The 72089-nt window shown below is 41.9% G+C and overlaps 1 protein-coding gene across 1 annotated transcript; it reads left to right on the forward strand.

Annotated features, from left to right (window-relative positions):
* Window positions 1-9581: 9581 nt before the first annotated feature.
* On the forward strand, window positions 9582-56138 carry alpi.1 (alkaline phosphatase, intestinal, tandem duplicate 1). The gene is made up of 11 exons (XM_060940488.1): window positions 9582-9712; window positions 27900-28019; window positions 29535-29650; window positions 31713-31887; window positions 33784-33956; window positions 39357-39491; window positions 40250-40325; window positions 41133-41271; window positions 41559-41749; window positions 41860-41976; window positions 55535-56138. Exons 1-11 carry the CDS (start codon window positions 9625-9627, stop codon window positions 55798-55800), a joined length of 1596 nt encoding a protein of 531 aa, XP_060796471.1. The 5' UTR covers window positions 9582-9624; the 3' UTR covers window positions 55801-56138.
* Window positions 56139-72089: the final 15951 nt, after the last annotated feature.

The following is a 72089-nucleotide window of genomic DNA, read 5'->3' on the forward strand; positions in this document are numbered from 1 at the left end:
ATGAGGTAATTATACACGTCTAGGTATTCCGCTGGCAGTTCAAAAGCCGGTCGTGAAAACTCTGTCCGGTAAGCCATAAGGGTCACTAATCTGTAGATCGTTTATTTTAGACATATATCTAGTTATCTGTTCATTAGAAAAATGAGCCGTGTAGTCCGTCGGTTGAAATTGATCCATTCTGTACACGAGTGCAGCAGTATTCAGCTGTGTTGTTGCCCGACAAGATGGCGGCTGTGTACTTTCCGGTCACGTGACTGCAAGATCTCTATAGTTGCTGTTACTGAGAGCTTTTGGGGGCATATGGCCCTTCTCTCTATGGCCAAGTTTACATTAGACGGTATCTGTCTCGTTTTCTTCATGGATGCACTGTCCGTTCACATTAAAACGCCGGGAAACGGGAATCCGCCAGGGCCCATGTATTCAACCCAGTTCGTGTCTGGTCCGGTGCTGTGTAAACATTGAGGATACGCGGATACGCTGTGCTGAGCTCTAGCTGACGTCGTCATTGGACAACGTCACTGTGACATCCACCTTCCTGATTCGCTGGCGTTGGTCATGTGACGCGACTGCTGAAAAACGGCGCGGACTTCCGCCTTGTATCACCTTTCATTAAAGAGTATAAAAGTATGAAAATACTGCAAATACTGATGCAAATACTGCCCATTGTGTAGTTATGATTGTCTTTAGGCTTGCCATCCTTCCACTTGCAAGTGGTAAGTGACTTGCACATGCCCGATATGCACTGGGATCACACACACAGCGGCTCAGTCCCAAATCACTGCTTGTGCACTTCACTCGCACGCTCTGTGAGCTGCGCAGGGCCGGGGAGTGCGCACCCTCCAGAGGGCACTCGCTGTTCAGGGCGGAGTGATTTGGAGCGCAGGATGCCTGCGGAGCCGAGCCGCTGAGGAGAAATTTACACATTTACACATTTCAACTTACGTGCTGTCTAATTAGTCATGTGATTAGCGTATCCGTGTATTGGCGTTGCTGTGTGCACGCAAATCGTGTATTGGCGTTGCTGTGTGCACGCTAATCGTTTTAAAAACGTTAATCTGATGATCCGCTGATACGATCTAATGTAAACCCCACCTATGATATGCCACTGGTGTCACAGGCTCCTGGTTTAGTTATAAAGGCTTTGCAGTAGTGTCACCAGTCTGCCACTCAGTTTCTGAGGGATCCTGTTGGTAATGTCTGAGTTCAAGACCCACGGATATAGACCTGTGGATGTAATAAAAGTGGTTACTGGTACTTGTCTTGAACTGTCCCCTAGCTTGGCTGCCTTTTTTGAGCCCCTGGAGGCTGGCCTGCCAGCTGGGCAGCTTGCTTCCTCATGTCTTGTTCTTGTTGTCAGAGTTATGATGTAGGTTCTGGTAGTAAATCTAGGGACAACTGAAGTTCTTCTCTACCCACGTACCAGACTTGGCATACTGAGGAGTGCCCAGGTTTTCAGTTTACCCCCAGGAGTCATGGAAGTGAGGGCTCCCATGGCTACAGTCTCCTCCCAAGTAGCTATTAGTTCAGTGCAGGGTAGATTAAAGGCAGTGGATTTGTCCATGCTGGGGGAGTCAGAACAGGCAGAGGTGAGGTCCTTATTGGACAGGTTGGTCTTCTCTACTCATGATGATGACTTGGATGGTACAAACCTCCTTTCCTATGAGATTGCTTGGCTTGACCAGATTCCATTTCAGCAGAGATACAAGTGTACACCTCCACTAGAGTATGAGGTGGTAAAGGCCCATATCAATCAGCTTCTGGAGGCTCAGGTCATAAGGGCAGTAACCCTTATGCTTCCACTATTGCCTTAGATAAGAAGAAAGGTGTGTGTGTGTGTGTGTGTGTGTGTGGACTACCGTCTGCTGAATAGCAAGATGAGGAAGGATGCTTTTCCCTTACCCTGCATTAAGGAGAGCTTAAATGCACTTTCTGTGGTGTGCTGGTTCTCCACCTTAGATTTGGCCAGTGGGTAGAACCACATTCTGGTATCGGAACCGAACAAAACTAAAACTGTGTTCTGAACCCCTTTTGGCCTTTTTGAGTGGAACCAGATGCTATTTGGGCTATGTAATACTCCAAGCACTTTTAAGTGATTGATGCAAAGGCTGTTCAGGGACCAGCAGTGTCAGTCCCTGCTTTACCTTGATGAGATGAACATGTTCTCCTCTTCAGATTCCCAATACCTGCAGTGGCTGGAAGTTGTACTTGTTCAGATCCAAAAGGAGGATTTGAAAGCAAAGTTAGAAAAGTGTGCCTTTTTCCAGTGGGAGGTTAGCTACTTAGGTCATGTCATGTCAAGCATGGGAGTGTATACTAACCCTAAAAGACTGAGGCAGTGACCAAATGGCTACATCATGTGATGGAGCTACATTCATTTTTATGGGTTGCTAGCTATTATAGGCACTTTGTAGACGATTTTGCTAAGTTGCCAGGCCCATTGCACAAGTTGATGGTGGAACTTGCAAGTCTCACAACTGGACACAATGGTGCATGCAACCCAGTCCATGGTATCCACCTTTCCTGCCCACTCTCTTGCAGATAGTCATTCCTTGCAGGATGCAGATACCTTCCTAAAGAATGGCCTGGTGTTCTTGAGGAAGCAGGTCCAACCTAACCCTGATGAGAGATGAGTGGTCCATGGACCATCTACTAGTGTATCTCAAAATATCAGAATATCATGAATTTTTTTTGTAATTCAATTCAAAAAGATAAACTTTCATATTCTATATTCATTACATGTAAAGTGAAATATTTCAAGCCTTCTTTGTCTTAATTTTGTTGATTATGGCTTAAAGTTCATGAAAATCAGAACTCCAGTATCTCAAAATATTAGAATATTTCATTTCGAATTTGAGTCTGAGTTTGAGTACTCAAGTAAATCCCTGGAAAAGATGTTGTTTAGAAGACAGTATATGTTGTTCCAAAATGTCAATCTACTTTTCTGCATTAATGCTGTTATCACAGAAGTATAAGTTACTGTTGCCAAGGGCACTGATACAACCCCATGTCATAACAGACCCTAGCTTTTGGACTTGCTACTGGCAACAGTCTAGATATTGTAATCCATATTGTAATGCTTGACAAAGGTTTGCCAAAGTAATCCCAAGCCCATGTGGTTATATCAGCTATAGATGAATGACGGTTCTTGATGCAGTGCCATCTGAGGGATCAGAGCTCACAGGTGTTCAGCTTAGGCTTGCGCCCTTGGCCTTTACGCATGAAAATTCCTCCAATTCCTTGAATTGATTAATGATATTGTGCACTGTAGAGTGTTAAATATCCAAATCCCTTCTTATCTTTCTTTCAGGAACACTTGTTTTTAAATATTTTAACAATTTTCTCATGCATTTGTTGACAAACTGGAGATCCTCAGCCCAGCTTTGCTCCTCAAAAACTAGGCCTTTACTGGATACTGATTTTGTACTAAATCATGGTTACAATCACCTGTTGACGTCGCCTTTTTCAAATTACATCATTATTTAATGGTTTTACCTCATTACTAGCCTTAAATTACCCCTGTCCCAACTATTGTGAAATGTGTTGCAGGTGTGAAATGCAGGAATGGATATGAATTAATTGATGACATGAAGTTGACCAGACAAAACATGAAATATCTTGGGTTCATACTGTCTGCTGTCACAATCCAGCCCGGAAATTCCAGATCCTGATCTGTGCCTTTGCACTCTGCTCTGCTTTTTTCCCCATTCTCCCCACATTGTGTTAGCACAACTGCTACGTGTTTGTCATCAGCCACTCTATCTAAACACACCGAGCAGATTCACTCAGTGTGGAGAAATACTCGTCATAAGTTTTGTCTAGCTCACATTCATGCTCACGCTCTGTTCTTCGACTTTGTTTATGTTTCTTGGATTAAGATTTTGCTTGCCATTTTTGGGACCTTTCACTGTCACTTTGGCTTGGGACTTTGTTTACGTTTTAGATTATGATTTTGCCTGCTGTTTTGGGAACTCTTGCTGTGACTTTGGTGGGAGGCCATGGACAAATACGTCTCTATACGTCTCAAATACATCTCTAGTGGCTGGCATCATTCACCCATCATCATCTCCAGCTGGAGCAGGGTTCTTCTTTGTGGAAAAGAAAGACAAGTCCCTCAGGCCCTGCATTGACTATCAGGGACTTAATGCTATCACTGTCAGGAACCACTATCCCCTACCACTCATGTCTACTGCCTTCGAATTACTTCAGGGGGCTCAGTTTTTACCAAGCTAGACCTCTGCAATGCTTACCACCTGGTACAAATAAGACAAGGGGATGAATGGAAGATGGCGTTTAACACTCCTACAGGCCACTATGAATATCTGGTTCTTCCCTTTGGGCTCACTAACACCCCCTCTGTCTTTCAAGCCCTGATCAATGACGTCTTGTGAGATTTCATTAACCAGTTCATCTTTGTTTACCTTGATGATATCCTCATCTTCTCCCCCACATTAGAAATCCATTAGTCCCATGTGAGACAGGTCCTGCAATGACTTTTAGAGAACCAACTCTTCGCCAAAGCAGAAAAGTAAGAGTTTCACAAGCGCACCATGGCTTTGTGATTTCCCCTGGGGTGGTTCAAATGGATCCAGACAAGGTCAAGACAGTCCTCAAGTGGCCTGTTCCCTCTTCCTGTAAGGAACTGCAGCACTTTTTCGGGTTTGCTAACTTTTATCTAAGGTTCATCAAGAACTATAGCACCATTGCCACTCCTCTGACCAAACTCGCATCCTCCAAGCACCCCTTCTCTTGGACTGACCATGCTGAGAAAGCTTGCTCTTCTCTTAAGAGCAGATTCACCACAGCACCAGTTCTCATCATCCCAGACCCCACCATTCAGTTCAATCTCGAAGTGGACGCCTCTGACAGTGGTGTCAGGGCTGTTCTGTCCTAGAGGTCAGCCAAGGATAATAAAGTACACCCCTGCACAGTCTTTTCTCATCACATGACCCCAGCTGAACACAACTATGGCACTGGGGATCATGAATTGCTAGCCCAAGAAGAATGGAGGCATTGGTTGGAGGGGACTGAGATTCCATTTATCATTTGGACAGACCATAAAAATCTTGAGTACCTCAGGACTGCCAAATGTCTCAATGCATGCCAAGTCAGATGGTCATTGTTTTTCTCCCACTTCAATTTTGTGCTCTCCTTTAGACCTGGCTCTAAGAACATCAAGCCACATGCTCTTTCCAGGCAGTTTTCTCTGCACTCTCAGCAAGACACCACTGAGCCCATCCTCTCTGCCCATTGCCTTGTGGCCGCCACCCAACTCAACATAGAAACTACTGTCCAAAACACCCTGTCCAGTGATCCAGGACCAGGCAATGGTCCACCCAACCGTTTGTATGTGCCCCCTTGTGTGTGCTCCCAAGTACTTCAGTGAGGGCTCAGCTCCCTCCTATCCTGTCACCCTGGGGCAGCCTGGGCCCTTGCCATCCTCAGGTAACACTTCTGGTGGCCGACCATGCAGAGATACATTAGGGCCTTTGTAGCAGTCTGTGATGTCTGCTCCAGGAACAAGACTAGCAACCAACCTGCTGCTGGACTACTAAGACCCCTACCTGTACCACGCCATCCTTGGTCCTACATTGCAGTGGATTTTGTCACTGGCCTCCCCAGTTCCAAGGGCAATACTTGCATCATGACAATCATTGATCATTTCTCTAAGGTGGCTTATTTCATTCCCCTCCCTAAGCTGCCTTCAGATAAAGAAATAGCAAAACTGTTTATCTACCATGCGTTTCGGATTCACAGTCTGCCTATAGACATTGTGTCTGACAGAGGCCCCCAGTTCTCCACTCATTTCTGGAAAGAGTTCTGCAAGCTCATTGAGGCCACTTGCAGCCTCTCCTCAGGTTACCACCCCCAGACTAATGGGCAGACAGAGTACACCAATCAGAAGCTGGAGGTCACTTTATGGTGCCTAACATCCGGTGATTTATCTTATTGGAGCCAGATGCTCCCTTGGATCGAATACACCCACAACAGCCTTCCCTCATCATCCACCAGGCTGACTCCTTGCCAGTGGTGCCTCGGTTACCAGCCCCCTCTTTTCCCTGGACAGGAAGAGGAAGCGTCTGTTCCTTCAGCTCAAGCTTTTGTCCAACATTGCTGCAAAGTTTGGGCACATGCCAGATGTCACCTATTGCATGCCAATCACGCATACAAAAGGATGGCAGATCAACATCACAGGCCGGCTCCTGTCTACCACCCAGGACAAAAGGTCATGTTGTCCACAGCCAAGCTCCCTCTCAGGGCCCCCTCACGCAAGCTGGCCTCCAGGTTTGTTGGCCCTTTCCCCATTTCTAAGGTCATTAACCCCATGACTGTTAGATTGGCATTGCCCAGGTCTATGCGACAGCTCCACCCATCTTTTCATGTCTCTCAACTGAAACTCCTGGTCTCCAGCCCCTTCTCCCCCCTTCCAAGACCCCTCCCCCTCTCAGAATCCTCGATGGAGGGGAGATCTACACAGTCAGGCAATTACTAAAGGTCCGTCGAAGAGGTCGGGGGCTACAGTATCTGGTTGACTGGGAGGGTTATGGCCCAGAGGAGAGGTGTTGGGTGCTGGCATGTTTTATCCTCAACCCTGCGCTCATCAGGAATTTCCACCACAAGAACCCAGGAGCCCTGTCTGGGATGCCCAGAGGCATCCATAAGGGGGGGTCACTGTCACGATCCAGCCCAGAACTTCCAGATCCTGATCTGTGCCTTTTGCGGTCCGCTCTGCATTTTTCCCCATTCTCTCTGCATTGCGTTAGCACCCCTACTATGTGTTTGTCATCAGCCAGTCTATATAAACACACAGAGGAGATTCACTCAGCACGGATAAATACTCACCATAAGTTTTGTCTAGTTCACGTTCATGCTCATGCTCTGTTCCTCGACGTTGTTTACATTTCTTGGATTACAATTTTGCCTGCTGTTTTTGGGACCTCTCGCCATGACTTTGGCTTTTCTGTTTCCATTTTAAATTACGACTTTGCCTGCCATTTTTTGGGACTTGTCGCCATCTTCCTGGATTTCACTAAGTAGGTTTTGGACTGTGCTGCTGTGCCTGTCACCTGCTTGCCCTCCTCATGAATCAACTCCTCAGATATGCTTCTGCTCATTTCCTGTAGTTGCACATTGGGTCCTATCTGTTTCCATGGCCTTTGGATCATGACAGTCTGCAATAAAATATAAGTCAAAGTAACTTTAGAAATCACTGCTTTATTTATTTGCATTTTCTATACTATCCCAACTTTTTTCTGATTTGGGGTTGTAACACCTAAAACTAAATAAAATCTAAAACTAAAATTAGTCGATTCCTCAAAATAAAAATCAAAGTATGCACTTGTAACACTAAACTGAAATTAAATTTCTTTCTTTCTTTCTTTCTTTCTTTCTTTCCTTTTTTCATGTACAACAAATAGTTGATCAATAACTGACCACGTTAGTCACGTGATGACACACATGTTTACATGTGAAATTTCAGGACATAAACATGTTGAAATGCACTTTCACATGGTTTTCACATGTAATCCTAGCCCTATTACTCACATAATCGCATATACAATGTATGAAACTTCCATGAGGGGAAACTTTCAAGTTTATATCTTATGTTAAATGTTTTTCTTTTTTTATCTGTCACTTTGAGCTCCTGACACACTGCAGTGTTTCCTTTAAGAAATGCATGTTTACTTTTTCTTTTCTTTCTATTTTTACATTCTGAGTAAAGGAGATTTTTTTTTCTAAATTAACTCAGAACTCAGAAATGTAAATATGTGGTTTTCCTGCTGGATTATGCCAGTGGAGATGACTGACATAATGTGTGCTAGAAGCCCCTCCGTCCTGAATTAAAGCCCCCCAATGCATGTACACACGCGCGCGCGCACACGAAAAATGAAAACTATACATAGCTACAGACTGACAGTATATCCTGCAGGAAAATGATCTCTCCGAAGCAAAAACACACTCACCATACTCTCTCTCTCTCTCTCTCTCTCTCTCTAGCCACTTTTACACAGCCTGTTCAAGGCAGGAATATTATGCCTTTATTCTGCCTCGCGTTCTGTATAAAACATCCGAATGCAGAATTGGGGGGGGGTGTCCTGTGTTCTTCTGCCTCTGAGCCAGAACAAGTGATAGCAATAGAGATGGAATCAACATGTCTGTAAAAGGGACAGCAGGCATTGCAGAACGGGGTGTGATTTTTTTTGACACTGACGTTCGTTTTTGACATTCTTATTTCTGAGACCAGAACAAAATCAAATGTCTCCATCAACAGAGTCTAAGGTCCATGCACCTTTCTGCCCCAAATCGCTTCCTACTTCTTTTCACTTTCTCTTCCAGCATTCTGAGCCCACAGTAACTTTGCTTGCATTTGAAGAGTGATACATGCGCGCACGGCTAACAAAAGCACCTCAACACTCGGTTCACCCGCCATTATTATTTTGTAATAAAAATAATATAGTATACTTGTTATACATCATGCTGCTGGTTGCAGAACACTGGCATGCTGTGTAAAAACACACACTGGCACGGCTTCATGTCAGCTTTATTTGATTCACTATAAACAACCAAAGCTGGAATCTCTCTCTCACTCACTCACTCACTCACTCACTAACATACACACATTTTACTGTTTTACTATGTGATAAAATAAAGTCTTAAAGCTCACAATTACAATTCTTCTGTTGTCCCTCTGGGAAAACCTTTAAAAGTAGAACCTTGCACAGAGTAATTAAAAAGGTTTAAATAGGAAAAATAGGAGAAAATTTATCAATTTTATATTTTATCTGAAATTTATATATTTCTTTAAAACTGTTTTGTGGCAATATCCACTGTTAAAATGTTACACAAATAAAATTGAATTGGTGTCTCTTCATTGCTTCTCATAAATGAGTAATGAATAGAATACTGTGTGTGTGTGTGTGTGTGTGTGTGTGTGTGTGTGTGTGTGTGTGTTCCTGTGCCCAGGGATATATATATATGCCACTGAGGTGGAAAAATGCAAACTTTGTTCCTCACTTTTTCTGTCCTCACTCAGTCTTTCTATTTTTCTCCAACTAAGCTAAAGGTGATTAGTCTCTTTCTTACACACACACACAGAAAGTGAGAGAAAGAAAGAAAAACACACTAGCATCACTAATTCAGCACCTCATTGATTGGTATGGGATGGAAGGAGTTACTTCACCTAATCATTGTTGTTTTTGACTTTGAAAGAGGAACAAGGAGAAGATAGAAGACAGGAAGAAATGAGAGGAGAATGGGTTTGGTTTGGAGAAGAGGAGATAGAAGGAGACAAAGGATTTTATTTGGACAGGAAGATACAGGAGAAGAAGACAGGAGGAGACAGAAAAACAGGAGGATACAGAGGTTTGGTTTGGACAGGAATCAGATGTTTAGTCAGGACAAGAGGAGATAGGGGTTTGGTTTGAACAGGAGGAGACAAGAGGAGGCAGAGGTTTGGTTTGAACAGGGGGAGACAGGAGGAGACAGGGGTTTGGTTTGAACAGAAGGTGACAGGAAGAGACGAGGGTTTGGTTTGAACAGGAGGAGACAGAGGTTTAGTCTGGACAGGGGGACATGGGGGTTTGGTTTGGACTGACTGACTGGAGTTTATTTGGAGAACAGACCGTGATGAAGCTGCATCTCAAGCTCCTGCTGTGCAGCTCTGTCTGTCTACAAGTTCTACAACTTCTCCATCCCACTCATGCTCACACTGCAGGTAAGAACATCTTTCTCTCTCTCTCTCTCTCTCTCTCTCTCTCTCTCTCTCTCTCTCTGTGTTTGGCTTGTGTATTACTGAAGTTTGGGATTGTCTTTGCATCTATCTATCTGTCTGTCTGTTTGATTTTTGGTTTATCTGTCTATCTGTTTACCTGTCTTTGTTCATCATTTTTTATATTTCCATATCTGTCTATCTGTTTATTTTTATCTCTCTGTCTTTCTAACTATATGTTTATGTGTATATCGATCTATCTCAGTTAGTTTGTCTAATGTAACAGTATGTCTTTCTATCTGGTTATTAATCTCTCTCCATCTACTATGTGTATATCCATTTATTGATGTATCTAGCATGTTGTCTGTGATATATAAGAATAATTATTAAATATTCATTCATTTACAAAGCAAAGAGATTTACTCTTATACATGCCCCCAAATACAGACATGCGTGCGTGCGCGTGCACACACACACACACACACACACACACACACACACACACAAACAGTAATGTAGAGTTAAGGCAGTTGTTTTCTAAGAGAAGTGCACTAAGCGGGCGTGTCTGTGCAGGAGTTGGGGTTCTACACTTCGTCATGTGGGGCCTCAGTGAAGGAGAAGCTCATATTTCACTTTTATTAGTTACTGGATTTCCCATGTGTGTGCGCGTGTGTTGTCATTGAGTCTCTGTTCATTATTAGGATCAAGTGTAGCCAATCTTGTAATGCTAATAAAGATGTCTACTGATGCGTATATCTGCTGACTGAAGTCTCCTTGTCCATTTTTTCCCACTAATGTGTTTATTAAGCTTTTTTCTTTCCCTTCTCTCTCTCTCTTTATGATGTGTTCAACCTCCACTACCTCATGCAGGAAAAATGCAATTCACTTTTATTTCCCACTTAAACGCATCCTGGTTAGAGGAGTTAGTCAGTGCAGTGATGCTCAACACACAGAGAGAGAGAGAGAGAGAGAAACAGACACACAGTAAGATAGAAAGAGACAGAGAGTGACGGATAGATGGAGAGAAAGACAAGGAGTCAGACAGATATACAATGATAGACTGCGAGACATACAGAATCAGACAAGATAAAGAGACAGATTGAGAGACAAAGAGAGAGTTTTGAATTTCAAATTGTCATTTATTGTGTTAGCTTTTTCTGACATTAGCAATTTTAAGGATGTTTTATTCAAAAGGAAATATTTTTAGAGAGAGAGAGATGCCATAAATTTTGATTAGATGTCATTTAAACATGTATCACGAGTTAATACTGAAGATCATTAATATATAGTGTATGACACTGAAATCCTGCCAAGTTAGCTTGTGTTTATTAGGTTATTAGTTTTAGTTAGTTGCTTTGGCACAATCATCAAATGACAATCATTCTTCTCAAATCACTGCGTGAAGTTCTACAAACCAATTATTCTTTTGGTGAGAACATTATAAGCATTTCTCCTTGCTTTGACACAAAATTCAAATTTGTGCTTCAAGTTGTCTTTCACTGATCATATGATGCATTGAGTATGTCTTACTGATCAAAACTGATGACCTTTTTCTAATTAACTGCTCTCTTCTCACACACATTTGTCAATGTGCTGACTGTGTACTTTAAATAATCTACCCACCAATCATAATAAATATATCAACAGTGTAATTGGTTGTGAAATTTTTCAGGAAGTGTGCCAAAGCAAGTGAGAGAAACTGCAATTTTTTCAGGTTAAGCTCATATTAGTTAGCCTTAACAATGACACATTTGCAATTTATTACTACACTTTTGGAACATTTATAATTAAGAACCCTTTTAAGAGGCTAAGATGTATACAAAGAACCCTGAGTAGAACCCTTTTCCTAAGAGTACAATTCTACATATTATAACTGATCCAGTGTTGGAGCTCTGTCATTTTTCCAAAGTATTCAGTTGTGTGCAAAAATATGCACCACATAAAATGGGTCCAATAACACAGTATTTTTGGGGGGGCCCAACAGGGGATGAGGGGAGTAAGAGGAGCAGTAAAGAAAGGCAGAGGAAACCACTAACACACAATCAGGCATGTGGGAATGAAGTGAGTATCTAAATACTGCTGCAAGCTCATGCTCAGGTTAAAAAGGAGAAACACAGCTTGTGTGTGTGTTTGTCTCCCATCACACTCCTTTGCATGCTTCTCCTCTTTAACACCAGCATCGGTGAGCATACACACGCCTTATTTTCATTAATTAAGCCATTATTAATGTTGATTAATGATGAGCCATTATTTTAGCTTAATTAAATAATAATAATTATAATAATAATCATCATCATCATCATCATCCTTGTCGCTAGCAACAACAGGAGGCCATATTCAGGACTGTTTATTCCTGCGGCGGGCGCATCATGCCGACTCTCGTTCTTTAAGTCTCACATCGATCACAGTTTTGTCATGATGCACCCACTGCCGCCAGATGTCGCTGTCGGCAGAGAGATCGTACCAATCCTCTGGGAAGCTACAAATGTCGAGGTCTTCCTTCACGCAGTCTTTCGATCGCTTTTTGGGTCTGCCCCGAGAACGCTTTCCATGGGCTAGCTCCCTGAACAAGAGCTGCTTTGGAATTCTGATGCTGTCCATCCTGCAGACATGGCCCAGCCATCGCAGATGGTTTGATCTTATGGTTGCCTCAATGGAGTTGCAACAGGCTCTCTTTAGCACTTCTGCATTTGTGATATGTTGCCACCATCGGATCCTGAGGATTCGGCGCAGTGAGCGTTGGTGGAAGCACTCCAACAAGTGCATATGCCGGGCTAGTGTAGTCCAGGTCTCGCTGCCATAAGGAAGTGTTGGTAAGATTATGGCCTTATAGACTACTAGTTTGGTGGTAATCGATAGTCCTTTCCTATCGAAGCAACATGCTGAGAGGGAGCGAAAGGAGCCGTCTGCTCTGTTGATTCTCTTTTTAATCTTGGGCTCCAGATTACCAGTGTCTGTTAGATTGCCACCGAGGTAGGTAAATTTCTGTGCTATCTTCAGAGTGGAATCATCGATCTTAGTTGTAGGTGGGTCTTCACAGTTCACATGCATGACTTCGTTTTTTGGCTTGCTAATTGTGAGTCCGAAGTCTTTGCAAGTCTCGTTGAGTACATTTACACCCTCTTGCAAAGATCTGTGGTTGCTGGTAATGAGTGCAGCATCGTCGGCATATAGGAAATCACTTAGATGCGATACTGTGGCAGACTTGGTCTTTAGTCTATGCAGGTTGAACAGCTTGGCATCTTGTTTATGGCGGATGTTGATACCAAAGCAAAAACATTGAGTGCATAGGGTGACTACTCTTCACAGCTCTGGTCACCTAATTCCTGTATAACTACCTACACGTGGCGCACCTGTATTAGACAAAACGTTATATCAGGGACCGAGTGAGGGACGGTATATTCCCTTTGGGTAGGTGGAGCCCATTAGCCTTGGTTGGTAGTTCATCTAGGGGAAGGAAAACCCTGATTCCAAACCTCTGCTGCCTTGCAGCTATACCTGGTCTGGGAAAGGCTTCAGGAGACAACCTCGAGGAAAATCATCAGGTCAGTCCCAGTTTGGGTCAGCCCACTGGCCATTGTATACTTGACCGCCACGGAGGCTGATGACGCGATAGATATGCATCTCCTACGAGTTCACTATTATGCGAATGCCTTTGGGGGACGTGAGAACGGAAGAGGGCAGCCTACTCACCCATGGGCAGGGGTTAGCAGCCCCTGACTGTGTTTTCTCTACCCGCTACAGACCTTATTCAAATGACTACAGACATCAACCTGTGACCCACACTAAGGCAGTGGAAACGCATCAATGATGAGCCACTGGCAAAGCCGCAAGGACCCAATGGCTCCAACAAGCCCAAACGTGCCCGCAGAAATTTCATGAAGCAGATCAAACTAGCATCTTGGAATGTAAGAACGCTGTCAGATGCTACTACATCCAATCGCCAAGCTCCCGAGCACAGATCTGCCCTGGTATCAGCTGAGCTTGAACGCCTCAATATAGATATTGCTTGTCTGAGTGAATGCCGCATTCCAGAGGAAGGGGAATTTATCGATGGCTCCTACACTTTCATACACTCTGGTAGAAGCCGTGACGAGGTTAAGCAAGAAGACATTGCAATAGCAGTGAAGAACCAACTACGCCCGCTCCTGTTCAGCTGGAAATGGATCAATTCGCGCATAATGTGGATGTGCATCAAGCTAGACATGACCTGTCACGCAACTATCATCAGTGTCTATGCCCCAACATTCAAGAGACCCTTCGAGGAAAGGACCCGTTTCTATGATCAACTTACTGACGTTCTCTCGGGGGTTCCCAGAAACGACCAACTTTTTCTTCTTGGAGATTTCAACGCAAGGGTTGGGTGCGACCACATGACTTGGCTAAATGTTATCAGCCATCATGGCCTTGGTCAGGAAAACAATCAGGGGATTATGCTGCTCAAACTTTGCGCCCAGTTTGGTCTTATCATCTCCAACACTCTATTCTCCCACCCTGACATTCATAAAGGCACATGGATGCACCCAAGATCCAAGCGCTGGCATACGATCGACTATATTATTATTCGCCAATACTTCAGGTCGGACCTCGTTGACTCCCGTGTCCTCCACAGTGCAGACTGCTGGACTGACCACAGACTTGTTTGCGTGCGACTACAACTACGCTTTCATGCAACGTCTTGCAAAAAGAGATCTGGTCTGCGCCGCCTCAACGCTGCTCATCTGAAATTGCCCAAGTTCAGCAACCAACTACAACAGAGGCTTGCCGAACATACATCGGACCTTAAACTGAAAAAGGAAACTTTAGATCAACACTGCAAAACTCTCCTAGAGGCTCTCTATGCTTCTGCTAGTGAGACAGTTGGCTTTGCTAAACGGAATCATCGGGACTGGTTCGATGAGAACATCATCATCACCAACCTTCTTTAGCAAAAACAGGCAGCTTTCCAACAGGTTCTCCAAAACGACACTCCTGCATCCCACCAACGCTACAGAAGAGCAAGAAATTCCTGCCAACGGGAGCTGCACTGCCTGCAAAATCAGTGGTGGCTGGATCGAGCTCATGAAATTGAGACCCTTGCTGACAGGCATGATTCTAAAGGTTTCTTTAAGGCAGTGAAACTGATCTCCCAAAGACACTCATCTGGTCTTATCCCTATCAATGACTCTGAGGACAATAGACTTACTGAAAAGGATGCCATAGTGGTACGCTGGCAAGAATATTTCTCCACTCTCCTTAACCACCAGGACACAGCAAATCTGTCAGTCCTAGATGACATTCCGCAGGAGGAGGTGCAAACCGAGCTTGCTGAGCCACCTACTATGGCAGAAATGGAGAAGGCTTTAAAACAACTATCAAATGACAAAGCCCCTGGTCCAGACGGCATTCCCTGTGAAGTCCTCAAGACCAGCGGGCATCCTCTACTATCTCAACTGCATGAGCTACTTCTGCATATTTGGCAAGAAGAAAGGGTGCCACAGGAGTTCAAAGATGGTACCATCATCACTCTGTTTAAGAAGAACTGTCACTTCATTTGTGGTAATTACAGAGGGATCATTCTACTTTCCATCGTAGGAAAACTCTATGCCAAACTCATCCTTAACTGGATATGGCCCCATGTCGAACAGTACTACCCAGAGGCACAATGCAGTTTCAGAGCTGGAAGATCCACCAATGACATGATGTTCGCTATGAGACAACTCATCGAAAAATGCCGTGAGCATCATCAGGAACTTCATGTCCTATTTGCAGACCTTGTTAAGGCCTTTGATTCTGTCAATAGATCACTTATGTGGAAACTCCTGCTCAAGATTGGGATTCCATCAAAAATCGTTAACATCATCGCGAGCTTCCACAAGGGTATGCAAGCTAAGGTGTCTGTGTCAGGAGAGCTTACCGGGGAATTTGGAGTCTCATCCAGCCTCCGTCAAGGTTGTGGTTTGGCACAATAATAATAATAATAATATCCCTTGAACCTCGCAGCCAATGGGGGGGGGGGGGGGGACCTCACAGCCAATGAGGGCCTTTCTGTGTGATGTTTGCATGTTCTCCTGTGTCAGTTTCCTCTGAGTGCTCCAGTTTCCTTCCACAGTCCAAAGATATGCAGACTAAATTGCCCATAGGTGTGAATGGCTGTCTGTCTCTCTCTGTGTTGGCCCTACAATGGATTGGTGACCCATCCAGGATGTACCCCATCTCTCATCTGATGTCAGCTAGGATTGGCTCCAGCTTCCCCATGACCTGCAATGGATAAGTGGTATAGAAAATGAATGTTTTATATTATCCATCCATCCATCCATCCATCCATTATCTTTAGCTGCTTATCCTGTCCTACAGGGTCGCAGGCAAGCTGGAGCCTATCCCAGCTAACTATGGGTGAGAGGCGGAGTACACATGGGGGATTATCACAGGGTTAACACAGAGACAAACAACCATTCACACTCACATTCACACCTACAGTCAATTTAGAGCCACCAGTTAGCCTAACCTGCATGTCTCTGGACAAAACCGGAGCACCCGGAGAAAACCCACGCAAACACAGGGAGAACATGTAAACTCCACACAGAAAGGCCCTTGCCGGCTGCTGGGCTCGAACCCAGGACCTTCTTGCTGTGAGGCGACAGCGCTAACCACTACACCACCCCCCTATATTATATTATATTATATTGTATTGTATTATATTACATCTGGATAGATAGATACTTTATTCCTCCCAAAGGAAATTATGATAGAAATTAACTATACAAACCCTTACAGTAAATACCCGTAAACAAATACTAGAATCAAAAGATTTTTTTGAAAAAAGGTTGTACGTAGGGGTTAATATCGCCAGTAAAAGAAAAAATATATAATATGGCGGCACGGTGGTGTAGTGGTCAGCGCTGTCGCCTCACAGCAAGAAGGTCTGGGTTCAAGCCCCGTGGCCGGCGAGGGCCTTTCTGTGTGGAGTTTGCATGTTCTCCCCATGGGTTTCCTACAGGTGCTCCGGTTTCCCCCCCAGTCCAAATACATGCAGGTTAGGTTAACTGGTGACTCTAAATTGACCATAGGTGTGAATGTGAGTGTGAATGGTTGTCTGTGTCTATGTGTCAGCCCTGTGATGACCTGGTGACTTGTCCAGGGTGTACCCTGCCTTTCTCCCGTAGTCAGCTGGGATAGGCTCCAGCTTGCCTGTGACCCTGTAGAAGGATAAAGTGGCTAGAGATAATGAGATGAGATAATATAATAGTTAAGGTTTTGCTGGGATTCGAACCTGGCTCGCTGGTGTGATAATCCAGCAAACCCCCACTAGGCCACCAGGGGGATGATTCAAGTGCAGAGGCATGAGGCAGAAGTAGAAAAGTATCAAAAACAGTTTATTTACACTATGTACAATCTAAGGGAAAAAAACAAAAAGAATAATCCAAAGCTCAGAAGATAAACCAAAAATAAAAATATCCAAAGGATCAAAGTCCAAAATCCAAATAAGAAAAAAGGCAAAAACTCAAACGCTCAGAAGATCAAAAAGGTCAAAAACAAAATCCACAAAGTCCAAAAGAAAGAAACAAAAAACAAGAATACAAAGACACAGGCAAGGTACATGGGACAGAGGGAACTAGCACTAACAGCATAACATAGGAAAAAGACTCCGTGACAAGGGAACAAACAGAGGGGTATTTATACACAAACTAATTAAGGACAGGGCGGGGCAGGAAACAGGCAATAAGACAAAAACAAAACACAGAACACAGTGGTGACCTCTAGAGGCCCAAAACAAACATGACCAGAAAAGGAAATAACAGTGGCCTCTAGAGGCCAAAACAGTCCCAGTCCTAACTATAATATAATATAATATAATATAATATAATATAATATAATATAATATAATATAATATAATATAATATAATAATAGCTATTACAGCAGTTTGTAATTCTGGCTTCTGATTGCTCAGGTGTTAATTAATATTCTATAAAAGTACAGTGCTCAGCATAAATGATTACACCCCCTTTGAAAAGTAACATTTTAAACAATATCTCAATGAACACAAACAATTTTCAAAATGTTGACAAGACAAAGTTTAATATAACATCTGTTTAACTTATAATGTGAAAGTAAAGTTAATAATATAACTTAGATTACACATTTTTTCAGTTTTACTCAAATTCGGGTGGTGCAAAAATGAGTACACCCCACAACAAAAACTACTACATCTAGTACTTTGTATGGCCTCCATGATTTTTAATGACAGCACCAAGTCTTCTAGGCATGGAATGAACAAGTTGGCGACATTTTGCAACATCAATCTTTTTTCATTCTTCAACAATGACCTCTTTTAGTGACTGGATGCTTGATGGAGAGTGATGCTCAACTTGTCTCTTCAGAATTCCCATAGGTGTTCAATTGGGTTCAGATCAGGAGACATACTTGGCCACTGAATCACTTTCCCCCTGTTCTTCTTCAGAAATCCAACAGTGGCCTTAGATGTGTGTTTAGTCATGTTGGAAAAGTGCACGACGACCATGGGCACGGAGTGATGGTAGCATCTTCTCTTTCAGTATAGAGCAATACATCTGTGAATTCATGATGCCATCAATGAAATGCAGCTCCCCGACACCAGCAGCACTCATGCAGCCCCACATAAGGACACTGCCACCACCATGTTTCACTGTAGGCAACATGCATTTTTCTTTGTATTCCTCACCTTTGCGACACCATACAGTTTTAAAGCCATCAGTTCCAAAAACATTTATCTTGGTCTCATCACTCCAGAGTATAGACTCCCAGTAGTCTTCATCTTTGTCAGCATGGGCCCTGGCAAACTCTAAGCAGGCTTTTTTGTGCCTGGGCTTTAGGAGAGGCTTCTGTCATGGAACTGCATCCATGCATGCCATTCCTCTGCAGTGTACGCCGTATTGTGTCACGGGAAATAGTCACCCCAGTTTGGCTTTTTACTTCTTTAGAGAACTGCAGTGAACTTGCATGCCAATTTTCTTCAGCCCTTTTCATCAGAAGATGCTCCTGTCGATGTGTTAACTTCCGTGGATGACCTGGACGGATTTGTTGTGGGGTGTACTCATTTTTGCACCACCCGAATTTGAGTAAAACTGAAAAAATGTGTAATCTAAGTTATATTATTAACTTTACTTTCACATTATAAGTTAAACAGATGTTATATTAAACTTTGTCTTGTCAACATTTTGGAAATTTTGTGTTCACTGAGATATTGTTTAAAATGTTACTTTTCAAAGGGGGTGTACTCATTTACGCTGAGCACTGTAGCCCTGGCAATAGTGCAGCTGCAAATAACAGGTTTATGATACCATTTTTCTCATTTGCTTGAACATATCTGTCCATTCAGAAGGTCCTTTTTCAAAAGATCACACATAGGCCTAACTGAAAGTGACTGACCAAACTGACACATTTTGTTTGCAAAATGCTCTAACACACAAAATTTTAAAAACATGCAAAAAAGCAAATATTTCCATCAAACACCACAAATTGTCATCAAATGAATATAATCATTCAATCAATCATTACTCAATGGACAAAAGAAGACAAACTACAGCTATCAATATAAACCTGTTCAACCTCCATTTATGCTGTATGCCTGTATCATTTGTTGAATTTTACATAGTCAGTGTGTCAAAAAAGGCAAGCAAGCATATCATAGCAACAAGAACAGTATTATTTTCTCTGAAGGTGATTTTACCAGCGATAACAAACTCTACTGCAGAGGTTCTCAACCTTTTCTGCTTTGAGACCCACCTATTAATACTTGTAACGAGTCAGGGCCCATTAAAAAAGATCCCCGATTATTTTAGCTCATCTATATTAGAATCTAATAATCTACTGTAAAGCGTATTAACGAAATGCAACATCACTCCTGTTACAGATGGGAGCCCAGGAATTAAATAAATGCAATAAAAACAAACTGTTTTTAATTGTAGGTATTGTATTTAAAACTCTATACGGATGTGCCAGAAGACAATATAGAACCATGCATGCAGGGCATTCTCAGTCAAAAGGGATTAATGATTCAAAAGCAGAGTCTGGTCAGTTAACACAATAACTTATTGCCATGTTTGTGTACAGAAAAAAGCAAGCTATTAAAACCAAAAAGTACAGTCAAAAGAAGTTGATATAGAAACCATTCAGTGGGATAGATCCTTACATGCTAACAAAGAAGGATTTTTCCTATTAGTTGGAAAATTGTCCATCCATTGAGTTCCCTGACATCTCACACTACCTGGTGCTGCAGACATTGTTCTACATGGACAAAGAGATGAAAACCTGGAAGAGCATGGAGGCGTCCAAGTTTTAATATGTGGCTGGGTTAAAGATCTGGGGATCAGGACACTACAAGATAGACGGCATTAGACGGATCTAAGTGCAGGAGGAGTGTTTATTAGCAGGCATCATATTTACAAAAGCAAAACAGAAAGCTATTAAAATGCTGCTTAACGCTATTTGAGCAGTGTTATAAACATAGCTAGAAACAAACATGACAGTGATGATGATGATGCTTCGCAAAGCCTCTGTGAAAACAGCTTGCATATCTCTGCGTGCTGATGGCACTCAAATTAGTATCAGGTGTTTCCCATAACAACTGGGTCCGAAGTGCACGTACAACACGCTCTGTGAACGCGCGTGGCTGCTCAAGCTGCACCAGGCTCAAGCATGCAAAGGCGTGACAGTCAAGTGTTCACCCACTGTGTGACCACAACTTTTAGCTCACGTGTATGTCGCCACCAAAATGTCTCATTTTCATTGATATCCCATCACAAAGCATCATGAGCTGTAGTGTGACTGTAGCTTAATGAGGTGGAGGTGACGTCGGATGCAACCCAGAGATTGTACTCTACTACAAGTAAAAAATTAACTTCAACTTGGAAAAAATTTTGTGGCCCATTAGATTGTGCTTCGCTGCCCATTAGTGGGCCACGGCCCAGTGGTTGAGAAACACTGCTCTACTGCACTCTGCATGTTTTATACTTTTTTGAGATGTCCTGCTGAAATACTATTAAAGAAAAAGACATTTTACAAGAAGGTTTTTCCCCCATTCATTTTATTATTGTGTGCAGGTCTTTCCATGCTAATGAACCATTCTTTACATGCAAGATCTAAGACAAATTCAGAAATTCACTATGGTACAGCTCTTGTAATGCCTTGCTTATGGTATGTCACCAAAGAACCAAGAAAGACTTTCACCCAAAATCAGAAATAAGCATGTTTATTCCATTCGTTCCTGATGATTAGGCCACAGGTTCTCATGTGCATTGCGTTCAATGTTTAACCTTGCAATAAACCAAGGGAAAAAGCTCCTTGCATAACATATCCATCCTTTGGCAGTCCTCTGCACCTACTGCCAAGCAATCAGCATTGATTGCCTCCAGGAAGAACATCATATAGTCAGTTATCATACACCTTCCGTCTCCAAGCAGAGAAGAACTCCTCAATCAGGTTCAGAAAAGGCGAGTGTGCAGGGAAGATTTGGCTCATCGTACGGGTGTGTGCTGCAAACCATTCATTCACAGGGCAAGAGTGGTGGAAGGCATCAATGTCCTAAATGTTGACATATATACAGAGTCATGTCAGGCCTTGATATCCCTTTCTCTTCAGGTGGAAACAGAATTATAATAACAAATCCTTATCTGTACATACTGGAGTTTTGCTCCCTTCAGCATGTCAGAGTTTATTTGGAATTGAACTCTGAACAGCTGCTTCATTCTGAAATGGCTTTGTTTAAGTATCTGATCAATAGTAGCCAAATTTTTTTTGATATTTCTAAATGCTCCCTGGTCAGTAATTATTGTTGCCTGGATTTCACACAGTCTGACTGCATTTTTTTTGCCACAACTGTATCTATAATGGCAGCCTCCTGTTCAGCACTAAAGATTTTTTGTCTGCGTGTGAGGTTGTCTGTGGCTTCTATAAATACAAAAAGCATGTGAAATTTGATATTATGACAGTTACATAAATATGATTGTGGAACAACTGCATTACTGCAGACACTGTGTGTTCTGCCAACAAAGGAACACAGTAACACTGGAATATGTACCATTGTGACTTACTTATTCTCATTCCAAGACATCCTGACAATTGACGCTATAGTGCTCCAACTCAAATTGGGCTGTACCTTTGTCCACCCTCTCTCATGGATAAGTCATAATTGATGACATGGTGTGGCAGTGGGGGCGTGGTCAAGCGTCGGTCTGTGAATGGAGGGTGGAGTCAGGGAAGGTAAGTGGCAGAATCACTGCACCTGATGTGAATTAACCTGTGTTTGTGTGTCTTCCCCAGTGACCATACTCTATAAAAGGAGAGAGAGAGAGCAGAGAAAGGGAGCTCTCTCCCAACCAGAATGCATGTGTGTGCGTGTGTGAGAGAGTGAATGAGCTGAAAAGCCACATATTCCACAGAAAATAAAAGTTTCTGAGAACTCAGTTCTGGCCTGCTGTGCTTCTGTGCTCTACCCGCCTGCTCTGGTTCTACAGTGGTGCCGAAACCCAGGACGGAGCGCAGAAGGAGACAGCCCCATGGAGTCCTCCCCCTTCAAGGACCTGGTCATTGCCCTCGCCTTGGCCCAACAGAGCCAGCACCAGGTGCTGGTCACCCTCCGGAAGGAGCAGGAACAATGGTTCGAAGCTCTGGTGCTGGCACAGCAGGAAGATCGACAGGCATTCTGGCACCTGCTCGCGTCGGTGGGGTCCACCATCACCACCGCCACAGACCCTCCCCACCTCATCCTAATGAAGATGGGTCCACACAATGACCCCGAAGCCTTTCTCGCTCTTTTTGAGCAGGCAGCAGAGGCATGGGGTTGGCCAGTGGAACAGCGCACGGTGTGCCTCCTCCCCCTGTTAATGGGCAAGGCGCAGCTGGCCGCTCTACAGCTCCCCGCCGACAGCTGGCTGGTGTATGCCGACCTCCGCAGGGCCGTCCTCCAATGTGTGGGGCGCACCCCGGAGCAGCAACGGCAGTGCTTCCGCACGCTGCACCTGGAGGAGGTCGGCCGGCCGTTCGCGTTTGGCCAGCAACTCTGGGACGCCTGCTGGCGGTGGCTGAGGGCCGACAACCACGACGCCGAGGGAATCATCGATCTGGTGGTGCTGGAACAATTCATCGCCCAACTTCCAGAAGGAACAGCGGAGTGGGTCCAGTGCCATCGCCCGGCATCACTAGATCAGGCCATCGAGCTGGCGGAGGACCATATGGTGGCTGTTCCGATGGCAGTAAAGCGTGTATCCTCTTCTCCCCTCTCTTCTCTCTCTCCCCTTCTGTTTCTCGTCCTCACCCCATTCCCCCACCACGGAGGCAGGGGCCGGCTCCACCCCAGCCGGCCCGCCGCACCCGCGGTGCCCTACCGTTTCCTACTTCCATGTCTGTGTCTTCCCCCCCTCAGGTGAGTGAGCTCCAAAACATTGGTGCAGAGGGAGAGCCTGGGCTGGTATGCTGGTGCTGCGGGGAGCCAGGGCACCTCCAGCATCAGTGCTCGGCGATGGAGGTGGGCGCGGTGGTCCGGATCCCCGACGCACCAGGGACCGCCCTCAATCGGGCCGGAGCGTATTGCTTACTGGTGAGTATCCAAGGGGATATGTATCAGGCTTTGGTGGACTCCAGCGGTAATCAGACTTCAATCCACCAAAGCCTGGTGCAAGACGAGGCATTGGGGAAAGCACAATTGGTGAAGGTGCCGTTTGTGCACGGGGATGTTCACAACTACCCTTTAGTGTCAGTCCACATTCTATTTCGAGGGGAGAAATTTAGAGTAAAGGCGACGGTTAATCCTCACCTTACCTACTCGATAATTTTGGGGACTGATTGGCCAGGATTTAGGGAATTAATTTCACATTTAGTGAAGAGTGGGGCCTGCCATAATTTAGCAGGGGGAGGTCCCGGTGTGGCATTGGCGTGAGCAGCTGTCACAGAGCCGTCTATGTCATCACTGTGTCAGAGTGAGGAGCAGCATGCTCCTCCTCCCTCTCTCGGGGAATTCCTCGCGGATTTCCCGTTAGAGCAGTCGTGAAACAAGACTCTGCGGCATGTGTTTGACCAAGTGAGAGTAATCAATGGTCAAATGCTCCAGCCAAACGCCACCCCATCCTTCCCCTATTTTTCCATTATTAAGGATAGATTATATCGAGTGACACAGGACACTCAGGCTAAGGAACTGATAACGCAGCTTTTAATCCCAAAGAGCCACCGGGAATTTATATTCCAGGTGGCTCACTTTAATCCCATGGCCGGACACTTGGGGCAGGATAAGACACTAGCCCGAATAATGGCCTGGTTCTATTGGCCAGGGATTCGTGGCGATGTCTGTAGGTGGTGTACGGCGTGCCACGAATGGCAGTTAGTAAATCCCGCAGCCATTCCAAAAGCGCCTTTGGCCCTCTGCCATTAATCAAGACCCCGTTTGAAAGAATTGGGATGGATCTCGTCAGGCCATTAGATCGGTCAACACGAGGATATCGCTTTATTTTAGTCCTGATGGACTATGTAATGCAATATCTAGAAGTAGTGCCTCTTCGCAATATCTCAGCCCATAGTATTGCAGAAGCACTCTTCCGCATCATCTCCCAGGTCAGAATCCCCAAAGAGATTCTGACTGATCAAGGCACTACGTTTATGTCACGCACACTGCGCGAACTGTATGGGTTACTGGGAATTAAGCCTATGCGCACCAGCATGTATCACCCACAAATGGATGGCTTAGTTGAATGGTTCAATCGCACCCTCAAGAACATAATTCGGAAATTTGTAAGCGAGGATGCACACAACTGGGATAAATGGCTCGAGCCCCTGTTATTCGCAGTGCAAGAGGTCCCACAAGCCTCCACGGGGTTCTCCCCATTCGAATTATTATACGGGCGTAAGCCGCATGGCATTCTAGATGTGCTGTGTGAAAATTGGGAGGAGGGACCTTCAACAAGTAAAAATGAAATTCAATACGTTATCGACCTGTGTGCCAAACGCCACACACTCATACACCTAACCCAGAAGAATTTGTGACAGGCCCAAGAACGTCAAGTCTGTCTGTACAACAGGGGCACATGCCTTAGGGAATTCACACAAGGAGATAAAGTACTCATGTTGTTGCCCACGTCGAGCTCCAAATTGATCGCCAGATGGCAAGGACCCTTTGAGGTCACACGGCAAGTCGGGGACATCGACTATGAGGTGCGGCGAATGGACAGGGGTGGGGCGTTACAGATTTACCACCTCAATCTGTTAAAACTTTGGAATGAGGAGGTCCCCGTGGCATTGGTTTCGGTGGTTCCAGAGAAGGCAGAGCTGGGGCCAGAGGTTCAAAAAGGAAAATTGACATCACCCACCGCTCCGGTCCCCTGTGAAGACCACCTCTCCCCGACCCAATTCACGGAGGTCGCCCAGTTGCAGACAGAATTTTCTGACGTATTCTCGCCCCTGCCCGGCTGCACCCATCTCATAGAACACCACATTGAGACGCCCCCAGGGGTGGTAGTGCACAGCCACCCTTACAGACTGCCCGAACACAAAAAAAAGGTGGTTCGGGAAGAACTCGAGGCCATGCTCAAAATGGGCATCGTTGAGGAGTCCCACAGTGACTGGAGCAGCCCGGTGGTCTTGGTTCCCAAGGCCGATGGGTCGGTCCGGTTCTGTGTGGACTATAAAAAAGTCAACGCGGTGTCTAAATTCGATGCATACCCAATGCCTTGTATTGACGAGTTGCTTGTTCGACTAGGCATGGCTCATTTTTATTCAACACTGGATTTGACAAAGGGATATTGGCAGATCCCCTTGACTCTGTTATCCCAAGAAAAAATGACCTTTTCCACACCGTTTGGCTTACACCAGTTTGTAACACTTCCTTTACGGCTGTTTGGGGTGCCCGCTATGTTCCAGCGGCTTATGGATAGGGTCCTCTGCCTCCATGCCACCTACGCGGCTGCATACTTGGACGACATCATTATTTATAGTAATGACTGGCTGTGACACCTAAAACACCTAAGGGCTGTCCTTAGGTCGCTGAGGCAAGCGGGTCTCACAGCCAACCCGAAGGAGTGTGCGATTGAGCGGGTGGAAGTACGGTATCTGGGCTTCCACTTGGGCAATGGGCAGGTGCATCCCCAAATCAATAAGACAGCAGCAATTGTGGCCTGCCTGAGGCCCAAGACCAAAAAGGGGGTGAGACAGTTCCTGGGGCTGGCTGGCTACTATCGTAGGTTTATACCTAATTATTCGGACATCACCAGCCCGCTGACTGATCTCACTAAAAAAGGGGCACCAGATCCAGTCCAGTGGATGGAGCAATGCCAGCGGGCTTTCTCTGAGGTAAAGGCTGCACTGTGTGGGGGGCCACTGTTACACTCCCCTGACTTTTCTCTCCCCTTTGTTTTGCAGATGGATGCATCAGACAGAGGGCTGGGGGCTGTTCTGTCCCAGGAGGTGGAGGGGGAGGACTGTCCAGTGCTGTACATCAGCCGGATTCTGTCAGTGCGTGAGGGCTGGTACAGCACCATAGAAAAGGAGTGCCTCGCCATCAAGTGGGTGGTCCTCACCCTCCGCTACTACCTACTGGGACTCCCTTTCACCCTCTGTTCGGACCACGCGCCCCTCCAGTGGCTCCACTGCATGAAGGATGCCAACGCGCGGATCACCCGTTGGTATCTGGCACTCCAGCCATTTAAGTTCGAGGTGGTCCACAGGCCGGGGGCGCAGATGGTCATGGCGGATTTCCTCTCCCGTCAAGGGGGGGGGGGGTCAGCTGCAGGCCGGACAGCTCCCCGGCCTGAGTAGGGCGGTGGGGGTATGTGGCAGTGGGGGCGTGGTCAAGCGTCAGTCTGTGAATGGAGGGCGGTGTCAGAGAAGGTAAGTGGCAGAATCACTGCACCTGACATGAATTAACCTGTGTTTGTGTGTCTTCACCAGTGACCGCGCCCTATAAAAGGGGAGAGAGAGAGCAGAGAAAAGGAGCTCTCTCGCGACCAGAATGCATGTGTGTGCGTGTGTGAGAGAGTGAATGAGCTGAAAAACCACATATACCACAGAAAATAAAAGTTTCTGAGAACTCAGTTCTGGCCTGCCGTGCTTCTGTGCTCCACCCACCTGCTCTGGTTCTACACATGGTTAATAAATATTTCCCAAATTTCACTTGAAACTTGAGCTCCATTTTCTACTTTTGCTGTGCTTCCTTCAACATGCATGTGATCTCTTCCTTTGCCCCCTCTGCCATGACCTCTCCTTACAAATACATACCTTTGGCCTATTTGGTCCATGCTTACAGTAGCAGCTCAAAGGGGGTATCTTTTACAGATGGATAAAAACTGATTGCTGAATGAACAATACATTGGAGAATCGTAATTATACATAATTAAATAATTGCTATTAGCTGTCAATAAAGGCTTTCCTTGTTTGACACAACTAATCCAGTAGAGCTTTGGGTATGGTATTTGTATAGAATGTGTGTTATCTGTCGAAAAAGGGTTTGATAACGATTTGAAACCAATGAAAAAGCTTTAATACCTTTGCAGATTCTGCTGTGCTAAGATGATGTTGATGAAGAGCAATCAAAAAAGACTGTTATGTGCTCATTCTAATATGTTCACGTTTCTATAGACCCCTTGCACTGATGTCACACTTATGTTAGCTTTCTATAAGGAGACATTTATTTATTTATGAAAGGAGTCACCAGTTACTTTGTCACACTCAATCTGTATTTTTCTTGCCATATTGACTTCAAGAGAGAGAAAAAAAAGTGGCTGGTGAGGGAACGACTGTTTATAGCAACTATAAGTAAATATAAATGAAAAAATATAACATTCTTTAATCAACAAAGAAAAATGAATCACTGGTAAATAGCTGTTATATAAAAAGAATAAAACACTTGATGACCTGCTGTTATAGGAAAATAATTAACTTTGGGGTGGTAACAGTAACTCCGCTTCATTACACCACCCCAGTGTTGATGATTTACTATAATAGCAGAGCATAATGTTTTACTCCTTACTTACAATATTATTAGAGCTTAGATTAAATGATTAACATTTACTAATAATTACTATTGCTAATTAAGCCATTATTAGCCATTAATTAATTTCCTTCTAAGGTACACAAGCAACAGGGTCCAGGGATGACCACAGCCTTGAGAATCTGTTAGATGACATGTTTTGTTTTTGGTTTTGATGGGTTTTTGTCTCTTTTTTTTTTTTTTTTGCTCTTCGTATCAACAGCTCTTTGGGAAACTGATCCTTCATACTGGAATGAACAAGCGAAGAAAATGCTGGACAATGCACTCAAAATCCAGCCACAGACACACAGAGCTAAAAACATCATCCTTTTCCTCGGTGATGGTGAGTTACATGGTTTAAAGTTAGGCTTAGGGGAAGAGTTAGAACAAGGGGAGGTGTTAGGGTGAGAGGAGAGGTTAGGGCCTGTAAATTCTTTCATATCAAATGTAACTAAATCAATTCATGACCTGGAATCTTTGACCTGACTGTTGCTGATTGGCTGAACAAAGGCCTACAACAATTGGGGTGGGGGCTTTACCGAGCAGGAGGCTTTCTGCCTGGCATCGGGCATTTTCCCAACATGAAGCTTCTGTCTATCGTGCTTTGACCAACCATGCATCATGGGGTTTTTCCCAGCAGGAAGCTTCTGCCCAACAAGGGCTTTGTCCAATATGGAGCTTTGTCTATCAAGGAAATTCTGCCAAACATGTGCTTCTTTTTTTTTTTACCATGAGTTGGCCTAGTGGTTAGCGTGTCCGCCTCTTGACCGGGAGATTGCAAGTTCTACTCGCGGTCGGGTCATACCAAAGACCATCATAAAAATGGTACCTACTACCATCTGGCAAGGCACACTGCAATACAGATGCGAGTGGGGAAGTCAAACTCTCATGGTTACCAGAGGACTGGCCCCCCACTGTAACCCTAGCTGTATAGGCGAGAGGCAGAGGGCTATAGAAATGGAGACTGGCGCCTCACTCATACGCCTAAAGAGTTGGTTAGTACTGGGACAGGATACTGTTGACCAGATTCTGGCATGAAAGAGACTTTGACTTGACTTGTGCTTTTTTCCAGCATGAAATTTTTGCCCAACATTGTGCTTTTGCCCAAAAGGGGGCTTCTGTCCAATATGGGGCTTTTGCCCCAAATGAGGCTTTCCTAACCATGTGCTTCTATCCATCCAAGTGTCTCTGCCCAAGAAGAGGCTTCTGCCCAGTGTAGGGCTTTCCAACCAGGGGCTTTTGGCCTCCATGGGGCCTTGACAAAAGCAGAGCTTTGACCAGCCAGGGTTTTCTGTCCAACCAAGGATATCTACCAAATGTGGGGTTTTGTCCAGCCCAGCTTTCTGCTCAGCCAAGGTTTTCTGAACAGGCAGGGGCTTTGTGCCTAAGCAGGGGTTTCTGCCCAACATGGAGCTTCTTGCCAATCCAAGCTTCTACCACTGTTAGCTTTGCCTAGCCACAGACTTTTGCCTAATGAGAGGCTTCTTTCTAAAATGAGGAAATTGCCCAACTGGGGTTTTTGTCAAACCTGGGGCTTCTGCTGAACTCCATGGATTTTTTTTTTCTGCAAGGGTATTTAAGCCATATAAATACTGATTTATTATTATTATTATTATTATTATTATTATTATTATTATTATTATTATTATTATTATTGTACATGTGTATATCAGCATGTGCCTCTGCTTTAGTTTCTCTATTTATATGCAAAGAATATGGTCGTTCTAAAGAAATTCAGATTGTACATGAACTGCTTAGATTTTCATTCTCAAACTGAATTCAAATAAAAAGCATATATTAGCATATAGGTTTTTATAATGGTATTTCTACATCACTGACTCATCAATTTCTCCCACAGGAATGGGTGTGTCCACTGTCTCAGCTGCCCGAATCCTGAGAGGACAGATGGATGGAGGATCAGGGGAGGAGACTGTCCTTGCCATGGATATGTTTCCTTACCTTGCACTGTCAAAGGTAAAAAAACTATGTCATCATCATCATCATCACTCTATTATCACTCCATTGTCATTATTTTGTCATAACTCCATCATTATCATCATAGTCATCATGCTCATCATCATCATCTTCATTCTATCATCAGCACTTCATCACTCAGTCATCATCCTCATCATCATCATTCCATCATCAGCACTCCATCATCCTTCACTCCATCAGCAGCAGCAGCAACAGCAGCAGCTGTATTCCATCATTAGCACTCCATCATTATTATCATCACTCCATTATCACCATCATCATCATCACTCCATCACTTCATCATCAGCAGCAGCAGTCGCAGTAGCAGCAGCGTCACTCAATTATCATCACTCCATCATGATCATCATCTCTTTATTATCATTAACATTATCATTCGATCATTATCATCATCTGCATCAGGGCCGGAATGGGCCCTGTTTTCAGTCCGGGAGTTTAATTCACATTCAGGCCACTTTGAAATGGAGGAGGAATTTGAGTACATTAAAAAAGATAAAACAAATAACTGTTCTTTCACAATGCTTTTTATTTGGTTTAAATTCAGGTAAACTTCACTTCACTTTAACAATATAGGTTCTCGCGTGCATTTGAACCAATGCTTGTGCATTACATGCCGCATATGCCTCGAAAATAATGGCAAATCAACAATGCTGGGTACTCAGCAACCGGCAGATAAAGCGTGAGGGCGCATTAGGCAACTCAAAAATGGTTAAATGAAATGTAGGCTAAAGCAAGTGTTCGATTCTGCTTAGAATATTGGCATACGCATACACCTCTTCTAAGTTATATATTTAACAACAATTATTTAACATCAAATATGACTTCTAGGCCTATGTGTTCATAACCACAATGTGCGCACGCCTGTGGAAATGCACGGTGTGACAGCGAGATGAAATAGGCTGGATGAGGAAATAACGCGCAACAGCACATTTGGGACCTGTTCATCTAAAATTGTTAATAACTGGGATGTAAAGCAATGTCCGGTTCTTCTTAGAATTAAGACATACACCACATCTATACCATGTAAATTGCGAGATTTCACATGACATCAAAAAGCTGAATTGACATCGCAAACTATCAACACATTATAGGCCTAGCATAGACTGATAAAATCGACAAACAGGGTTATCATACTCCATATCTTTCGTAACCTACCAGCTGGTCTTGAGAACATATCTGTCAATTTGGCACATTTTGCTGCCACCTCCTTCCTTTTTTTAAGCTTCGCCCTTTCGGTTCCACCTGGCCTCTTTCTGCCCTCCATCACTGACGCACGCTGTTTCGCGCCAATGTTGTTTAAGTTCCCCGCAATACAGAGGAGGAGTCTTGGACCAAACCAACTGCAATAGAGGGGAGGGGAGAATTTCCTTATTTGGTAGCGCCTATTTAATCTGCTGCGATGCTGTCGGCGTCTGGGCTGCCATGTGAAAATGCAGAGTGCAGTTGAATTGATGATTAATGCAAGAATAAGATCAGTGACCAAAATTAGTGAAAATTATTTTCCCCATGCTCCAAGCAGGCCACCATTGATGGTTTGGGCCGGGGATAGTCCCGGCTAAATATAGGGCCACCCCGGCATTGATCTGCATCATAATCAGTATGTTTTCAAATTGTTCTGCAGCAACATACATTTCGTTTAAACATTAACACATGCCTGCACGTGTACACACACACACACACACACACACACACACACACACACACTCGTTGTTTACCGTTGTTATCTTTTACTGACTGCTCTGTGTATTTTGTCCTCTTTAACACTAGTTACTGGACCTCTGTGCCCAACTGTGTAGCATAAGCTAGTCAGTTAAGTCAGATGTTTATTTAAAATATTTGTACTGTCTATTTTTACTGAAAACAGTTCTACTTTTAGCTTCATGCAGACAAGGAACAACCTCAGCATAAATGTCAGTTTTGCACAACAATTTTCCTTTTTCACCTTCCTACATTGTTTCCAGCTAAACTGAATCAGATTTTTTACTAGAAACATTTTATTGAGATCTGTTTAATGTTAGCATGTTTGTGTTTGTAATGTGTGCAGACGTACAGCGTAGATAAACAGGTAGCGGACAGTGCAAGCACAGCCACAGCATACCACTGTGGTGTTAAAGCACACTCTAAAACAGTGGGTCTAAGTGCAAGTGCCATTCCCTACGAGTGCAACACAACCTTCGGAAATGAAGTTTATTCCGTCCTGCACCGTGCTAAATTACAAGGTATGCTAAAATATGTTAACATGATGATGTGCAAGTGGAAGAGATTGAGGTGTAGGGAAGAATTGGTTCTCCTAAAGATTTTAAGATTTAGTGTTATTTTAGATTGCAGAACCTGTATGCTAATCTACAATAACTAGCTAATACTATTGATGAACTATACTATTGGTGGTTGTCATGGTAACATTGTAATATAGTATTTGACAGGATAAATACATCAGTGAGAAAATAAGGATGTAAATCGAGTCTGTAATAATGACTTTGGGTTTAAGTAAGGCACGGGGTTAACAATTGCGTTTGGGACAAGGGGAAATGATGGACAGGGTTAGTGTGAGGGGCGCAGTTAGAGTGATTGGTGATTAGTTTGAGGAGTGGGTTAGAGTCAGGGCCAGGATTAGAATGATAGGTGGGGTTAGAATAAGGTAAGTTAGAGTGAGGAAAGTGGTCTACAGTGATGGGTGAGGTGTGAGGGAAGGGCTTTACAATGATGGGTGGGGTTAGAGTCAGGGAGTGGGTTTAGTGAGGGGTGGGGTTCCAACAATAGGCAGCTTTAGGGCGGGGGGGGGGGGGGGTAGAGTGAGTGGGATTTATTACATATCAATATGACTCAAGTAACTCTGACTTGTTTGAATAAAAGTGAAGTTCTCATGAAATCCTGTTGATAATTGCTATGGTGTCAGTGACAGAGTAGATTTTGGAGGGTTAAGGTCAAATAACAATGTGTGTTTATAACCAGTCTTTATGACTCATTATCTCTAGGAAAAGTGTTTACCGGTATGTAGCTAAGTATCCACAAGCAATGATTAACAACTAAGAAGGACTGGAAAGTCCTTTATCCTTTTATTATTCCCTGTATAATAAGTGTTGTGCCTGTGTTCTGTGCTCCATCTCACCAGATACACTTTTACTAGGAAAAGAAGTTGAAACCTCTAATTACACACACACACACACACACACACACACACACACACACACACACACACACACACACTTTCCTAACATTAAGTCTTTAAACCTGCCAACTACCAACACCACACTGTTATTTCATAATTCCTTCCACTCCTGCACAGTGAATGTAGCCGTGTGTGTGTGTGTGTGTGTGTGTGTGTGTGTGTGTGTGTGTGTGTGTGTGTGTGTGTGTGAGGTCTGTGTGTACGTGCACAGTCCCACAGGGTGGCCTATGTGTGTATTTGAACAAGTGTGAAACATGTTCAAATATGCCTATTCAGCACTGAGAGAAGAATAACCTCACTGTGCCTTAAGTATTTTCCAGAAAACAGGAAAATGTTCTTTTATATCATGTGTTTGTTAAATAAATTCACCGTCTGTGTGGTTTAGAGGAGCTGAAAGTATTATGGGAGTAGGAACCCTTGCACATGGCTTTTGGATGTCAGTCTGGTGGAAAGACAATGACTTGTGTTTAAAGGATTATTTATTTTCGCAATTATTTGCAAATTCATTGTCCTTTAATGCTTTCATGTGTGTGTGTGTGTGTGTGTGTGGGGCGGCACGGTGGTGTAGTGGTTAGCTCTGTCGCCTCACAGCAAGAAGGTCCGGGTTCGAGCCCCGTGGCCGGCGAGGGCCTTTCTGTGTGGAGTTTGCATGTTCTCCCCGTGCCCGCGTGGGTTTCCTCCGGGTGCTCCGGTTTCCCCCACAGTCCAAAGACATGCAGGTTAGGTTAATTGGTGACTCTAAATTGACCGTAGGTGTGAATGTGAGTGTGAATGGTTGTCTGTGTCTATGTGTCAGCCCTGTGATGACCTGGCGACTTGTCCAGGGTGTACCCCGCCTTTCGCCCGTAGTCAGCTGGGATAGGCTCCAGCTTGCCTGCGACCCTGTAGAACAGGATAAAGCGGCTAGAGATAATGAGATGAGATGTGTGTGTGTGTGTGTGTGTAGGTAAATCAGTAGGCATTGTGACTACCACTCGAGTCCAGCATGCATCTCCGGCAGCAGCATATGCCCACTCAGTGAGCCGCAGTTGGTACAGTGATGCTGATTTACCACCAGAAGCCCAACAAGATGGCTGTGTGGACATTTCCACTCAACTCATCACCAACACTGACATCGATGTAAGACTAACACCTCACTGACACACACCATCACTACACATCATTGAAATCTCCTCCATACCAATGTTTAAGTTAAAATACAACACCTCTTGTACTTTATAATCAAATAAATGGGGTGCTGTGATGCAGAGGGGAACTGTCAGGGTCTTCTAGGCTTTCAGAGAAGGCCCAAACATATCAGCATTTCAAATCTTATATTTAGTTTCTTTCATTCTTTAATTGCTTCCAGAATTTCATTATAATTATTCTCTTCTAATTCAAACTTGGCCTCATTTTCTATCAAATTTGCTTCAGAAATGAAAAGCTTACTGTACTGAAAACATTAAAATAGAGTTATCCAATGAGATTTTTTGTTTGTTTGTTGTCTCTAGGCTAAGAGTTTAGAGCTGGCTCACTCATTGGTTAGGACTTACTATGTGTAAACATAGTAAGCAGGAGATGTAATGATGGTATCAGGAAAGTATAGTGATTATTTTCCTGTCACAAATATTTTACTCCTCTTATACCACAGTAATCCATGATTACATTTTTAAATTATTTTAAATTATTTATAAAAGAACAACACACAATGTGCTCTCTTGTTTATTACACTTATTAAATACATTATACAGTGTCTTGCAAAAGTATTCATCCCCCTTTGTGTTTGTCCTGTTTTGTTGCATTACAAGCTGTAATTAAAATGGATTTATTTATTTATTTATTTATTTATTTTTTGGGGGGGGGGTTAGCACCATTTGATTTACACAACATGTCTACCACTTTAAAGGTGTAAATAGTTTTTTATTGTGACACAAACAATAATTAAGATGGAAAAAAACAGAAATCTGGAGTGTGCATAGGTATTCACCCACCCCCCCCCCCCCAAAAAAAGTCAATACTTTGTAGAGCCACCTTTTGCTGCAATTACAGCTGCAAGTCTCTTGGGGTATGTCTCTATTAGCTTAACACATCTAGCCACTGGGATTTTTGCCCATTCCTCAAGGCAAAACTGCTCCAACTCCTTCAAGTTAGATGGGTTGCATTGTTGTACAGCAATCTTCAAGTTATACCACAAATTCTCAATTGGATTGAGGTCTGGGCTTTGATTAGGACATTCCAAGATGTTTAAATATTTCTCTTTAAACCACTCCTGTGTAGCTTTAGCAGTATGTTTAGCGTCATTGTCCTGCTGGAGAGTGAACCTTTGTCCCAGTCTCAAACCTCTGGCTGACTCAAACAGGTTTTCCTCCAGAATTGCCCTGTATTTAGTGCCATCCATCTTTCCTTCAGTCCTGACCAGCTTTCCTGTCCCTGCAGATGAAAAACATCCCCACAGCATGATGCTGCTGCCACCATGCTTCACTGTAGGAATGGTGTTCTCAGGGTGATGGAAGTGTTGGGTTTGCACCACACATTGTGTTTCCCATGATGGCCAAAAAGTTCAATTTTAGTCTCATTTGACCAGAGAATCTTCTTCCATGTGTTTGGGGAGTCTGCCACATGCTGTTGGGCAAAGTCCAAACTTGTTTTATTTTTTTTCTTTAAGCAATGACTTTTTTTCTGGCCACTCTCCCATAAAGCCCCACTCTGTGGAGTGTACAGCTTAAAATGGTCCTATGGACAGATCCTCCCATCTCCGCTGTGGATCTTTGCAACTCCTTCAGTATTATCTTTGGTGTCTTTGTTGCATCTCTGTTTAATGCCCTCCTTGCCCAGCCTGTGAGTTTTGGTGGGCAGCCTTCTCTTATCAGGTTTGTAGTGGTGACATATTCTTTCCATTTTGCTGTAATGAATTTAACGGTGCTCTGTGGGATATTCAAAGTTTGGGATGTTTTTTCTAACCCAACCCTGATCTATACTTCTCCACAACTTTGTCTTTGACCTGTTTGGAGTGTTCCATGATTTTCATGTTGCTTGCTTAGTAGTGTTACAGAGTCAGGGTCCTTCCAGAACAGGTTGATTTATACAGACATCATGTGACAGATCATGTGACACTTTAATTGCACACAGGTGGATCTTAATCAACTAATTATGTGACTTATGAAGTGAATTGGTTGGACCAGCTCTTATTTAGGGGTTTCATACAAAAGGGGGTGAATACCTATGCGCACTCCAGATTTCTGTTTATTCATCTTAATTATTGTTTGTGTCACAATTTTAAAAAATCTATTTGCACCTTTAAATTGGTAGACATGTTGTGTAAATCAAATGGTGCTAACCCCCCAAAAATCCATTTTAATTCCAGCTTGTAATGCAACAAAACAGGACAAACACCAAGGGAGGGTGAATACTTTTGCAAGACACTGTAGTTCTCTGTTATAAGCTAGCATACTCTGTGTGTGTGTGTGTGTGTGTGTGTGTGTGTGTGTGTGTGTGTGTGTGTGTGTGTGTGTGTGTGTTAACTCAGTTATGGAACTATTTTTGGGCTTTGTCTGAATTCTACAACTTAATGTAAAGTCAGTGCTTTATAACAGCCGCACTTCATAGCATGCTTATAAGTCATTAATAGGGATATGTGTACATCAGCATTCAGTGTTTATTATGTACACTCATTTTTGGGGGAAAAGTTATATTGAGAAACTTTGGGGGAACTCTTCAGTGTTTTACAATTTGACTTGGATCCTTACACTGCAAAAAGTAAAATCTAACCAAGATTAAATATCTTAAATCAAGACAAAATATGCTTGTTATTTGTCTGCCAAGATAATTCTCCTTTCCAGGCAGGTTTTGTGTAAGAGTATTTCACTTACTTTAAGCATTTTTCCCTCAATTATCTTAATAAGGTATTATAACTTGTTATTGAGATTTTATTACTGGTTATGAGTAAGTTCTGTCTTAAAATGAGAATGACCATAATTTCATCGGTGTTATATTAACCATGACAAGTTTGTCAAAGTCAGAATTTCTTATTTCAAGCATCTTATCCTTTTTTTTAATCTCTTAACACAAAACAGATAACTAAATGAAATGAATTGTTGTATTGTCAATCTGGCAACAAAAATAGGCTACATAATGGATTGGTTTGTTGTTTTGATTGTGATTTATTTGGCGGTCTCAGTTGGTATAAACACTTACTTAAACAGAGCACACCAATACGCCCAGATGAAATAGTCAAACTGTTGGTTGGGGGACAAAGTATCTAGCATGTTAAAATGAGTAGTACAACTTTACTTGTTTTTAGTATAAATACACTAGTTTTAAGACATCTGTGGGGTTTCTAAAGCTAGATATATTTACTTGTTTTTAAAAATCTTGCCAAGTAAAATTTTCTTGTTCTGTTGGCAGATAATTTTGCTTATTTTAAGTAAAATATTCCTAATTTTATTACTTTTTTTTCTTGTTTTTGTAAGCTGGGTTTTTGCAGTGTAGCCATGCACTAAATACTTAGTGTTCTCAGGGCCTTGGTCTAAAACAAGCACTTTTATGCCTTATTCGATCCATAAACATGATATAAAATTTAATATAAAATTTATAAGTGTTTGAACCCTTTCAGGAAGCTAAGGACCCTTAACTATCCAACAAACACTTGAAGGATTATAAATTGTGTATTAATATTCATAGTATGAATAAAGGCATAATAGTGCTAATTTTAAATGAGGGCACTAAGAATACTTTATAAATAGTTAGTATACAGCTAATCAAGAGCCATAATAACTTGTAATAAAAGTGTTATGAATTATTACAGCAATGGAATTGAATAAATAATATATGCACATTTAAAAGATAAAGCCTTTAGTTATAAACATGTTATATATAGGTTATTAATGATACACCAATAGCATACTAATTGTTTTTAAGCATGTTTTATATGTGGATAAATGGTTAACACATCATCTAATAATAGATAATGAATACTTTGTAAGGTGAGGGCAACATTATTTAACAATTATTCACTGAAGGCAACATGAATATCAGTGAATAATAACCGAGATGAAGTCAACGTGTCAGGATGCAGGCACTTATGGCTGTATGTGCAGGGGAGAGTGGGAAATGCAGACTGGCAAACAAATCCAAAACGCTAGACGAAATCAAAGTCGATCAATTGGCAGACAGAGTAATAAGGGCTAGACTAAAGAGTAACAAGAACGAGACAATAACGAGGGTCGAGAACACAATAAGGCAGGCAGAATAACAAGGCTTGGTATGACAGGTAAGACACTGAATAATACTTCACATCGAGTGAGTGTGGGAGAGGTGTTTATATAGCATGGGCTGATTAATCAGGAAATGAGTGACAGGTGTAATTAATAGGCAGGTGATAGAGGGCGCTGTGGTTCTTGAGTGTTGTAGCTCAAATCGGCCATGTTTGTAGTCTGACTGGAAGTGGCACTCTCTGTCGCATTACTGACACAAGGTTATTATTCACTGATATTCACTGAGCCTGAGAAAGATATACTAGCTTTAGTATAAATGCACAGGTGAGTTTTTAAATCATATTAATAAAACAATTTATTTCAAACTTCAAAAGAGGCATGCAAATGTAATAAAGGCATGTGCAGAGTTGTGTCACTTATCTATGCTGACTCACATAAAATACTTTGTTTTGAAATAGATGAAATAAATCACAATTCCAGCGGCACGGTGGTGTAGTGGTTAGCGCTGTCGCCTCACAGCAAGAAGGTCCAGGTTCAAGCCCCATGGCCGGCGAGGGCCTTTCTGTGTGGAGTTTGCATGTTCTCCCCGTGGGTTTCCTCCGGGTGCTCCGGTTTCCCCCACAGTCCAAAGACATGCAGGTTAGGTTAACTGGTGACTCTAAATTTTTTAAAGATATTTTTTGGGCTTTTTTTCACCTTTATTGGATAGGACAGTGTAGAGACAGGAACTGAGTGGGAGAGAGAGACAGGGAGGGATCGGGAAATGACCTCAGGTCGGAATCAAACCCGGGTCCCCGGATTTATGGTATGGCGCCTTATCCACCTGAGCCCCGACGCCCCGACTGGTGACTCTAAATTGACCGTAGGTGTGAGTGTGAATGGTTGTCTGTGTCTATGTGTCAGCCCTGTGATGACCTGGTGACTTGTCCAGAGTGTACCTCGCCCGTAGTCAGCTGGGATAGGCTCCAGCTTGCCTGCGACCCTGTAGAACAGGATAAAGCGGCTAGAGATGATGAGATGAGATGAAATCACAATTCCACCTTATTTTTGAATAGTTTTAGAACAAACTTTGTAGTATCTTTAGTGCTAGGAACAGCATTTTTTTCATAATTTGTAATTCTTCCTCACTTACAGTGACAAAGCGATTGGCAGCTATTTTGCTGAGTCACTCAAGGTGATTATTGAGAAATAGTCCTAATTTCTCAACCAATCAGCACACGTGATTTCCTATAATCACCTGAGTATTTATACTAACACTTATTAATACCAGATTTTATTCATTAATAAAACATGTTAAACTTTTTTCTTTACTCTCTGTGTGCATTAGGTTATTCTTGGAGGTGGACGGATGTACATGACACCCAAAGGCACTCCAGATCCAGAATATCCGTTTTCATCGTCACGGAAAGGTGACCGAGAGGACAAGATGAACTTAATTGAGGCATGGCTGGATGAGCGGAAGGTAAATTATACACCAGGAAAGTGTAAGTGGGTTTAGGTTATAATCAGTGTGGTTTAGGGGGAGTAGGGGGTTTAAGGTGGAATAAGTGATATAAAACATGTAGCCAGTATTAAAGACTCTTTATTTATACAAATATGAATGTGTCATAGCTAAAAATAATGCTTAATATTTAGCACCATTGTTTACCCATAACATGGATTCCAACTGCAATAAAAATGCAAGTCTTCATGTCTCCCTACAGTTAAGAGGGATAATAAAAAGGGGTATAGATGGGCTGAGCATCTCTGCCCCCACAAAAAGGGGGGAATGGACAATACAGGTGGAGCTAATGCTCGACCACAAACTAGAGAGAGCCAGAGGGATTATTGTACATTGCCGTTTTTAGAAGTATATTTAAAATTGCATTATTATTTCAGATCTAGAAAATATACATAAATAAACTAGAAAAGCACTCAGAGACCGCAGACCTCCGCCAAGAATCCTTTAAAAAATCCCGGGATCCAGACGGTGATCCGGATCACTGCTAAAATTTAATGGATTGTTACTTGTGCCCAGTCACACCTCTGGAAAAAATTTCAGAGCAATCCGTTCATAATTTTTTCCATAATGTTGCTAACAGACAAACCAACAAACAAACAAACAAACCAATGCTACCGAAAACATAACCTCCTTGGCGGAGGTAAAAATAAATTGTGCAAATACTAAAATGAAATGTGAATATAACATTTTCTCTGTCATGTTTCTTTCTTTTTCCTCAGGACAGAAGTGCTCAGTATGTTTGGAATAAAGAGCAGTTTAACGCAGTGGATGTGAACACTACAAACTGTCTGATGGGTAATGTGATTTAATTGTAACCCTCCCACACAAATAAATGAGCTTTGACTCTTGGAAATGCTGAACGGTTTCATGCAGAGCTGAGAACAGATCTTTTAATAAACTAGAAAAGCACTTGGAGAGCACAGACCTCCACCAAGAATCCTTTAAAAAAATCCGGGATCCAGAAGGTGATCCAGATCACCGCCAAAATTTAATGGATTGTTACTTGTGCCCAGTCACACCTCTGGAAAAAATTTCAGATCAATCCGTTCATTACTTTTTCCATAATGTAAACAAATACTAGAATCAAAAGATTTTTTTGAAAAAAGGTTGTACGTAGGGGTTAATATCGCCAGTAAAAGAAAAAATATATAATATAATATGGCGGCACGGTGGTGTAGTGGTTAGCGCTGTCGCCTCACAGCAAGAAGGTCCGGGTTCGAGCCCCGTGGCCGGCGAGGGCCTTTCTGTGTAGAGTTTGCATGTTCTCCCCGTGTCCGCGTGGGTTTCCCCCACAGTCCAAAGACATGCAGGTTAGGTTAACTGGTGACTCGAAATTGACTGTAGATGTGAGTGTGAATGGTTGTCTGTGTCTATGTGTCAGCCCTGTGATGACCTGGCGACTTGTCCAGGGTGTACCCTGCCTTTCGCCCGTAGTCAGCTGGGATAGGCTCCAGCTTGCCTGCAACCCTGTAGAAGGATAAAGCGGCTAGAGATAATGAGATAGTTGAATATTCTATATTTTTATCAAGGTGAAATGAGTCTGACATTGGTTATGGCCTGCCTGTCTAATCACTAAGTTTCTGAAATTGTTTTCTCTCACAGGGCTGTTTGAACCAAAGGACATGAGGTTTGAGGTATTCAGGAACCAGACACGTGATCCCTCCATCGTGGATATGACTGAGAAAGCCATTCAGATCCTCCAGAAGAACCCAAATGGATTTTTCCTCTTTGTGGAAGATGAGTACTTTACATAAAATTACTCGAAGTTAATATTGTGTCCAAAATAAATTATTTGTAAATGTACCATGTAAGCAACATGCATCTCTGTATGCTGTGAAACTTACATTCATTATTTTTAAAGTGAGCTATAAATTATTGAATTGCTAAAAAGTGTGTATGACTAAATAATTTGTTATTTATAAGAGTAAATGTTTTGTTCCCACTGCAATTGTAGCCAATTGACCCAATAAATTTTAATTAAATTTTTAAAAAATTATTCATGATTACAACATTTATTTCATCTGCAAGGGGCAGGATCGATCATGGCCACCACGCTGGCATTGCTAAACTGGCGCTAACAGAGACAGTGATGTTTGACCGAGCTATTCATCGAGCATCTCAGCTCACCAAAGAGTCAGAAACTCTCACCATTGTCACTGCAGATCACTCACATGTCTTCACGTTTGGCGGGAACACACCCCGGGGAAACCCTATTTTTGGTGTGTAGTTCAGATTAGTGCTGCTGTTTACCTTTGTAGGAAACAGGAATATTGTTGTGATTGTATAGGTTTTTGTGGGGTTTTTTGTTTGTTTGTTTTTTTTAATTAAGGACTGGCACCAAAGAATGCAGATGACAGACTTCCATTTACTAGTATCCTGTATGCTAATGGCCCTGGATATGTGCACATAAACGGGACGAGAGCGAATGTGTCAGCAGTGGATTACTGTAAGTGTCTGTGTGAGATGTTAACATTAACACTATTAGAATAAAAATAAAAATGAACAACATTGGATTTCTTATAGAGCCAGACTGGAATAATAATCTAGCTTCTATAGCTGAAGTTAGCTACATAGCATTCTCTGGAAGAAACAAAGTGCTATAGAATGTGTATATAAAATTTAGCATGAGGATCAAAACATCAGATTAAGAACCTAAAACCCTATTGGGATGAATTCATTCCACTGCAATATAATTGAATTATTATTAATTATTACCACCAATTTTCTGTGATTTTATCCAGTACAATTCTGCCATGTTGGTCATTTTTTATGGAATATGTCTAACACAATGACATCATCTTCTGCTTGAAATAAAATAAAACAAATGTTAAGCATAAACGTATTGAAATAACACCAGGTTATAAATAGAGAGTATATGTATATTATTGCAAATTCAGGACGTTTTGAGAATCTTCTATGAATCATCCATATATAATTCCTGTTATACACAAAGTGATTCATAAGAGTGTTATAAATACCATATTTATCACCACTTTTCCTTATTTAAGGAAACTCTGAAAAACAAAAGTCATAACACTTGCATAATGGCTTCAAAGCTGCACTGGATATCCATGACCAAATTAAAGATATATTTATTTTCAGATTTTTGGTAATACTTGGCAACATGGTGGTGTAGTGGTTAGCACTGTTGCTTCACAGCAACAAGGTTCTGGGTTCAAGCCCAGTGGTCGATGGGGGCCTTTCTGTGTGGAGTTTGCATGTTCTCCCCATGTCTGCGTGGGTTTCGTCCAGGTGCTCCAGTTTCCCCCACAGTCCAAAGCATGGGCGATTGCTCTAAGACAATGAGGGAGGCTCAGCCTCCTCTAAAAATGACGAACATTGTGTAGGATGAATTGCGCTAGGCTTATGTTATAGTCGACCTTATAACATTGCTATTTCAGATCCAGAATCATAGAAATATATGTGCTCAACCCAACTACAGTGCGAAATCATTCCCTTATAACTTTAATGTGTGCTTGAGTTTTTCCCTTTCGTGACAGCGCAATGCAGCCCAGCCTCAGTGGACTTCAATGGCATTTGGGAGCTATGCGCTTTTCAATCTCAAAATGCAAGACGGTTATTGGACAAATACTGCGAAAACGCCCGCCCACGGAGTCTCACGGACTCCCAGCCTCAGTGGACTTCAATGGCATTTGGGAGCTATGCGCTTTTCAATCTCAAAATGCAAGACGGTTATTGGACAAATACTGCGAAAATGCCCGCCTACAGACTCTCAGCCTCACATGGGAGGGACATGGCAGTTTCCGCAAGGAGACTGGTGATTGGTGAAAGCGGCCGGATATTTTCTTTGATTGACAGCTTGTTTCAACTATAGACAGGCAGCGGTGAATTTCAGTTCAGTCCCATGCGGATTCGCAAGTGCTGTGGTGTATTGTAAGAGATCAGCTTACATTTCGATTTCATTCATTACATACGGTTTCTACCAGCTTTTTTAGTTTGTATATATTTTCATTGTAAATAAAGTGTAAATATAGTGTTGTCAAGTTTGCTATCTTAGTTCCAGAAATTTCGTTTATTTGAGTGACTGAACTTGAACTTGAGGGAGCTAGTCAGCTAGCAAGAAAGCTGCGCACGGATGCCAAGCATTGCTGATTTAATTTTGGCGAAGCCATTTGCCAGTCTTCCTTTCAAGGAAAAAATTAAAATTAAAGAGCAGGGTAGACCAACGCCTCAAATTGACTTGGTGAAAAAGGTAGGGAATAATACTCGTTCCTTTCAGCTCTCCTGGTACGAGAAAGTGAATTGGCTAACAGCAAGTGACCCACATCAACAACAGTAAATAGGCTACTTTAGTAATATGTCATGGATGGACCAAAAATATAGAATCTATTTAAAATGTTTATGCTGAGTATATTATATTGGAATATAGATTTCTCTGGATATGAATTAAACACAGCTACAATTTGGAAAACATTTTTAAACAAAAACACAGCCGAGAACATTTCACACTACAGACCTGGATTAAAAGTGAAGGGTTATCAAAATTGTCAATAAAACATTTCTCAGTCAAAATAAGTAAAATATAGGGAAAGTGTCATTGAATGAAATGTGTGGCACCCAGCTCTACTGCTGAGGTTCCTGACAAAGAGCTGCTTTCAATAATGATCAATTTTTAAACAACATGCCACAATTTTAAAATATAAAATGTTAAAATATACCCCTCCCCCCCAATACCACCATCATGTATATTGGACAGTAGGCTAATGGGCCAAAAGAACCTGTTATTTCACAGTTTGTGACGCTGCCAGCAATCAGCCAGATCAGAGGCAAGAGTATGGACAAAATTGATGTTTTTTCTTTTAAAATCTGGAAATATCGTAACCGACCAGCCTCCCCTGTTTGAAAGACTACCAGCCGCCACTGGTCCAAAGACATGCAGGTTAGGTTAATTCGTGGCTCTAAATTGACCGTAGGTGTGAATGTGAGTGTGAATGGTTGTTTGTCTCTATGTGTCAGCCCTGCAATGATCTGGCAACTTGTCCAGGGTGTACCCTGCCTCTCACCCACAGTCAGCTGGAATAGGCTCCAGCTTGCCTGTGACCCTGCACAGGATAAGCAGTTATGGATGGATGGTCATACTTTATTTCATGGGTATGTATATTTAAGAGTGCTGTTATCCTGACTATGATATGGCTGTTATCTGGCTGTAGGCGCAGGCATATTGATATTCAGTACAACAGCAAAGTTCCTAGAAATTCATATATTTTTTCACCAGCCAGCCGGACTAGTTACCTTCCAAAGTAACTAGCCAAACAGAAAATCAACTAGCCAAAATTTGTTCATTTATGAATTTTACTTCTGTCAAAAATAATACAAAAGAGAGTAGTTACCATTGTTCATGGCTAATGTGCATTTATTTCAAGACCTGAGTATTTTGATACTGTTGTTAAATACATAAATGAGAACAACACAGAGCACCATAATAGCGGAGCTTCCAGCGGAGCACCATACCTAAGAAAAAATTGTAAATCCATCGAGTTGATTTTTTGTGGTGTGTACGTGTACCACCACTCATACACACTGCCTAGTGGTCAGTGTTAGTAATTACCAGTCATACACACCGCCTAGTGGTCAGTGTTAGTAATTACCAGTCATACACACCGCCTAGTGGCCAGTGTTAGTAATTACCAGTCATACACACCGCCTAGTGGCCAGTGTTAGTAATTACCAGTCATACACACCGCCTAGTGGTCAGTGTTAGTAATTACCAGTCATACACACCGCCTAGTGGCCAGTGTTAGTAATTACCAGTCATACACACAGCCTAGTGGTCAGTGTTAGTAATTACCAGTCATACACACCGCCTAGTGGCCAGTGTTAGTAAATTACTAGGGATGCAAACGGCGCGCCTTTTGGCGGATGCTGCCTTTTTCACGGCTGAATCGCGCAGATCCGATTTTTTTTGGGGGGGGGGTGTTGGAGTGTCTGATTATAATTTCAAAGTAAATTCTGTATTAAAATTACTAAATAAGCAAATGCCGTTACAGTCCATGAAACATAGGAAGTATAAGTATGAGAAGAAAACAGTAAATCAGAAAGCTGCGCACGTTTGCGCGAAAGCTGCGCAAAAGTGCGCAGCTTTCTGATTTACTGTTTTCTTCTCATACTTCCTATGTTTCATGGACTGTAACGGCATTTGCTTATATACAGAATTTACTTTGATGAAATTATAACCAGACACTCCAATACCCCCCCTAAAAAAAAATCGGATCTGCACGATTCAGCCGTGAAAAAGGCGGCATCCGCCAAAAGGCACGCCGTTTGCATCCCTGAGTAATTACCAGTCATACACACCACCTAGTGGCCAGTGTTAGTAATTACCAGTCATACACATCGCCTAGGGCGGCACGGTGGTGTAGTGGTTAGCGCTGTCGCCTCACAGCAAGAAGGTCCGGGTTCGAGCCCCGTGGCCAGCGAGGGCCTTTCTGTGTGGAGTTTGCATGTTCTCCCTGTGTCCGCGTGGGTTTCCTCCGGGTGCTCCGGTTTCCCCCACAGTCCAAAGACATGCAGGTTAGGTTAATTGGTGACTCTAAATTGACCGTAGCTGTGAATGTGAGTGTGAATGGTTGTCTGCATCTATGTCTCAGCCCTGTGATGGACTTTCGCCCGTAGTCAGCTGGGATAGGCTCCAGCTTGCCTGCGACCCTGTAGAACAGGATAAAGCGGCTAGAGATAATACACACGCCTAGTGGCCAGTGTTAGTAATTACCAGTCATACACACCGCCTAGTGGTCAGTGTTAGTGATTAGATTAGATTAGATTAGATTAGATTAGATTAGATTAGATTAGATTAGATTAGATTCACTTTATTCATCCCACATTGGGGAAATTCACGTGTTACAGTAGCAAGAAAATGTCAAACAGATAACAAATAAAACTGCAATAAAAATTAGACAAAATGAAGGATTAAATACAGAGGGCTATTTACATTATCTACCGTGAAAAAGTATAGAAAAATTTCCTTATTGAGAGGCTCGGAAAAATTGCACATTACAGGTAGACTCTGTATATATACACACATGTACATAAATAATATTTATATATACTATATAAATATAAGTATGCATAAAAATAGTTTAAGGCCTATATTATTGCACATAATAATTGCATCAATGAGAGATGGCACAGGTAGTAGTGGTGAAATAGTGCAAATATAATGACAAACAGGTTATTGGTGCTACGTTACAAGTTGTGGGTGTTATACAGTCTGACAGCAGTAGGTATGAATGACCTGCGGTATCTCTCCTTCTTACATCGTGGGTGTAGCAGTCTACTACTAAAAGAGTTGCTTAAAGCCCCCACAGCCTCATGTAGGGGCTGAGAGGGGTTATCCATGATTGAGGTCAGCTTGGCTAACATCCTCCTCTCACCCACCACCTCAATGGAGTCCAGAGGACAGTCCAAGACTGAGCCAGCATTTCTGACCAGTTTATTAAGTTTCTTCCTGTCCCTTTCTGAACTTCCACAGCCCCAGCAGACTACAGCATAGAAAATCACTGATGTTACCACAGAGTCATAAAAAGTCCTAAGTAGTGTCCTGCACACACCAAAAGACCTCAGTCTTCTCAAGAGGTTGAGATGACTTTGGCCCTTCTTGTACAGGACATCTCTGTTGTTAGTCCAGTCCATTTTGTTGTTGAGGTGAACACCCAGGTATTTGTACTCCTCCACGATCTCAATGTCCAAACCCTGGATGTTCACTGGTGCAATTTGAGGAACCGTCCTTCTGAAATTGATCACCACCTCCTTTGTCTTGCTGGCATTGATGCGCAGGTGGTTCAGTTCGCACCAGGCGACAAAGTTGGTGATGACCTCTCTGTACTCCAGATCGTCCCCCTCTGACACATGTCCAACGATGGCTGTATCATCTGAGAACTTCTGGAGGTGGCAGCTGTCCGTGTTGTAGCTGAAGTCAGATGTGTAAAGTGTAAAGAGGAAAGGAGAGAGCACTGTACCCTGTGGAGCCCCTGTGCTGCAGACTACCACATCAGACACACAGTCGCGGAGCCTCACATACTGCGGTCTGTTAATGAGGTAGTCAATGATCCATGTAGCCAGGTGGCAGTCGACACCAGCTCCCTCCAGCTTCCCCCTAAGCAGTGATGGCTGGATTGTGTTGAAAGCACTGGAGAAGTCAAAGAACATGATTTTCACAGTGCTCCCAGTGCCCTCCAGGTGCAAAAGTGACCGGTGTAGCAGGTAAATGACAGCGTCATCCACACCAATGCCCGGTTGATATGCGAACTGCAGGGGGTCCATCTTGCTGTTCACCAGGTGTCGGAGGTGGGAGAAAACAATCTTCTCCATGATTTTCATTAGGTGATACAGTCATACACACCGCCTAGTGGTCAGTGTTAGTAATTACCAGTCATACACACCACCTAGTGGTCAGTGTTAGTAATTACCAGTCATACACACCGCCTAGTGGCCAGTGCTAGCCAGCAAAGAAATAAAACAAAAGAGACTGGTTATGATATAAGAAAATTCTACAACCCAGAAACAGATGGGAGCTCCGCTTTTAGGCAGTGCCTAAATCTCATCTCATCTCATTATCTCTAGCCGCTTTATCCTTCTACAGGGTCGCAGGCAAGCTGGAGCCTATCCCAGCTGACTATGGGCGAAAGGCGGGGTACACCCTGGACAAGTCGCCAGGTCATCACAGGGCCGACATATAGACACAGTGCCTAAATCTATATATTATAATATCAACAAATAATAATATATTGGAAAACTTAGCAACTTGGTGTGTGAGTATTGAAAACAAATATACTTACTATCATGACTATAGCACCCAAAATATGTCCAACATGCTTTCTGTATTTAACCATTTATGAGAGAGAAAGCATTAGGAGCTTCATATTGACTAGGAATCAACTTGAAAAAAATTAATTATTCCATAAAAATCGTATTGCAGCCAAGGCCTACCCTGCTCCCATGTTTGCTTATAAGTCCTTTGTCGTTTCTGCTTCTCGTATGCTTTATCGGCGGCCTTTTTCTCCTTTTCAGACCTAGGTCGCTTTGTCCCCGTCTCTGGCGGTTTCTGTACACCTTTCAGAAAATTCCACATTGCAATGTAGCTTTGGCAGATGTAGATGTAAACAACAACAAAAACGCGTGTTTAAATGGGCGATAATGTGGCCACATCTATTGAATTTGATAACATGATTACCGCGATATTCAACGAGATGCGTTATATGCATGCACAGTAGTGAAAAAAACGACAGCCTGACTCGTACACGATATGAGTTGGAATTCTTTGGTATTTTCCGTCCTGCCAATGAACACATCGATGAACACAGACAAGGCGCACGCTTAATATGTGGCGGCTTTAGTTGATGGTGTGTCTGAATCTTCGCGTCATATATATTTTTTATTTTCAACTAGCCAGCCAGGCTGGCTAGTGACAGGAATTACCCGCCAAATGACAAATTAAGTTGCCTCGGGCGACCGGACCACCACGAATTTCGAGCCGTGAAGTGTGATATCACTTTTATTCCAGAGCTCTGTAAGCAAGAAATTAATATCGATTAACAGATGTTTCAGACACAATATGGGCAAATATTTTCTTTATTTTTATTCCATCAATGAAAATAGAATCCACGCCTGGATAGAGTGTTGCATGCTGCCATAAAATACACAGGCTGACTGATAGCCTGTAGTAAGTGTAGTTGTTATTTTCCCCAGAATAGACCACAGCCCAGTAAATGTGGCCTTCAAAGACAACAACACCCAGCCGCCTCACACGTTAATATGTTCACTCTCACCTGATTACTGACAAAACACACCTGGTTCCAATTACACATATCCTATTAACAGAGATTATGGACATTCAATTCAGTGCAAAGTTTCCACTCAGCTTGTATTTTGCATCTGATATACCAAGGAATTGATTCTGATTTTGCTATTCTGTTTTTATCTGTTTTTTTCTCTCTGGTATTTGTGATTCTGTGTTTATCCTGGATATCCTGTTTGTAACTAAATCTCCAAAACCACACAAAAGACCTGAATATAGCCCAAGTCATTCAGGCATTAGAAAAGAGAGACATTTATTTTTTCGGCCTTTGCATGGGAAGCAAAGTCACACACATTTCTGATTTATAGACATGATCCACTCCATAACTCCCTCTTCCCTCTCCCAATCTTTGCAATGTATCTTACATTAGAAATGGTTCTGTACTTCATGCACACACTGTCTGTACTTACATTTGTCTTTGTTTACAGAAATTTGTTAGATTTCAGTCAGAGGTTTTGCTATAACAATATCATTTGTTGTAGTTCCCATTTTTCACCACTAAGTACAATAATTACTATATGGAGTTAAACGGGGTGGGCGCGTAAACTCTTGATGAGTCTTGATCAGCATATATTATTATTATTATTATTATTATTAACTTATATATATAAGTTCCAAACAGCTGATTCTATGTCAGCATTAGCCTTACAAGCTTTTGCTTTGCAAGTGTAAAGTTGGGAAGGCAGGAAAAAGGGTCCGGCAGCTATCTTGTGCTGATGTGGAAAGTGTGCCAAGCAGAAAACTGACATTGAATGTGTTTGTTGTAAAGAGCACAAAGCTTTATGTGATATAATACAGGCACAGTCATTGAATTGTTTCACGGATAAATTCAGTTTGGAAACCTACACTGCAACCCCACTATAAAGAACTCCTTGGGGGAAGTCCAAATAGTTAGTTCTACCGAAAAGTTTGTAATACTGAATTGGACACACTTGTCACACCAAAGACTCACTCTTAAGTAAAACAAGACCAGCTAGTTGTGTTTAATTTATATTTACACTTAGTTCACTTACATGTTTACGAATTAAATAAGTAAATAAGGAAATAAGTCACACTCACCATTGTTTGCTTGCCGCATTTTCTTTCTTTTCAGCCCATCATGTTGATTGCAGTTATGGATGAAGTCTCTGAGCTCTTTTGCTTTTTCTTTAAAAGTTGAAATTGAATTTTTTTGGATACAATATTCTTTAGACAAATTTGTTGCTTCATCACCATGCTTTAGACAGTCCAGGATATGATGTGTGTCTTCGACGGTGTCACGTCCACCTGTGCGCAGCGGCACACCTCAAACTGCTACTTACCGTATGTACATGCACGTAGCGTCATTAAGACTAATTACCATGTACCTGTTCCGGATTAGAGTGAAATCACAGCACATGCTTATAAGGACTCTCACTACACACAGACTTTACAAAGTATGCACGCTGTACCTAGTGTCTCACGTTACCAAACCTTTTGTAGCATTATGTTGATATTCTGGTTTCTGACTCTGTTTTGTATTTTGCCATTTTTCTCTGCCTTTGATATCCTGCATGTGCCTCGCTTCACTATTGCCTGTTTCTTGACACTGATGTTTGATCACCGATTTGGATCTGTTTGCCAGCGTGTTTTTAAATAAAACTCTTCCAGTGATTACGGCCATCTATTGCCTGCAATTTCTGACAGATGAAGAGTATCTTACATTTATGAGTAGCCATGACAACAATGCTTACGGAGTAAAGACTCAAGTAAAACTACAATCCCATTCCAAAAAATTTGGGACAAAGTACAAATTATAAATAAAAACGGAATGTAATCATGTGGAAGTTTCAAAATTCCATATTTTATTCAGAATAGAACATAGATGACATATCAAATGTTTAAACTGAGAAAAGGTATCATTTAAAGAGAAAAATTAGGTGATTTTAAATTTCATGACAACAACACATCTCAAAGTTGGGACAAGGCCATGTTTACCACTGTGAGTCATCCCCTTTTCTCTTTACAACAGTCTGTAAACGTCTGGGGACTGAGGAGACAGGTTGCTCAAGTTTAGGGATAGGAATGTTAACCCATTCTTGTCTAATGTAGGATTCTAGTTGCTCAACTGTCTTAGGTCTTTTTTGACGTATCTTCCGTTTTATGATGCGCCAAATGTTTTCTATGGGTGAAAGATCTGGACTGCAGGCTGACCAGTTCAGTACCCAGACCCTTCTTCTACGCAGCCATGATGTTGTAATTGATGAACTATGTGGTTTGGCATTGTCATGTTGGAAAATGCAAGGTCTTCCCTGAAAGAGACATCGTCTGGATGGGAGCATATGTTGCTTTAGAACCTGGATATACCTTTCAGCATCGATGGTGTCTTTCCAGATGTGTAAGCTACCCATGCCACATGCACTAATGCAACCCCATACCATCAGAGATGCAGGCTTCTGAACTGAGCGCTGATAACAACTTGGGCCGTCCTTCTCCTCTTTAGTCCGAATGACACGGCGTCCCTGATTTCCATAAAGAACTTCAAATTTTGATTCGTCTGACGACAGAACAGTTTTCCACTTTGCCACAGTCCATTTTAAATGAGCCTTGGCCCGGAGAAGACGTCTGCGCTTCTGGATCATGTTTAGATATGGCTTCTTCTTTGAACTATAGAGTTTTAGCTGGCAACGGCAGATGGCACGGTGAATTGTGTTCACAGATCATGTTCTCTGGAAATATTCCTGAGCCCATTTTGTGATTTCCAATACAGAAGCATGCCTGTATGTGATGCAGTGCCGTCTAAGGGCCCGAAGATCACGGGCACCCAGTATGGTTTTCTGGCCTTGACCCTTACACACAGAGATTCTTCCAGATTCTCTGAATCTTTTGATGATGATACGCACTGTAGATGATGATAAGTTCAAATTCTTTGCAATTTTACACTGTCGAACTCCTTTCTGATATTGCTCCACTATTTGTCGGCCTTGAGAACGACTCCACAGAGGTTCAATACCTGGGTACTCACACCAGCTAGTCAGATTAGCCAAGTCTAGTCAGACAAGCTGATGAAGTGAACTGATGAAGCTCCTTGGATGAGAGGTGAAATGTCTTTGAAGATTTAAAACCAAGTCCAGTTGCATTCGATACAATTTCCTTGAGATAACAGAATTTTTATCAAAGTCAAGTGTTTCTAAAGTGCAACCTATTCCCAAGTTGTGTAGCCACTGTTTAGTAAGTCATTTCTGTTGCTCGGTTGTCGGCAGTGGAACACAGAAAAATGCTTTCCCTTATTATCACGTTTATTATTTTTTCACCCATTGGCTTTGCACTCCACCTTTTTTCAACAATGTTTTATACATCCAGCTACATTGCGGTGTCAGAAGCAGGGAGCCAATCAGGATACAGGAAACCTATCAACAATTCTATTTCATGCTGACCTTTGACACCACCCACAAAATGGCAATATGGCTGCGCCCTGAAGTGGAACATAAGTGAGCAGGAATACAAAAGAATTTTAAAGGAACAGTCCACCGTACTTCCATAATGAAATATGCTCTTATCTGAATTGAGACGAGCTGCTCCGTACCTCTCCGAGCTTTGCGCGACCTCCCAGTCAGTCAGACGCGCTGTCACTCCTGTTAGCAATGTAGCTAGGCTCAGTATGGCCAATGGTATTTTTGGGGGCTGTAGTTAGATGCGACCAAACTCTTCAGCGTTTTTCCTGTTTACATAGGTTTATATGACCAGTGACATGAAACAAGTTCAGTTACACAAATTGAAATGTAGCGATTTTCTATGCTATGGAAAGTCCGCACTATAATGACAGGTGTACTAACACCTTCTGCACGCTTCGGCAGCGCATTGATACGGAGCTCAGATATCAATGCGCTGCCGAAGCGCGCAGAAGGTGTTAGTACGCCTGTCATTATAGTGCGGACTTTCCATAGCATAGAAAATCGCTACGTTTCAATTTGTGTAACTGAACTTGTTTCATGTCACTGGTCATATAAACCTATGTAAACAGGAAAAATGCAGAAGAGTTTGGTCGCATCTAACTACAGCCCCCAAAAATACCATTGGCCATACTGAGCCTAGCTACATTGCTAACAGGAGTGACAGCGCGTCTGACTGCGTCTGACTGACTGGGAGGTCGTGCAAAGCTCGGAGAGGTATGGAGCAGCTCGCCTCAATTCAGATAAGAGCATATTTCATTATGGAAGTACGGTGGACTGTTCCTTTAAAGAACTGCTTTATATGACATGGTGTGGCAATATAGGGTAGTCAAAATGCATATGTGCAAAATTTGTAATATTTCTCGCCTCTGTTTATTTTAGCTGTGGGTTCCCTTTAAAGGGAATTTAATTCCAGGAATCTTGTAAAATGTGGATGGTAGTGTTAATGGGAATTCCAGTTCTTTTCAGTGAGTAAGGACAATCAGCTCAGCTTACCAGAAACAGCCGACTCTTTTGACTCTCAAACAGCCTGTTGCCAGGTTTTTACTTGTTTGTTTATTCGTTTTTTTCTTACACTTAAATTGTTCAATTATGTCTTACCTTTTAATCATTTTGCATTGTGTTTGTTCTAAATCTATTTAAGTGAGGTACTACAGATTAACTTTCTCAAATATCGTAAAAGCCATGTTGCACAATGTGATAACAGTCGTTTATATGTTTATTGTGAGCCACACAGTACGATGACGGTAATAAAATCTCAGTTAAATTCTGTGGCAGACTGTGAGATATCAGTTATCAAAGAATTATCCTTGGATGCAATTAAGTGATGACGTTCTGCTTTTGATGAGTTGTTAGATGATCAGATTCTGAGATTTTAGTCCAAAATTTCTGACAATATATTTGGTACATAATGTACTAAAATGGATCGTTAGTCATATAAAGCGATCTGGGGTGACTGATTTTACCTCATAACCAAAGAATCCTTTCTGCAACAGCTTTATCACAACAAAAAAATTATACAATGTAGTGCTTAGGTCATTTCTGCATTAACATTATAGTACTGTTGTGTATTACTTGCATGTACATTATTGCAACAAACAGGTCTTAGGCATTGTCTGGGTAGAACTGATTTTGAATTATTATGCTGTGCCAAACAAGTCAGAGGCTGATAAGATTCACTGGATGCACTTTGTCACTTCATTGCACTGTGTGTGATTAACATCATTAGAAACTAATGAGTACAGAGTACTGATTAATTTTCATTAAAAAAGAAATTTCCTCTCTGCATTTAACCCATCTGAAGCAGTGAACACACACAGCCTGCTCCCCAGGCAGCCATGCTAACAGCACCCAGGGAGCAGTTGGGAGTTAGATGCCTTGCTCAAGGGCACCTCAGCCCAAAGCCGTCCCATATTAACTGCATGTCTTTAGACTTTGGGGGAAACCGGAGCACACCCACGCAGACACAGGGAGAACATGCAAACTCCACACAGAAAGGCCCTTGCCAGCAGCTGGGTTTGAACCTGGAACCTTCTTGCTGTGAGGCAACCATGCTAACCACTACACCACCATGCCACCCATGGTGGTGTATTGGTTTAATACTGTCAGATAGCATTGGCTCCCCACATTCTCCTAAAAGTCAAAAGTCAATCCTTCTTAAACAACATATCACTCCGAGATACAATACATACAGCATCCCAAAATCCAACACTTTATTAATGTACCATTGCTAGAAATCAAATAGGCATTTCCAAGATGAGATTAAAAATTATGGCTAGTGCAGTTTCTTTAATGGTAATTGAGTGTTTTCCCCTTTTTTCTCTTCCTTTTAAAGACAAAATTACATAAAACCTCTAATTTCACTTCACAAGTTTTGACTTAAGCCATTTATGAATCTTCCAGTATTTCTTTATGAAAGATGTGGGGAAAAATAAAATAACAAGAATGTGTTACGAACACCCAGTGTCGGTTTCCTTTTCAAATAAAGTGTTAACATCTGTGTAACTGGGTAGAAGCTATGCTAGAGTAGCTGAGCACTCTAACCACATCCAAATAGTACCCAATTTATTCTGAATGAAGTAATGTTGCTGACAACAGATTTGTGTCAAGGTTTAATTTTAAATAAATTATCACTACAGAATTATTGTTATTTTATTATCAGTCCAAAACAGTGAATTGCCATTGGCTAGTACAGGTGTGAACATTGTGTTAGGAAAGGTACTGTATTAGTGGTTTTAAGTGTGTGTATTAACCACCGTGTCTCATTTTTCTCTCTGTAGTCGATGAGGAATACATGCAGCAGGCTGCTGTACCATTAGATGCCGAGACTCATGGAGGCGAAGATGTGGCAATTTATGCTAAAGGCCCAATGGCACACCTTTTCCATGGAGTTAAAGAGCAGCATTACATTGCTCATGTGATGGCATATGCCGCCTGCCTCCATCCCTATAGCGACTGCCCCCCTGAGCTCAACTCTGCCCCTCGACTTTCCCTCTCTCTGTCACTTGGTTTATCATGTGCAGTGATTTGGATTAGCTCAAGATGACAGTGTAACTCTACCCCTGTGCTCCAACATGGGCTTTAATGAACCCTCATCTACTTCCCCTTGGTGGAGTCCCCTTAGTCGTTTTAAGAGTTTTTGCCTGTGAAGACAAGATGTTGTTGAAACTTGATCATGTGATATTTCTTCAGCTCAACCTGAAATCTGCCATAAAATACTGGTTTTAATTACACAATATGCCATTTTAAGAACATTAGCTGCCTAAATCTCCCCATTGTAGGATAATAAAGGTCTTCTTATCTTATCTTAAATTTTGATTTTGCTTTCTTTTGTGTATATATAGTTTATTATGGTGGAAAGTTACATTTGATTAACGGTGGTATAGAGGGTTAGGATTTGATAAGTTATTTACTTCTTCCTAATCCTTTCCAAACATTATTATTTTATTGCCTTGTGGCTACGCTATTCTGTTTATGATGATGTTTTGATGATTGCATTTTTTATTTTTATTTTTTGTTTTTTTTGTTTGTTTTTATATCTTCTTTACTGTTCAGAATAAAGCAATCAATCAATCAATCAATCAATCAATCAATACAATACAATCCAACACTGACCAAATATTAGCCAGCTAACCAGATAGCGTAGGAATGTTATCACCGATGTTAATGTATCCAACCAAGTTTTCTATCTGATGTTAAGTAAATTATCCTGTGTAATTAAAAGTAGAGCATAGCAATTTCCCAGCATGTTAACGAAACACAATCAGATGTGAGTTTATGAGGGAAAGTTGATGAGCATTTGTTGAAGACTTTATTTGAAACTCAGGGATGGTTTTATAACAGGTTCCCTTTTTTATATAAATGTTGTTTTTGCAGTAGTACAATAATTTTCACCCATCAGTGATCACCTATATAAAGAATGTGCCTTTAATTGACTTTAATGTCTTTGTCTTTTTTTTTGTTTGCTTGTTTTAAATGAACAAATTTTCGATGCATAAATTTTATATGCATTTTCTACAGGAGTTTTCTGTAGTTTATATTTACAGTACTGTATAATGCACACTGAACCCAATTTCAAAAATTAAATTATCTTCTATTTTACATATTATATGAATTTCTATTTGTTTTTTCACCGATGAGAAGAAAATATAAAAATATTGACATTGTTATTTTGTACTACAAATATGATTATATACAATAGTATACACCGATCAGTCATAACATTAAAACCACCTGCCTAATATTGAGTGCCACCAAAACAGCTCTGAGCCAGGCATGGAATCCATTAAATCTCTCAGGGTGTGCTGTAGTATCTGGCACCAAGATGTTAGCAGCATATCCTTTTATCTTTTAAGTCCTGTAAGTTGCAAAGTGGGGCCTTCATGGGTCAGACTTGTTTGTCCAGTACATCCCACAGATGCTTGGTCAGATTGAGATCTGGGAATTTGGAGACCAAGTGAACACCTTGAATTCTTTGTCATGTTCCTCAAACCATTCCTGAACAAATTTTGCCATGAATGGGTGTACTTGGTCTGCAAAAATGTTTAGGTAGTTGGTATATGTCAAAGTAACATCCACATAAATGCCAGGACCCAAGGTTTCCCAGGAGAACATTGCCCAGAGCATCACACTGCCTCTGGTGACTTGCCTTCTTTCCATTGTGCTATCTCTTACCCTAATAAGTGATGCGCGCACACACACCAGGCCATTCACATGATGTAAAAGAAAACATGATTCATCAGACCAGGTCACCTTCATCCATTGCACCATGGTCCAGTTCTGATGCTCACGTGGGCAATGTAGGCACATTCAGCAGTAGACGTGGTCAGCATGGGTTCTCTGACAGGTCTGCAGGTATGCAGGCCCATACTCAGCAAGCTGTGATACATTACACTACCGTTCAAAAGTTTGGGGTCACCCAGACAATTTTGTGTTTTCCATGAAAAGTCACACTTTTATTTGCCACCATAAGTTGTAAAATGAATAGAAAATATAGTCAAGACATTTTTCTGGCCATTTTGAGCATTTAATTGACCCCACAAATGTGATGCTCCAGAAACTCAATCTGCTCAAAGGAAGGTCAGTTTTATAGCTTCTCTAAAGAGCTAAACTGTTTTCAGCTGTGCTAACATGATTGTACAAGGGTTTTCTAATCATCCATTAGCCTTCTGAGGCAATGAGCAAACACATTGTACCATTAGAACACTGGAGTGATAGTTGCTGGAAATGGGCCTCTATACACCTATGTAGATATTGCACCAAAAACCAGACATTTAGTAGAATTTAGCTAGAATAGTCATTTACCACATTAGCAATGTATAGTGTATTTCTGATTAGTTTAAAGTGATCTTCATTGAAAAGAACAGTGCTTTTCTTTCAAAAATAAGGAAATTTCAAAGTGACCCCAAACTTTTGAACGGTAGTGTATATATTCTGACACCTTTCTATTACAGCCAGAATGAATTTTTTCAGCAATTTGTGCTACTCCAGAGGATTGGATCAGATGGGGTAGCCTTCACTCCCCACATTCATCAATGAGCCTTTGGCTCCCATGTAGAACTAAATTAATAGTTTTATGACTAATAAAACCACTCGGAAAACCAGATACATGAAAATTAGTAACCTTGTGGAAAGAAATGCCTTTGACTTGTGTAACGTTCAAAATATGTCTACCCAGCAGTGTAATGAACATTCAAGGTAAATAAAATCATATCCAGACAATGTGTATATGGCCAAAGAAACCTGCATTTTACAGGATGAAAAAAATGCAGACTATAAATAACTCTAATGGTTATCAGGTCAATATAGAAAAGGAGAAAAGTCATTTTAAACCACAACATGATTGTGTCTAGCACTGATGAACATTCATTGCTTATTATTACATACAGTTGCAGCCTAAACTTTATATACACAGACATGAATATCATCACGGACATGAATGTCATGGCAAATTGGGCTCTCAGTGATTTCTTTGAGCTGTTCTTTTTCTGTGGCAGAATGATTGTACAATATACAGCTTTAGCAGAAAAAAAAAAGAATTTGGTGCACAAGTTTTAAGGTATTGTAGATTTTATGAAATCAACACAGGGTCAAAATTATATATACTGGGTCAGAAATATACATATACCCAGTTAGAGTATTTATTTAGGCCTCTTGACTTCCTGTTAGAGATTATGATTGACTACAGCTGACAGCTTCTATGTTTCAACATAAAAAGGGTTTGTTTGGCAGCGCTCATTGGTTTGATGAACACACAGTACAATGGGAAAGTCCAAGGAGCTCAGTGAACTGTGGGTGGTAAAAGAGAGCAACTGGACTTGCTTGAAGATTCTTGAAGATGTTTCACCTCTCATCTGAAAGGCTTCTTCAGTTCTGTCTGACTAATAGAGATCTTGCAGTCATGTGACCGGAAAGTACACAACCGCCATCTTGTCGGTCAACAGCACAGCTGAATACTGCTGCACTCGTGTACAGAATGGATCGATTTCAACCGACGGACTACACGGCTCATTTTTCTAATGAACAGATAACTAGATATATGTCTAAAATAAACGATCTACAGATTATTGACCCTTATGGCTTTCCGGACGGAGTTTTCACGTGTCAGTGGATATGGAACTGCCAGCGGAATACCCAGACGTGTATAATTACCTCATCAACTTTCCCTCGCTGTTCAGTGGTGAAGCACTGCGTGCTTATAAATCTCTGGACAGTTTTCTTTACAGAAATTCAGGATTTGTCAGCGACTCAGATGTGGCATCTTGTAAACAAGAAAATGATCCTCACTGGAGGGGTAAGTCACTTAAGTATTGAGTATAGCACTGACCAGCCGATTATAGAATAGAATAAGGTAATTCCAGCTGTAATTTCAAATCGTCCGTCTTGTTTATCTGGCATTGGAGAGGTAAAGGCTTAGCAGTGGAGGTTTGAGTGGCTGTTTTCTGAGCTTAGTCAACAGGCCGGCTCTGCAGCCTCGCTTTTGCTCCCGGCGCCGCCTCCTTAGCTTTGCTTCCAATAACAATCCACGGAGACCCCGCTGGTCTCACTATCTCGTCCGGAATGTTTGTTTTTTTTCTCGTCCGGAATGTTGTGCATGCGATGGAAATCGCTACAAACCGTCATTTTCTGCTGGAAACCAATGTCCAGTAAGTCCATACGGTTGTAGTGGATATTGAAGTCCGGTACAGACGAACAACACGCAAAAATACTCACAAAAAACATAAAAAACGTGCACAGGTAGGGAGAGCTTGTAGCCGCAGCCGTTGTAGTAGAATTGTATATAGTAGGGTTTTCCAGAAGAAAAGGTAGAAGTAGAAGCAGAAGTAGAACCAGAAGTAGAAGTAGAAGGCGGAAATATGGCGTTTGACCGACAAGGTGGCGTCTGTCACAATCTGGATCGGCTGTGACGTCACATGCAAGTGCTCCATAGGGAGTATCAGGTATTTATCCTCTAATAGCAATCCTAAGGTGTCGCTGAGTCATCCTGTTGGTGTGGGTCACTGGGGGCTGGGTGTGAACAACCTAGAGAGTCGTTGGGGTGATCAATGGATTGTTGATTCTCTCTGTCCTCTTGTGAGTCACTGAAAACAGCTGGGTTTTGGTGTGCATTCAGTTGTCTGGGAAGTGTGCCAAGGACTGCATTGTAGGTGGCTGATAAATGATGTCTGAGGCCCTGTCCACACGGCAACGGATTCAGGTGACTCCAATACAATTGCTTATCGTTTAGGCCTGGCGTCCACACGGCACCGGCGTTTTGGGTGCCCAAAATGCAATCTTTTTGAGAACGGGTTCCAGAGGGGAAAGATCTGGCAACGTTGCCGTTGTGAAGTCGTCTGGATGAGTAGAACGGATTTGTTTACGATGACGTCACAACCACATGACTGTGAGTGCTTCACGCCGGGTAGAAGTGTAACGAATATCACCAGGAAAAAGCCTTACAGAGCACTAGTGAGAGTGAAACACGAGCTTGGATATTATTATTATTATTATTATTATGTTCAGTGTTAGTTCACAGTAGTAATGCAAGAAGCAGAATAGTGACAGTAATAGTGAAGCAAAAACATGCAATTGTACAAACACTGCAGCTCTACAGCAAAATATTCATTTATGAAATGGTCTGATTCTTAACACCAGTAGTGCCAATGATCTTCTCATTGCGATGCGATGCGAGTTGTCAACAAATCCTATAACTTGGTTCATGAAACGCGCTTACAAAATATTTTCACTGTGAATATTTATTGTGTAATGGTGCAAAGTGAGAGAGAGAGAGAGAGAGAGAGAGACTCTGCCCTTAGGGCAGAGTCAATCCCGCCAGCAAAAATAGGGAAAAAAAGGAGCGATCTCACCTCTTCAGATGTGGGTTTAAGTCCTACAATACATTCCTCAAAAAGGGGCGCAGAAGAAATTAATCCATCAACGTGTATCATTCAATTTATTCCGGACCATTAAAGACGCCGCCTTCCGCGTAGAATCATACGTCATCCTCGTCGCCATATTGGATACGTCAAAGCGGAGAATAAAGATTCATGTGCTGCGTTTAACTGTACCAACAGGTTTACCGTCCAAACGAGATCATATGGGATTACCTTTCACAGGTGAGAAACAACAAATTAATCCATCAACGTGTAGCATTCAATTTATTCCGGACCATTAAAGAAGAAAAAAAAAGGAGCGATCTCACCTCTTCAGATGTGGGTTTAAGTCCTACAATACATTCCTCAAAAAGGGGCGCAGAAGAAATTAATCCATCAACGTGTATCATTCAATTTATTCCGGACCATTAAAGACGCCGCCTTCCGCGTAGAATCATACGTCATCCTCGCCGCCATTTTGGAGAGGTCAAAGCGGAGAATAAAGATTAGCTGCGTTTAACTGTACCAACAGGTTTGCCATCCAAACGAGATCATATGGGATTACCTTTCACAGGTGAGAAACAACAAATTAATCCATCAACGTGTAGCATTCAATTTATTCCGGACCATTAAAGAAGAAAAAAAAAGGAGCGATCTCACCTCTTCAGATGTGGGTTTAAGTCCTACAATACATTCCTCAAAAAGGGGCGCAGAAGAAATTAATCCATCAACGTGTATCATTCAATTTATTCCGGACCATTAAAGACGCCGCCTTCCGCGTAGAATCATACGTCATCCTCGCCGCCATTTTGGAGAGGTCAAAGCGGAGAATAAAGATTAGCTGCGTTTAACTGTACCAACAGGTTTGCCGTCCAAACGAGATCACATGGGATTACCTTTCACAGGTGAGACTGGAAAAATACTTTTCATTGTATTTGGTCATTATAATGTAATTTTACAAACAGATTTTCCTGACTTTGTGGCTAATATGAAGTCTCGCGCATAATAGTTTATGCGCATGCGTCCTTACTTCTTCTATTGTTCTGGTGTCTCCGAAGGGACCGTCTTACAGCGCCCCTAGAGGTGTGGCATGTGTATTGCATCGTTTTCAGCAAGCGTTGCGTTGCCATATGGACCTGATATTTTACTGATTGTTGCCCATTTGGACGCGATATATTTTTAAATAACATCTCGTTGCCGTTGTCGTGTGGATGTAGCCTTAGACCACCACCTCTGTTCAGTGATGGCCGTTCCAGGTTGACAAAAATGGCTTCTTTAACTCCTCGCTCATACCAACGATCCTCTCTGGCTAAAATGCGTACATTGCAATCCTGAAATGAGTGTCCTTTGTTGTTAAGATGAAGGTAGACAGCAGAGTCCTGGCCTGAGGAACTGGCTCTCCTGTGTTGAGCCATGCGCCTGTGAAGCGGTTGTTTTGTTTCCCCAATATACGAGTCCGAGCATTCCTCACTGCACTGAATTGCATACACTACATTGTCCTGTTTGTGTCTGGCTATTCTGTCCTTAGGGTGGACCAGTTTCTGCTTCAGGGTGTTACTGGGTCTGAAATGTACCGGAATGTTGTGTTTATAGAAGATCCTCCTGAGTTTCTCAGATAGACCAGAAATGTAGGGAATGACAATGTTCTTGTGTTTGTTCCTGTTATCCTCCTTGTCCATTATGTTCCTTTTTCTGCTCTTGAAGAAAGCCCAGTTGGGATACCCGCAGTTCTGAAGTGCTTTCTTGATGTGATTCTGCTCCTTCTCTTTTCCCTCTACCGTTGTAGGAATGTTCTGAGCCCTGTGTTGCAAGGTCCTAATGACCCCCAATTTGTGTTCCAGTGGGTGGTGTGAGTCGAAGAGTAGGTACTGGTCTGTGGGGGGGGGTTCCGGTAGACCTTAATGCTAAGGCTTCTGTCTTGTCTAATGTGTACATCACAATCCAAGAAGGCTAGATTATTCCCACTGACGTCCTCCTGGGTGAAATTGATGTTGATATCCACTGCATTGATGTGCTTAGAGAAGGCTTCCACCTCATGGGTTTTGATTTTAATCCAGATGTCATCCACATATCTGAACCAGTGGCTGGGAGCAACTCCTGAAAAAGTGGTCAAAGCTTTATGTTCCACTTCCTCCATGTAAAGATTAGCCACAATAGGGGACACTGGTGAGCCCATGGCACATCCATGCTTCTGTCTGTAGAAACTTTCATTAAACTGGAAATAGGTGGTGGTCAGGCAGAGGTCAAGCAGGGTGCAAATCTGGTCCGTGGTGAGGTTTGTTCTATCCAGTAAGGTGCTGTCTTGAAGGAGTAATTTTCTAACAGATTCGACTGCTTCTGTGGTGGGAATGCAGGTGAATAGAGAAGTGACATTGTAGGAAACCGTGGTTTCATCTGAGTCTAGTTTGAGGTCTGCAACTTTGTGTCGCTGAGGAGACTGGTTGTGTCGCTGAGGAAACTGGCTATCTTTGAGTGGTAGTCCGCTGTGTTTAGCACCACTGTGCATCTCCCTTTGTCAGCAGGAAGGATGGTGATGTTCTGGTCTCTTTGAAGCAATGTAAGAGCCCTCCTTTCTTGGCTGGTGAGGTTGGAGGGGGGTGCTTTCGCACTGGACAGAGCAGCTGATATCTTCAGTCTAAGTTGTTCTGCCTCTGTGTTGGTCAGATTGTTGTTTCTGATGGCTGACTCTGTGGCTGTGATGAGGTCTACCACTGGTATCCGCTCTGGTGAAACTGCAAAGTTAAGTCCCTTGGATAAAACATCTTTCTCTGGTTGGATAAGTACCCTGTCAGATAAGTTCTTCACCCATTTCTCTTCTATGTCCGGTTGTGTAGCCTGGTCAGATTTCTTCCTCCAAGTCAGCACTTCTGTCTTGCTGGAAGAGGTGGTTTTAGACAGCAATGTTTGAAATTTGCGCATCTGTCATTCATTGCCTTTGGTATGTTGTGAAATCTGTGCCTTCTCATCAAACTCAGAGACTCATTCCAAAACTTCACTGGGAAGAAGTACTGTCAACTCTTCAAACAACAGTGCAGTCTTGTTCTGGAAAGCATCGATGGTGAAATGTACTTGTCTCACTCTCTCGTTGAGAAGCTGCTCCTGGGCTTTCTGGAGGATTATTTCAGCTCTGTGTCCTTTGACGGTTGAATACAGGCATAGGCTGGTGGAGATAATGTTGGATTGTCGGCATCTTAGGTTGAAATGCAGGTGGTTTCTGTAGTCTGCCAGTTAGACTACAGAAACCACCTGCGTTTCAACCTAAGAATCTTCACAGACAAGGAGCTCAATGCAGATCTGAGAAATAGGATCATAAATTTACACAACTAAGGAATGTCTCTTGGAGCCATTTCTAAACAACTGCAGATTCCAAGATAATCCGTTCAACCAACTGTGTGTAAGTGCAAGTTATTTGGAGGTGTAGCCACTTTGCCAAGACACTTTGTTGGAAGAAGACTCAAACTATCACCCTCAGCTGAGAGAAAATTGGTTAGGATGGTCAGGAACAACCAAGGCACAGGCCTGCCATGAACTGAAAACTGCTGGAGACTGTCTATAGTCAAGCAATTTTTACATCAACATGGACTGAGAAGCTGCTGTTCAAGAAAGAAGCCCCTGCTCCAAAATCGACATGTTCAAGCTCGATTAAAGTTTGCAGCTAACCACATGGACAAATAAAAAGTCTTCTGGAGGAAAATTTGATGGTTGGATGAGACGAAGATTGAGTTGTTTGGACACACAATTTATAATTATCCAGACAAAAATGTACTCAAGCATAAGTCAAAAACTTTGATCCATAATGTACTCAAGCATAAGTCAAAAAGTTTGATCCATTATATGTAACTGTTTATCCTGTGCAGGGTCACAGGCAAGCTGGAGCCTATCCCAGCTGACTATGGGCAAGAGGCAGGGTACACCCTGGACAAGCTGCCAGATCATCACAGGGCTGACACATAGAGACAAACAACAATTCACACTCACACCTACGGTCAATTTAGAGCCACCAGTTAATCTAACCTGCATGTATTTGGACTGTGGAGGGAACTGTAGCACCCAGAGGAAACCCACACATGCAAACTCCACACAGAAAGACCCCCGTCAGCCACTGGCCTCAAACCCAGAACCTTCTTATTGTGAGGCAATACTGCTAACCACTACACCACCATGCCACCTAAGTCCAAAAAGTTGCTAATGTTAAACATACTCAAATATTAAAAACCATGTATGCAGATAATGAATTGTCATGATGCTTTTTTCTACTTTGATGAAATTGCTTGGATGGATTAAACTGAAATGTAAATAAAATGTGCAAGAATCCATTCTACTAATGTATACCATACAGTTATTGTTTTGATCAGAGAAGAAGTGACCTTTGTGATGTGTGACAAATATTTTGAAGGTCTAAAAAAATGCAAGGAGAAAAAAGTAAATTTCTGGATTTTTTTTTTCTTGGAAACACTAGAAAGATACTTTGCTTACAGTGAAGTATAAATGTATCAAACATATCTAAGTACAATAACAAAGTACGATTACTTGTGTATTTTCCACTCCTGATTAAAGTATGGTAATGATGATAACGATATCAGTAAGTGCAGGTTTAAAATTTTTATAATGGGTGATGTTGCTGTACCTATCAGATATTATCACTGGCTTTCAAATAAAATATTTCACAACATTATAAAGTCTTCAGTGAGCTATCTAATAAACCATAAATCAATAAATAATTGACATTCATGGGGACATAACGTTTGTGCCCGTGCCCGTGTGTGTGTGTGAGAATAATGTGGCCATTTGGTCATACCTTAGGTTTATTTAGTTCCATCAAGAGGAACTAAAGAGGCCTTGTAATGTTGGTTTCACACTTTGTGTAAAATTGCTGCTCACTCAATGCACACACTGTAACCATAACAATGCTCTTACCCATCCTAGCTAACTGACTATTTATATTTCAATTTTATTTTCTACAGCGTTTTTAACAATGGATATTGTCACAAAGCAGCATTACAGAAATATATAAACTCCAGATATACATTTTAAGTTTATAAATTTATCCCTAATGAGCAAGCCAGAGGCAACAATGGTAAAGAAAAACTTCTTGAGATGATATAAGGACGAAACCTTGAGAGGAACCAGAGTGAAAAGGGAACCCATTCTCAACTAGGTGACACTGGATAATGTGTTTAGAAATAATTTCCCTTCTATAAATTTATACTATATAGCCAAAAAGTTAAATTGTGTAAACAGGAACTTATGAGTTTATGAGCAACTTATGAGTATCAGAGTCATTTCTGATTGCATTATAGTTTGCACTTAAATTTTATTGTGTTGACGTTATCAACTGTTCAATGATGGAGACTTGAGTACAAAACTGTTCATAGCAATCCTAAGGCTATTCAAGGAAGAACATCCACAGCTATGTACTGTATATGCTTTCTATGTGGTACCATCCACAGTAATTTCATGGTGATCGTTAGGCTGTCCATGTGAGACTGACTAACCTAGCTTGCTTTCTAGATTAGATTGGTGTAATGCTGGTGATGAGAACGTTGTGTGTCTTCACTACAACTTTAGAGGTTATTTTTAGGAATATTAGTCGTAAAGTATTTTCAATACAACATAATATGTAAATCTCCTCATATACACTCATTAATAAGACAATCACTTTGTCCTCCATGTTAGTTTTTCTCACTTTCCTTGTTTGGTCAGAAGGTATAAAAGTGCTTCATGTTACTCAGCACTTATCAAAAAAAATTCTAAACATTTCTATACCTTTGGAAACTCTGCTATGACCAAAACTGACCATGTTCTGCCCACCTTGCTGTAGGACATGTACAGTATGCACTGGAGAGAGAAAAAAACACTAATGCAGCAGTGTGTTAATTACTGTGATGATACTTAGCTACTATTTAGGAACTAAAAATAAATGTTCACAAAAATGTCATAGCATCAGCTGTAATGCAATATTACTGATCTTGGGTGGGTTTCCCAAAAGCTTCTTAAGGCCAAGAGTGTCTTCAATTACCTCCTAAGATCCATCATCAGGCTAAAGTGGTTTTCCTGAACAACATCATAGGCCCTGTCCACACGGCAACGGATTCAGGTGACTCCGATACAATTGCTTATCGTTTAGGCCTGGCGTCCACACGGCACCGGCGTTTTGGGTGCCCAAAACGCAATCTTTTTGAGAACGGGTTCCAGAGTGGAAAGATCTGGCAACGTTGCCGTTGTGAAGTCATCTGGATGAGTAGAACGGATTTGTTTACGATGACATCACAACCACATGACTGTGAGTGCTTCACGCCGGATAGAAGTGTAACGAATATCACCAGGAAAAAGCCTTACAGAGCACTAGTGAGAGTGAAACACGAGCTTGGACATTATTATTATTATTATTATTATTATTATTATTATTATTATTATTATGTTCAGTGTTAGTTCACAGTAGTAATGCAAGAAGCAGAATAGTGACAGTAATAGTGAAGCAAAAACATGCAATTGTACAAACACTGCAGCTCTACAGCAAAATATTCATTTATGAAATGGTCTGATTCTTAACACCAGTAGTGCCAATGACCTTCTCATTGCGATGCGAGTTGTCAACAAATCCTATAACTTGGTTCATGAAACGCGCTTACAAAATATTTTCACTGTGAATATTTATTGTGTAATTATGCAAAGTGAGAGAGAGAGAGAGAGAGAATAGCCCATAGGGCAGAGTCAATCCCGCCAGCAAAAATAGCGAAAAAAAGGAGCGATCTCACCTCTTCAGATGATGGTTTAAGTCCGACAATACATTCCTCAAAAAGGGCGTAGAGGAGCAAATTAATCCATCAACGTAGCATTCAATTTATTCCGGACCATTAAAGACGCCGCCTTCCACGTAGAATCATACGTCATCCTCGCCGCCATATTGGATAGGTCAAAGCGGAGAATAAAGATTAGCTGCGTTTAACTGTACCAACAGGTTTACCGTCCAAACGAGATCACATGGGATTACCTTTCACAGGTGAGAAACAACAAATTATTCCATCAACGTGTAGTATTCAATTTATTCCGGACCATTAAAGACGCCGCCTTCCGCGTAGAATCATATGTCATCCTCGCCGCCATATTGGAAAGGTCAAAGCAGAGAATAAAGATTAGCTGCGTTTAACTGTACCAACAGGTTTGCCGTCCAAACGAGATCACATGGGATTACCTTTCACAGGTGAGACTGGAAAAATACTTTTCATTGTATTTGGTCATTATAATGTAATTTTCCGAACAGATTTTCCTGACTTTGTGGCTAATATGAAGTCTCGCGCATAATAGCTTATGCGCATGCGTCCTTACTTCTTCTATTGTTCTCGTGTCTCTGAAGGGACCATCTTACAGCGCCCCTAGAGGTGTGGCATGTGTATTGCATCGTTTTCAGCAAGCGTTGCGTTGCCATATGGACCTGATATTTTACTGATTGTTGCCCATTTGGACGCGATATATTTTTAAATAACATCTCGTTGCCGTTGTCGTGTGGATGTAGCCATAGCCAAAGTAGTCCTTTAGGCTACATCCACACGACAACGGCAACAAGATGTTATTTAAAAAAATATCGCGTCCAAATGGCCAACGATCAGTAAAATATCAGGTCCATATGGCAACGCAACGCTTGCTGAAAACGATGCAATACACATGCCACACCTCTAGGGGTGCTGTAAGACAGTCCTTTAGGAGACACCAGAACAATAGAAGAAGTAAGGACACATGCGCATAAACTATTATGCGCGAGAGTTCATATTAGTCACAAAGTCAGGAAAATCTGTTCATAAAATTACGTTATAATGACCAAATACAATGAAAAGTATTTTTCCAGTCTCACCTGTGAAAGGTAATCCCATGTGATCTCATTTGGACGGTAAACCTGTTGGTACAGTTAAACACAGCACATGAATGAGGCATCTTTATTCTCCGCTTTGACCTATCCAATATGGCGGCGAGGATGACGTATGATTCTATGCGGAAGGCGGCGTCTTTAATGGTCCGGAATAAATTGAATGCTACACGTTGATGGATTAATTTGTTGTTCTACGCCCTTTTTGAGGAATGTATTGTAGGACTTAAACCAACATCTGAAGAGGTGAGATCGCTCCTTTTTTTCCCTATTTTTGCTGGCGGGATTGACTCTGCCCTAAGGGCTATTTTCTCTCTCTCTCTCTCACTTTGCACCATTACACAATAAATATTCACAGTGAAAATATTTTGTAAGCGCGTTTCATGAACCAAGTTATAGGATTTGTTGACAACTCGCATCGAGTTCGTTACACTTCTACCTGGCGTGAAGCACTGACAGTCATGTGGTTGTGACGTCATCGTAAACAAATCCGTTCTACTCATCCAGACGACTTCAGAACGGCAACGTTGCCAGATCTTTCCACTCTGGAACCCGTTCTCAAAAGATTGCGTTTTGGGGCACCCAAAACGCCGGTGCCGTGTGGATGCCAGGCCTAAACGATAAACAATTGTATCAGATTCACCTGAATCCGTTGCCGTGTGGACAGGGCCTGAATTTACGAGAGACCTGGACCACTCATTCCAAAACAAAGAGCAACACTTCACAGCGAATACACAGAATGCACATGCGCCTCCAAGGGATTCTTACAGTCAACGGGGGAAACTGATATTGAGTCTGCTGCCGGTGTTTAATTATTTTTCTTGTACATTGCAAGTACATCAAGTTAATTATTAAATAAATATACGCAAAACATTATGAATATAGTTTACCTCGCCCAGGATGGAGTCCATCAGGGGCGAGATATTTTCAGTCGGGTTTCTTTGTTTCTTTGTTTTTTTGTTAATGATATTACTGGAAAACGGCTGGATCAAGCTTTATGAAACTTTCAGGATAGATGGGCATTGGTCTCAAATAGAACCTCCAACATTTTGAGGGTCATCTGGTCAAGGTCACTAAAAAGTTCAAAATCATTTTTGTTGTGGCTACTGCCTCATATAGAGGCGCTAGCCACTTTGTCATCATGCTTTAAGAATGTAAGAGTGTAGCGATCACGCACTGCGCATGCGCATACACATGTTCCAATTAAAATGGTTAGTGAGTGTATACAATTCGGTTCACCATTCAAAATAAATGGACTAGACCAAAGAAATGACTTTCAGACATGTTTATGCTTATTACAGAGGGAAAGTGTGTTCCACTGAGCTCTAGCGCTGTGCCATTTCTGGGAAATAAGAGTTTCGTTCATGGTGACAGCGTGTGTATGTCAGCCTCGGTTCGGAGGTTTCAGTTTCGAAAACTGTAAGAGATAAGAGTAGAATAATATAAAACACTTGGTATATTTTACTTCTGTGACTCTTAAATTGTTCATTTTTGGATTACGCTTCATTTTTGTGGCTACTGCCTCATAGAGTAAATATATATGCTATATTTACTGTATGGACATGGTATCAGAAAACAATTTTATTTATAAGCAGTAGCCACATGTACCCATAGGGTACCTATTTTTTTCACATCTTCCTTCATATTCATCATAAGTGCTACCGGGCAAGGTTTGTTTTGCCTGGCAACACTTGTTCAGTATGTTATGGAATTCATACGTCAACCTATACGGAATGTCTGTATTTTATACGGATTTGATTCAGTAAACATAGTATACAGGCGTATAAATAAAGTTATACGGATTCTTTAAAAAAACTTCAATATTTATTTAGAGCTATAATCAATTCCCACGATGATAAAAGAGCGCATAACATTTACAAATGTACTGTACACCACAGACAGCCAGAAAAGAGTCTTATGAAATCGCGCGTTATCTTGTGGTAGCAAGACTTCGTTCCACTTTTGATCATGCGCACACCGCATTGCGAGAATCCCGCCAACCATGAAGTCATAGACATATAAACATAGACGCCGCCTTCTGCGTAGAATCATACGTCATCCTTGCCGCCATATTGGATGTGGCAAAGTGGAGATTCTTCAACCGTCTCTGGTATAGCGTCTAGACAGTAGCCGAGAATAAAGATGCCTCATTCATGTGCTGCGTTTAACTGTACCAACAGGTTTACCGTCCAAACGAGATCACATGGGATTACCTTTCACAGGTGAGACTGGAAAAAATACTTTTCATTGTATTTGGTCATTATAACGTAATTTTACGAACAGATTTTCCTGACTTTGTGGCTAATATGAAGTCTCGTGCATAATAGCCACTCGGTGAAACCTGTGTCCAAACAACGAAGTATTTCCTTCGTAACTACTCTGATAACACTTTGTGTTTTTGTCAAACATTGGAGCTTTGTATTCATTCTGAAGGTTTATTGTTATTAATATTGAATAAAAAGTAACTGGAATATATCATTGTTAATTATCATTCAAATTTTAGGTAAATTATTTTAATTTGCATCTTATACGGATTTTATAAGGGAAATATGGATTTTGGAGGTTGGTTATACAGGTTTGATTGACCAAAGGTTGACATGTATGGGAATTATGTATGGATATCGCAGTGTCACATTGATATCGCCACATTTTTAATCAAATTTAACTCAGTTAAGTGAGTGATTAATGAATTGAGTGTCATAAATGAGACACATTTCAGCACCTGTAACATTGTGTGTGTGTGCGCGCCAGGGCTTTACATTAGCACCCGCCCACCCGCCAAATATGGGTAAAATTCGGCTTTGGCAGGTAACGACTTTAGTCCCACTAGCCACTTTGGTGGGTGGTTTATTCTGTGATATGACAATATATTTTAATTGTAGTTTTCTCTGAAGGCATCTGAAATAATAAACGCATTGCAATGTAATATTACGTGCCTACAACTCCCATGAGCACCTGCATAAACATTCTGACAACGTTAGAATTGTTTAGAATGTTCGTTAACATCTCAGATAAAATCAGTGATGTGGTCACCTGCGGTTAATGAACAAAGCAACAAAGTTGCTGACGACTGACAAGCGCACTATGTGGCGGCATATAGCTGGAGTTTCAAACCCTGCT

The sequence above is a fragment of the Neoarius graeffei genome, chromosome 15, assembly GCF_027579695.1.
Source record: "Neoarius graeffei isolate fNeoGra1 chromosome 15, fNeoGra1.pri, whole genome shotgun sequence".
NCBI lineage: Eukaryota > Metazoa > Chordata > Actinopteri > Siluriformes > Ariidae > Neoarius > Neoarius graeffei.

Bases quoted from the DNA above. Each gene is read 5' to 3' on its own strand.
- alpi.1 (XM_060940488.1), top strand. From the start codon at position 9,625: ATGAAGCTGCATCTCAAGCTCCTGCTGTGCAGCTCTGTCTGTCTACAA. The intron at 41,272-41,558 runs GTACTTTACATA...TTCATCTGCAAG, and splicing joins TTCCTCTTTGTGGAAGATGA to GGGCAGGATCGATCATGGCC. The intron at 41,750-41,859 runs GTGTGTAGTTCA...TTTTTAATTAAG, and splicing joins CCGGGGAAACCCTATTTTTG to GACTGGCACCAAAGAATGCA.